Source organism: Arachis hypogaea, chromosome 7 (assembly GCF_003086295.3).
Source record: "Arachis hypogaea cultivar Tifrunner chromosome 7, arahy.Tifrunner.gnm2.J5K5, whole genome shotgun sequence".
NCBI classification, from domain to species: domain Eukaryota; kingdom Viridiplantae; phylum Streptophyta; class Magnoliopsida; order Fabales; family Fabaceae; genus Arachis; species Arachis hypogaea.
Window position 1 is genome coordinate 21,771,488 of NC_092042.1, and position 72,089 is coordinate 21,843,576.

Here is a 72,089-nt window from a genome sequence, read left to right on the forward strand (position 1 = left end):
CTTTGTATTTTTTTACCTCCATTAATAAAATTTTTTGGGTCTGTTACTGACTACATGATTTGTGTTGTTAAAATTCACTAATTTTACAAGGCACTAATATATTGGATAGCCACTCCCATTTGCTAATTCAATTTTTCAAATTTAGATTAAAATAGTGTAGTATCGTCTTGGGTTTTAGGTCTTTAAAGTATTCCATCACAATCGGTGTTCATAATTGTTACTGTATCTTCAATGGTTTTAAGTTAATGTTAAATATTTATCTAAGATATTTATTTTTTTGAGAATTTTTCGAATCCCAATGAAGAGAAGAAGCTAATATGTATGGCTTAAAGGCTATCATAAAATTTTTTATATGTTGATACAATTTGGATCTTGAATAGGTTATATTCTCAAATATATTTAGCTACGAAGATGTGGTTGAGGAGGAGAAACTAATCTATATGATTTTAGATAATATGAAGTTTTCTATTTATAGTTGTAAAGATGACGATTTGGATCTTGGATATGTTATGTTCTGCAATAGTTTAGTTGGATAGATGTAGTTGAGTTGCTGCAGCCAAGTTTCGACATTCACCGACTGCTATAGGTTCTGTTGCAAAGATTTATCCATTGTTTTTAATACCTGATGAGTTGATATTTGTAGTTGAGTCCTTTATTTCTTCAGAAATGCTATTTTTGCATTATGTAACGAGATTGGTTTATACAATATTATTGTGTTCGATCTCGAATTTTATAATACCAAATCTGAACCATTTAATCTGATTTACTATTAAGTAATAAATATTCTTAAAAAAGTAAGGAGTAAGCTAATTTCCCAAGGTAGGAAACATAAATCACTTGTACTTACATATAATGAATTTTTTTTATCAAATAGTTTATTTTTTAATTTTTAATTTAGTCTGAAACTTTATTTAAAGACACAGATAAAACTATTAAGACTAGAAGGCTAAAAGTTAAAGAAATGAATAACTTATCTAGAGATGAACAAGTTATTGTAAACTTTGAAGATTAACAAGCTATTGAAAAAGCCTAAGGTTTGCTGGGTGGATATTTAGAAACATTAGCAGTTGATTATAAGTTATTTTCAATCAATTTTTCAAAGTGGTCAAGACCTTTAGGTGTACCTCGATCTAAATTTGAGGAGTATTTTAGCAATTTGATTAAGGTACGTACTTGAAATATTTACGTCTATAAAATTGATATTAAAATGATATATTCTTAATGACATTTTGTTATTTATGTATGATTCTTTTTTAAAGCCAAAATTTCATTTCAAAATTTCTAAGAGCATTGCAAAGAGATATTACAAAATGAGCCTTACAAAAAAATGGTTATAACATATAATTAAGTTGTGGAATGAGTTCTATGATCCATGCGTGATTAAACAAGTAATCATTGATACTGTCTCAGTCGGCATAGACAGAAATCAATGGGCATCCTTTGATCAGTATCGTTTTCTACCTTCTACAATCGTAACATGCTAAATTGTTTTAACAATAATATTAATACATAATCACTTTTTTAATTTTCATTTTTCTTTTTTAATAAGAGATGTGTAGGAGAAACAAAGAAGTTTGTAGTAAGTAAACAATTTTCCATACTGATGGCTCAAAATTCATCTAAAAAAAAGACATGAAATAAAATATGAAGCATAATTCATGTTTTTTGTATTTACTCTTAATTATCATATATTTTTTAACTTTTTTTGATATTCTTTTACATAACTTTTAAAAACGAGACAAAAAATTAGCTGTGGAGAAATGTACATAAAAACTCATAAGAAGAAAGATGTGGCATTTGTAACTGATGAAGCAAGGGATATAGCGATAAGTTGAACTTATTGGTCTATTTTAGTACAAAGTAAAACTTGAAATTCTGACAAATATTAATGTTACTTTGTTGTTTTTCATTGTGCAAATCTTAATTGTAGGAACAAATTACACTAGTTATGACTCAAGATGAAAAAGATAGATCTGGACCATCCATATATTCTAACCTCACACTCACACATCTTACCAATTCATTATTCAAGTTTTTGACACTTTTTTGGGTAAATTACTATAATAAACCAAATAGCTTCCAAAATTACCCAGATCCCCCAAAACGAAAATGGCTACCTAAATGTCCTAAGATCCATTTCTATATAAATCGAATCTATTAAATTCAATTTATGGAAACCAGTACTAAATCAAATCTATTAGATTCGAATTGCATACAAATGGATCTTAGCAATAAATCGAAACAATTACCTTCGAATTATAAACACATACTAATTCGAAATAATAAGATTCGATTTGCATATGCACGTAAATCGAACCAAATGAGTTTGATTTAGACACGTGAAGCTTAGCCCATAGTAAATCGAAGCCAATGGTTTCGATTTAATAGTTTTTGTAAATTGAAACCCATAGATTCGATTTGCAAGCATTGTGTCTCTCAAGTAGTTCGAATATAATGGATTCGATTTATGCTCATCCAATGATCCTATCATCCCGATGGGGTTCTCCTGCGATCTGCAAGTACAAAACGATCCTATCATCCAACGGCATACCATGTTGCCATCTCATGCTGCTGATGCAGCGATGGGGCTGCACAAAGATAGAAATTTTTTTATCACAACAGTCACAATACAATCTTCAACAACTGAAAAATATGAAAACGATAAACATGGCATGCTCTAACTTTAAAAACTTGTTTACAATATCGCCCAAACTTTAGTAATCAAACCAAACACAAAACTCTGAATAACTTACGAACAAATTCCAAGAAAAAAAAAGAACATAAAGCATTTAGTCCCTCACGTTTACACAGAGAATACAAAAAATGATTAAAAAACTGAAAAAATCTAACATTTCCTAACATCTTTAGTCATAACTATCTAACTCAAAAAATCACAATTACAAAAATTATTTGTAATACTTTTTTCAAAGAACTCAAGAAATTTTTAGCTATCGCTACTCAATAATCAAGTCTCGTCGCACATAAGAATAAGAACTTCAAAAATCTAACATATCTTACATTCCAAAACAACCTTCTTAGGTACCTTTTCAACTTATCAAAATCTAACCACCTAATAGCTTACTATTTCTAACTATTAAAAAAAATTCTAATCCCTAATTATAGACTTTAACCAACTACCACACGATTTATGTTAACATTACTAGAATGACTAATCTATGCTTAAAAAGGAGAAATTTTTTCACTAACCTCGAGGTGGATGGCGCCAGCAATATGCGCGACTCTATCTAGCCGATATAGACGATTCAGGTCGTCTTCCATATCTCCAGCTTCAATCTTTTCTTGGCGGCTTTCGAAAAATTTTGGCTCTGGGTGGTGGGGTTGGGTGTGGGGTTCGATTGTGTTGTAGTTCGAATGAATGAAATTCAATTTCTATATATAGTTTTAATGAGCATAAATTGAATCCATTAGATTCGAACTACTTGAGGGACACAATGCTTGTAAATCGAATTTATGGGTTTCGATTTACCATGGGCTAAGCTTCACGTGTCTAAATCGAACTCATCTGGTTCGATTTACGTGCATATGCAAATCGAATCTTATTGTTTTGACTTAGTGTGTGTCTATAATTCGAAGCTAATGGTTTCGATTTATAGCCAAGATCCATTTGCATGCGATTCGAATCTAATAGATTCGATTTAGTACTAGTTTTCGTAAATCGAATTTAATAGATTCGATTTATATAAAAATGTATTTTGGGACATTCAGGTAGCCATTTTTATTTTGGGAGATCTAGGTAATGTACCCTATTACGAGAAGTTAGAGGATATAATTGAGCTTAGCTATTACGGACGATTCACTATTGTTCTCTTCAAATGTAAATGAGCTGATTCGACTTGACATAGAGGATACAAAAGGATTCAATAGAATTTTCATTGTGTTAACTTTGATAGACTAATTCATACCGGTGAACATGACGAATATGAGCCTTATATTCTAGCATCACAAGCATTAATGGTGTACTATGTAGATGATGTCATTAACAAAAGATGGAGTATTGTTGTTCATTTAAAACCAAGAAATTGATGAAGAGCCTACAGATGAGGACATGCCATATCAAGAGCAAGCTCCAACAATGATGGATACACACAATTGGCAACAAACAACTTAATCGATGACGTAGTTGAAATATAATGAGAAATCTAAGGTTTAAGCTTATTTATATATTTATTAATTTTAAGGTTATGGTTTACTATTTGACTTATTGTTCATAAAGTATATCTTTAGTCTAATTTTGTGTGAAATATAACATGTTTTTTTTTACTTAATTTATCTAACTTTTTGTTGTTAAATTCATCTACAGCAATGCCGAAGTGTAAACGTTTTACTAATTCGTTGAGATCAGCTCCTCAATCTGAAAACGGTTTTGATCAATCTAATGACGATATAGTACACAATTCACCTACGAATATTGCACCATCTAATCATAATTCAAAAAGTCAAGCAATTTGGATAGTACTACGGATCATTTCCTGTCAAATCAAGGATCCCAAAAATATACTAGGCATTTTGGTATATGTCAATCTTTTGAATATTGGACAATGAAGACAATAGGTACGGTGCACAATAAATTTTATTTCTCTTGCTAAGTGATTAAATAAGTGCTCTCTAAATAAATACAGATTTTTATATTTCAATCTTTGTATGTTATAATTTTTTTGTGAAATCTCTTGTATGGTAGAAGCTACTTAGCTTTTTCTATTGCACATGGTTGATGCATCTAATAAATAGAAGCTTTGCGTTAGAGTGAATAATTGCATCTGAAATATGAAAGTAGATGTTACCTTTGTTGATGATAACTCTTGAATTACTAGGGACTTAAGCTTAAATAGTCACCCTTGTTTTCAAGTATGTATTCCTCCGAATTAATGGCTGTTCCAATTAAAGTTGATAGATGAATCACCCAAATAATTGGTCAAATTTTATGGGCCTTGGAGTTAATTTATACAGCTTTCTCTAGTAGTGCTGACCTGAGGAGCTAAAAATTAAGCACATGAAATTGCAACGGATAGTAGAAAAAGGTTTATTCAACTATATATTTGGCATTAATGTGTTTGTTGATAAATATAATTTTGTGTCTGATATATAATTAGTATTTTTTTTCTCATTTTGTATTTTGTATGTCTTATTAGTTAGGAATGTATACTATTTGATTACCCATGTACTAAACTAAATGTTCTTTTAATGTTTTATTTGTTGAAAATTGAAAAATAAATGAGTGATGTTATAATAGAACTTGAAATGTTGCTATGTAATATTATTAAATATCAATGTATCAAAACTTAAAATAAGAAGAGTCTTGATGAACTTGGTATTATCTGTTACTTGTGTTGTAAAGATCTATTCTGCTGACATATTTATTTCTACTACATGCAGAAACAGACCCAAGTATAATGAAGAGGGGGAATTTGTTCCCACAAAAATTTTGAAAAAAATATTAATAATTATATATTGATGTATATATTTGTCTCTTTATTATATTATGTTTTCTCTAAACATAAAATATAAAAAAAAATTGTTTTATATTAAAAATTATTTTGTTAAATTTAACATACAATAATAATTATTTTATTAAATTTGATTTAGCATAAAAATTAAAAATAAATAAATAAACCAACTTATAAAAATAGTAATAATTTTCATGATACTAGTTAATTAGTTGATAATTAAATTAAAACTTAATTTTCTAATTAAATACGACTTAAATTATTAGTGATTTTTTAAAAAATTATTTAAGATAAAAATATATTATCTATATATTAATATATTGTATTAATATTCTTTATTAACATGGTCTTGAATATAGTAATTATTATTCTAGTTAAAAAAATTATTTATATCATAAATATTATAATAAGTAGATTTTACAATTGAATAGGAGATAATAAATAATTAAATAATTTTTAAAAACATGTAAAAAAATATTTAATCATATCAAAAATAAAAAAAACGTTATAAATGATGTTTTCATTATTTTGAATACATTTTAAATACTATAGTAAGTGTGTGTACGACGTTTGCAGGTGCAGTTCTAGTTTTTTCAATAGATATAGATATAGTTCTAATTTAAAGTTTAAATATATATAAACTAACTTGAGATAGTCGAGTGATTAGCTCAATCATCCACTTTGAGTTCAAATTTTATCTCGTATATGTAGCAACTCATTATCTCGCGATAAACTCTTAAACAGAGTTTAGATATACGGTGGGTTAGTTCTTGACCTGTAAAGTACCATAAAAAAATATTTATATCTAAATTTTACTTTGTATACTTTTGCTCCCATTAATAAAATTTTCTAGATCCGTCACTCACTACATGGTTTGTGTTGTTGAAATTCACTAATTTTGCAAGGCACTAATATATTGGATAGCCACTCCCATTTGCTAATTCAGTTTTTTTCTAATTCAAATTTAGATTAAAATATTATAATGTCGTCTTAGGTTTTAGGTCTTTAAAGTGTTCCATCACAATCGGTGTTCATAATTGTTATTGTATCTTCAATGGTTTTAAGTTAATGTTAAATATTTATTTAAGACATTTATTTTTTTAAGAATTTTTCGAATCCCAATGAAAAGAAGAAGCTAATCTGTATGGCTTAAAGGATATCATGAAATTTTTTATATGTTAATACAATTTGGATCTTGGATAGGTTATATTTTCAAATATATTTAGCTACGAAGATGTGGTTGAGGAGGAGAAACTAATCTATATGACTTTAGATAATATGAAGTTTTCTATTTATAGTTGTAAAGATAACGATTTGGATCTTGGATAGGTTATGTTTTGCGATAGTTTAGTTGGGTAGATGTAGATGAGTTGCTGCAGCCAAGTTTAGACATTTACCGACTGCTGTAGGTTTTGTTGCAAAGATTTATCCCTTATTTTTAATACCTGATGAGTTGATATTTGTAGTTGAGTTCTTTATTTTTTTAGGAATGCTATTTTACATTATGTAACGAGATTGGTTTATACAATATTACTGTGTTCAATCTTAAATTTTATAATACCAAATCTGAACCATTTAATCTGATTTACAATTAAGTAATAAGTATTTTTAGAAAAGTAAGGAGTAAGTTAATTCTCCAAAGTAGGAAACATAAATCACTTGTACCTACATATAATGAATTTTTTTTATCAAATAGTTTATTTTTAAATTTTTAATTTAGTCTGAAATTTTTTATTTAAAGACACAGATGAAACTATTAAGACTAGAAGGCTAAAAGTTAAAGAAATGGATAACTTATCTAGAGATGAATAAGTTGTTATAAACTTTAAAGATTAACAAGCTATTGAAAAAGTCCAAGATTTGCTGGCTGGATATTTAGGAACATTAGCAGTTGATTGTAAGTTATTTTCAATCAATTTCTCAAAGTGGTGAGGACCTTTAGGTGAACTTTGATCTAGATTTGAGGAGTATGTTAGAAACTTGATGAAGGTACGTACTTAAAATATTTAATTCTATAAAATTGATATTAAAATTATATATTCTTAATGACATTTTGTTATTTATGTATGATTCTTTTTTAAAGCCAAAATTTCATTTCAAAATTTCTGAGGGCATTGCAAAGAGATATTGCAAAAGGAGCCTTGCAAAAAAGTAGTCATAACATATAATTAAGTTGTGGAATGAGTTCTATGATCCATGCATGATTAAACAAGCAATCATTGATACTGTCCCAGTCAGCATAGACAGAGATCAACGGGCATCCTTTGTTCAGTATCGTTTTCTACCTTCTACAATCGTAACATGATAAATTGTTTTAACATTAATATTAATACGTAATCACTTTTCTAATCTTCATTTTTCTTTTTTGATAGGAAATGTGTAGGAAAAATAAAGAAGTTCACAGTAAGCAAATAACTTTTCATACTGATGGCTCAAAATTCATCTCAAGAAAAAGACATGAAATAGTATGAAGCATAATTCAAGTTTTTTGTATTTACTCTTATTTATCATATGTTTTTTAACTTTATTTGATATTCTTTTACATAGTTTTAAAAAACGAGAGACGAAAAATTAGCTATGGAGAATGTACATAAAAACTCATAAAAAGAAAGATGTGGCATTTGTAACTGACGAAGCAAGGGATATGGCGATAAGTTGAACTTATTGGTCTATTTTAGTACAAAATGAAACTTGAGATTCTGACAAATATTAATGTTACTTTGTTGTTTTTCGTTGTGTAAATCTTGAATGTAGGAACAAGTTGAACTAGTTATTACTCAAGATGAGAAAGATGGATCTGGACCATCCACAAATGATGCCATTAGCAAAGTGTTTGGGGAAGAGCATTTTGGTAGGGTGCAATGCATGGATATGAAAGAAACATCTAATACTTTAAGAAATGCCAATCGTCCTAATTAGCTAGCCAATTCTTTGACTTCAATATCTACTACCAATTACTCCCAAAATGATTTTAAATGTTTGGAGTCTAAATCTGATGAAACATTGACTGCACTAAAGACTTATGTCCTTTCTAAAGAAGGAAGAATTCCTGTTTAACTTACTAGTATCTTTGACCTCAAAACTCAAGTAAATTGCTTCCTTTTCCTGAACTTATGTTGCACTCCTTATTTTGAATTTTATCTTAAATGATAACTGTTATATTGAGCTATTATTATTCTAGTATTGATAGTCTCATATATTCTAACCTCACACCCACACATCTTATCAATTCATTGTTCAAGTTTTTGACACTTTTTGGGTAAATTTAACTAACTGGCTTCCAAAATTATCCAGATCCCCCAAAACGAAAATGACTACCTAAATGTCCCAAGATACATTTCTATATAAATCGAATCTATTAAATTCGATTTACAAAAACCATTACTAAATCGAATCTATTAGATTCGAATTGCATGAAAATGGATCTTAGCAATAAATCGAAACAATTAACTTTGAATTATAGACACACCAAATTGAAACAATAAGATTCGATTTGCATATGCACGTAAATCGAACTAAATGAGTTCGATTTAGACACGTGAAGCTTAGCCTATGGTAAATCGAAGCCAATGGTTTCGATTTAATAGTTTTTGTAAATCAAAACCTATAGATTCAATTTACAAGCATTGTGTCTCTCAAGTAGTTCAAATCTAATGGATTCGATTTATGCTCATCCAACGATCCTATCATCCCGATGGGGTTCTCCTGCCATCTGCAAGTACGGAACGATCCTATCATCCAATGGCATACCGTGTTGCCATCTCATGCTGCTGATGCAACGATGGAGCTGCACAAAGATAGAAAAATCTTTATCACAACGGTCACAATACAATCTTCAACAACTGAAAAACATGAAAACGATAAACATGGCATGCTCTAACTTTATAAACTTGTTTATAATATCGCCCAAACTTTAGTAATCGAACCAAACACAAAACTCTGAATAACTCACGAACAAATTCCAAAAAAAAGAACAAAAAGCATTTAGTCCCTCACGTTTACATAGAGAATACAAAAAATTATTTAAAAACTGAAAAAATCTAACATTTCCTAATATCTTTAGTCATAACTATCATACTCAAAAAATCACAATTACAAAAATTTTTTATAATACTTTTTTCAAAGAACTCAAGAAATTTTTAGCTATCGCTACTCATTAACCAAGTCTCATTGCACATAAGAATAAGAACTTCAAAAATCTAACATATCTTACATTCCATAATAACCTTCTTAGGTACCTTATCAACTTATCAAAATCTAACCATCTAATAGCTTACTACTTCTAACTATTAAAATTTTTTTTCTCTAATTAGATTATAGACTCTAATCAACTACCACACGATTTACGTTAACATTACTAGAATGACTAATCTATGCTTAAAAAGGAGAAATTTTTTCACTAACCTCGAGGTGGATGGCGCTAGCAATATGCGCGACTCCATCTAGCAGATATAGACGATTTGGGTCATCTTCTATGTCTCCAGCTTCGATCTTTCCTTGGCGGCTTTCCAAAAATTTCGGCTCTGGGGTGGTGGGGTTGGGTGTGGGGTTCGATTGTGTTGTAGTTCGAATGAATGAAATTCGATTTGTATATATAGTATCAATGAGCATAAATCGAATCCATTAGATTCGAACTACTTGAGGGACACAATGCTTGTAACTCGAATTTATGGGTTTCGATTTACTATGGGCTAAGCTTCACGTGTCTAAATCGAACTCATCTCATTTGATTTACGTGCATATGCAAATCGAATCTTATTGTTTCGACTTAGTGTGTGTCTATAATTCGAAGCTAATCGTTTCGATTTATAGCCAAGATCCATTTGCATGCAATTCGAATCTAATAGATTCGATTTAGTACTAGTTTCCGTAAATCAAATTTAATAAATTTGATTTATATAGAAATGTAGCTTAGGACTTCATGTAGCCATTTTCGTTTTGGGGATCTGGGTAATTTTGGGAGTCAATTAGTTTATTATAGTAATTTACCCTTTGAAAAAGTTAATGCCTTTTTCTTTTGAATTTTTTTTCTTTGAATTGTTTTTATAATGCTATAAATGTTGGCAATTGTTATGTTGACATTTTTTGTTTTTAATTTATTTTAGGCTAATGATGGTGAGAATTATCCTATTACACCAACAATAAGAAGAACATCATCAGGCGAAAAATGAAAATCGTGAAGACATTGTTTAGTGTTACTTTAAAGACTGATTAGTTGTTAATTCTTTCACACTTTTTAGGGTATTATGTTACATTTTATTTAATAAACAAATTTATTTAAATAGTGAACTCATTATTGGTAGTTGTGAATTTATTATTGAATTTTAACATGTTTAATTTTTAGGATTAAATATATAAAGACAATGTTGATTAAGATATTATGCATTTTATTATAATATAAAGAGGTTATTATTTATTACAATGGGTTATGAATTATATTTATATTTTAAATAATTTTATTAGTATTAAAAATTTTTTATCTATTAATAACTTATAAAATAAAAAAATTTATATATATGTATAATAAAAATATCATGGCTGTTTTATTTGTGCAGTGATATTTAAATTAAAGCGATTTACAACTTCTACAAATAGAAAAACAATTTTCAGTTTAAGTGATTTGCAGGTGCTTAAAACCCCACATAACCTCAATCAAAATCGTCGCAAAACAGTGTAGTTGGATGCCTTCTAAAAACGACGCTGTATATAAAAAAACGTCGCAAAGTGCAGGAGCAAAAAAATGCTCCAATTTAAATTTGAAATTGCGTCATTTTTTAAAAACTCCCGTAATTAAACTGTAGGACACCTAATTTTATTAATTTATAAAATTACCGTAACGCAACTTGTAGAAATTAAAAACTGCCGCAAAACTAAAAAAAATACCCATAAATTAGTTTTTTATTTTTTGTGAATGGTCATTTCATAACCACCCGAGTCATCACAATTATAGAGAATTTGCCAAGCTCTAAATTTGACGTATCCTATGAATGTATATCGTTATATTATCTCCTAATATATTATTAGGTTTAGTCAATTCATAATAGGATCCTATCTATCTATATACTTTCTTGATATGTTACAAGCACGATCTTGGTTAAATTGAAAATTGCATGTTTTCTCCACTATACATACCATCGTGAATTTAATATATTTATTCACTATATGTAGTGGACCTTTGGTTGATTGATTCCTGATTCAAGCGATGCATTGTCTAGTCCAGAATAAAATCAATGGAAGATTTTATCATTTTATCATCATACATCCAAAAATAATATATGAAATAGTCTAAATTATTTGAATCGAATTTATTATTGAGTGTGAAGATAGATATATTCCATCATACCAAAAATGGTAATATCTTAACCTCATGTTGTTGCTAATTAGTTGGGTACTTTTAGAAAGAAACAATTTCTGGCAAGATTCATCACAAGTAATTAACCTGATTAACAAAGTCAAAAAGTTTATTATCGCATAAAAATTAGTTATTCATAGAACCGTATCATACATATATGCATGCATCTATTTAGTTCCTTTCAAGATACATTTCAAAAGCAGAGACAAGAAATTAAACAACAGAAAAACGTTAACTAAACAGATTCTCATAAGTTAGGGCCAGCTAGGGTTCTCTAATTTTGGGACCACGGATTCTTTTGGTATTTTGAGAAAATGAAAGTATCCTTTATTAATTATTCTAACCCAATAATAAAAATACTTGTTTTTTAAATAGAATATTTTATTATTTTAAACATTATTCTCACAGTAATATAACGATTAAATTGAAAAAAAATGAACGTTTAGAGATCCAATTCAAAAAAAAATATAAAAACGTAATTAAAATTCGATAAAATTATAAAAATTTATAGAATAATTAAACCTAGTCTAAAAATATATTATAACATGAACATCGGGCAATTCTGCATTTTGAAACGGTTGCCCAAAGATCATTATTTAAAACCCTTAGTCGTACCAAGAGTAGCGGTTTCAGAACCGCCACTATCTGTTTTTTTAAAGTTAATCCGAAATAGAAAGAATAGGAAAGTGGAGGGATTGCAATTGCAAAGGCACGATATCATTTCTCAAGTCATTGCGGGGTCATTTCAGGGTGTTGGAATCTTAAAAAGCAAATAATGGCAGAGTCAGGTGAAAATAGAATCTGACTTTTGCATATGTGTATGGAGACACCTCATCAGAGTCCTCCGTATTTGGGTAGGTTTTTTGACCAGTGATTCCAAATTGTCAGAGACCAAATATGAACTAATTGAGTTAAAAGCCTGCTACTCATTTAAGTGTAATATCAAGTGAAGTTGCAGCTTTCTGCCAAATGGCCATTCATGTGTAGCGAGAGTAATTAGTTATTCACATGAATGAATCTAAAATCTTAGAAAGCTTTTGCCTTTAGATGTAGGATTTAGCTGTTCATTCTAAGAACATATATAAATTAAGTTTGTTAATAATTGAAATTTTTAAATATTTTATTTTAATAAATACACAATAAAAATATTAAAAATTTAAATTTTATATTATTTTTATAAAAAAAATTAATTTATAATTTTATCGTGCATCTTAAAAACACATATTAATTAAATCCTAAGATGTATTGTTTTGAAGTGTGTGAGTTGTAACTCTCATTTGTTTCATTTTTGTAAGATTATTATTACCTTTTAAAACTCGATGTCCTAACACTCCGGGACACTTTACTTAATGATTGATCCTTTTGTTAAATTATGTGCGGGTAGTTATTTTTATTTGGTTGGCTCCTCCCAATAAAAGTATCATTATTTACGAGTATGAAATTTTAAACAAATTACTTTTGATAAACTAATTATAAAACTCTTACCTATTAAGGCTCTTTCTAATGTTTGTTATGGTGTGTTCCTGAATGTAAGAAGTATTTTGTGTGGAAAGAGTGGAAATGTTTTCATTTTATTATTACTGACGAAAAATCAGATATAATATTATCATACAAAAATTTTGTTGCAGATTATTAAATTAATCGATAAATTTTATCAAAATTATTTTCTTTTTCTTTTGAACGGAAAAATCCATTTCAAATTATATTGGTAATTTTAATAAATAAATCGGTAAAATCTGTCGATAATTTCTTGTTTCCTTGTATTGTCATTTTTCTATTACAAATAGAGAAAATGCCACTCCCCTCACCTGCGAGATGCTAAAATGTCACTCTCATCCCCTCTATTTTATAAATGTACATTTTTCTCCCTTCTAACTTTTAAAAAACCTCCTCTTTAATCCATTTTAAATTTTTTGTGTTAATAATGTTAACTTTATCCATTTTTTATGAAAAAAAAAATTATTTTTTGAAAAAATATCCATTAACAAAAATTTTATTTTTTATCATTAAATTTTGCTTACCAAAATATCCTTTAATAAATTATTCTTTTATTAATTAAATTGTATTTTTAACGAAATATTTTCAAAAAAATTAATAATTAAATTATTTTTTTCTAAGATACCTATTTTTCAATAATTTTTTAATTATTAAATTGTGATTTTACTAAAATTTTTGTTAACAATTATTTTTATATTTACTATTAATTTTTTATATTAATATATATTATTTTAATATTAAATAAAAAAATCTTACCACTGGTAATATGTATAACAATTAATATTTATTGATATTGAAAAATAATCTTACTAAAATTTTTTATTTAATGTTAAAATAATATATAGATATCGAAAAATTAATAGTAAAATATAAACAAATTGTTAACAAAAATTTTGGTAAAATTATAATTTAATAATTAAAAAATTATTAAAGGGTATTTAAAAAAATAACATAATTATTAAATTTTTTAAAAATACAATTTAATCAATAAAAAAATAATTTATTAAAGAATATTTTATTAAGCAAAATTTAATAATAAAAAATAAAATTTTTGCTAATGAATATTTTTTTAAAAGATAATTTTTTTTCTTAAAAAATGGATAAAGTTAACATTAGTTAACACAAAAAGTTTAAAATGGATTAAAAATGAGGTTTTTTAAAAGTTAGAAGGGAGGGAAATGTACATTTATAAAATAGAGGGGAGGGGTGTGTCATTTTAGCATCTCACAGGGGAGGGGAGGGGAATTTTCTCTTACAAATATAAAACTTAAGAGATTAGTTACAAATATGTGTGGTTTATAAATTAGATGTATCATCTTGCTTGAGGTAACTATTAGCTAGAGAGATTATTATTTTGGCATTTCACGTTGTCTTTTTTATTATTATGTTGTTAATTATAAATAAAGTTGATCATCTAAATAAAGTGGATACAAGTTCTAAAAGTTTAGAACATATCTCACAATAATACAAATTTGAATCCTTCTTGCAGTTATAAAGCTAGCCTTAGTAGACACTAGACAATTTATATTCTCTAAGTATCAATGTAAACTCTCATTGAACGACGTGAGGACTTGCCCTGACTTAATTCAATGAACTAATTGGTATTAAACTAACTTAAACTTTTGTTAATAAAATATAAAAATGATAATCTATCCCTATAACTGATATAGTGATATAAAGAACTTTTAAATAATTTTCCATTTTTAATCTTTAAAGTTCTATCAAATGTCACTCAAAACAAACCTAAACCCAAAACATGTTATAGAAACGCCAAATTAATTAAATAAATTTGTGTGAAAGAAAGAAATAAAGGATCAGGTGACAATGAAGTGAGACACTTTCAATGGGTTACAACTTTCACAATTTCTTTTTAGACTAAAAGTTGGCGTGGACGTCAATCTCATACCCATAAAAACAATATTTTGCTTCTCTTCAATGAACTTTGTTTCTATTTTTCAAATTCTGTGAAATTTCATATGTACGACGCCCCCACCACAGGCAGATCAGATTCCCCCTAATCATTCAATATTGAAAGCAATCAATTATTCAATATAAATATAAGAAAATTATATATATATATATATATATATATATATATATATATATATATAACACGATTATTATGAAATTTTGACAACCATTAAAAATTTAGCCAAAATTAATATCTCATTATTCTTTTACTATATGACAATAATATTCTTTAGTTTGAAAAGAAAAAATAAAAAGTATTATCAACTTTAAAAAATATTATCAAATATTAAAACAAAAGAGTAATCTCAATTTTAACAATGTCAAAATTTTATAATTATTATATCTATCGTAATAATAGTCACTATAAAATACATAATCTATTTTGATACTAGCGTTACTAAAAAAAATAAATAAAGAAGAGCTGTTGCTGTGCCTTGCATGCCTTTCCTTTATCATTATGCTGACGTGTATGACATCATTTAGTCTAATTTTTTGTCCCACTATTTTCTGCGTTTCAAAAAATCCCAATAAATAATTTGAAATTTGCCATTCATTTTCAACCTCCTCCGATCCCTCACTGTATGTAATATGTCGCAATAGCAAATACACGCCTAATACTGCAAGCAATACGTTGTTGTTGTTATTATTATTTTAAAAAGGTAAACAATCCATTGTTGTGGTCATATCTAATGTATTGGACTATTGCCATATTTGTTACGGCAACGTTGTCCAATAATGTTCGGCCCAATCCGAACTAAGCCAACCATCATTCTCTCGGAGTGGATCACCCGGTGTCGAATCCAACTTGGGGCACAAGTCAGAAGCCAAATATTGATGCACAAGATTTGCCACACATGACCTAACGATTGTCGCTTGACCAAAAAAAAAAAAAAGACCTAACAACTGTTACCATAACTTGGGTTCTCAAATTATGGTAATTATCTCATGACTAACAACATAACTACTAGAGACAAGATCTCAAATTCTCAATGCCTTTGCACCAATGGCTTATATATTGGCCTCGCATAAGCCACATCTCAGGTTCGAAACCGACTATAGTTAAGTAGTGATAGAACTTTTAGTATGTGTCTCCTCATCATAACAATATGAATATTTGGAATTAGGCACTTTTTTGGACATTTTTTCCTATCAAATGACAAAGAAAATTATGCAAATAAATGAATAATGTTTCAAAAACTCCAGCACAATCTATACTATTAATGATAAAAACTTACCAAAAAAAGAAAAGAATGAATCTAAATATATCATCCTTCGTAAAAAAAAGAGTTAAGTATGATTTTGGTCCCTAAAGTATAGGTCGAAAATTTTTTTTGTTCCCAACCTTTTATACAAAATGGTTTTTAAGGTTTAACTTGGTTTTAATTTTTTTGGCAACGAAAGCGGAGACAAAGGTGGATTATGGACAACTTCTTCTTCTTCTTTCCTTCCCACTTCTTCTTCTTCTCTTCCTCCTTCGTACGAGCAGAAACACTCTACTTCTCTTATTTTTCTTTTTTTCTTATTTTATAATTTTTTATTATGGTAATTTGATCCAAAATTTTAAGATTTAAGGAAAAATGACGATTTTAAAACTTGGTTTTAAACCTTAGGGATAATATTATATACAAAAAAGGGTTGGGGGACAAAAAAATTTTTTGGCACATACTTTAGGAATCAAAATCGTACTTAACCCTAAAAACAATGAATTCAATTTTCCTTCCCCTGAGCTTGCTTCCCAATTTTCAATTTGCCAACATCACTTAGCCATTCTAGTTTGTAACAATTAGGATATTTTGTGCATTTTAATTCTATTTTTTTAACCATGGTAGAGCTAGTAGTGTTTGTATGACTTCCAGCATCAATGATTATGAGTCCAATCTTGCCTTCTAACATAATTTTTGTGTGAAAGATATTCTTTCGCTATTCTAGACAATCATTTTTTGTTTGAACATTTAAGATCCGCCTAGTAACAAGAGCCTCATCGCTAACAGCATAATCAACTACATCTTTATCATCTGTAGCATCCTCCAAATGTGGCATGTTCTCACACCCATCTGAGTTATCAGATTCTGAGAACACATCATTCTCCTTGATAACTATTGTCCTTTTATTTGGATACTCGAAAGCATAATGGCCTAATCCGCGGCTAGGGGTGGAAAAAGGCCAGGCGGCCTGCCAGAGCCTGCAGCCTGGCCTGTGTTTGGCCTGGCCTGGCCTATTATAAAATAGGTAAAGCTTAGACTTTTTTAAAAGTCTTAATACATTAATAGGCCAGGCCCAGACTTACTAATTAGCCTTATAGGCCTGTTATGCCTGCTTGGGCCTGTTAAAATATAATTAAATATATAAAAAATTATTTATTATTAATAAAATTATGAGATATTTTAAATTTATTATATTTTATTATAAATATTCTTTTATATTTTATATATGTTAGAAGTTTAAATTTTTTTATAAATATTAAATATATGACATATTACATATAATTATTTTTATTAAAATTAATTTTTTTAAATAATATTTTTATTTTTATAAAAAAAATTATCAGAACTTTTAACAGACTTCAGACCAGGCCAGGCTGAATAACAGGCCAGACCTAGTATTTTATAAAGAATCTATAACAGGCTGCAGGACAGGCTCAGGCCAATCAACTGTATGACAGGCCAGGCCTGGCCTGTTCCACCCCTATCCGCGGCACTTAAAGCATGTAAATTTTTGATGCCGTGAAAGAGGTTTAAATGTGGCATTAGATGAGCTCTTCTTCCCATGTTGGTTTATAGTATTCTTTTTTAATTCTGCAGTCTTGTAGTCATTCTTCTTCCCAAAATTAGTACCTAGGGGTGCACATGGGCCGGGTGAAGCCGGATTTGATGTGACCCAGACCCGACCCGAAATATACACCGGGTCTATTTATTAGACCCGAACCCGGCCCTAGACCCGATGAAACCAATACACTTTCGGGCCACAATTATATCGGGTGAAAATCGGGCCGTTAACATTACATTACGTTGATACCTTCTTGTAAGCTAGCATGTAAAAAAATTCAAATTTCCAAGACTCCAACCATTAGTTAACATGGTAAAATTCACTTAGAAAAATATAACAAGAACCAACCCTTCTTCAAAATTAAAGCATAACCACAATCAATACTAAAGCATAACCACAATCAATACTAATATTGTCTAATAATACCAAATATTTAAATCAATACAAATAACACAATCTTATGTATTAGTCTAAAGTCTTATGCATTCTAAACATAATACATTAATTTATAGTCTTATAATGACTAATAACACAAAATATTAAGGTTTACAATAAAATTTCACATAAGAATAGTCATGATCTATCACTAATAACACAAAATATTAATTGTGTACGACGACCGGGCCACCGGGCCGACTTCGGGTGACCCGAGCTATGGCTTGGACCCGACCCGAAATAATGACCGGGTCTATTTTTGAGACCCGTACCCGATCCTAGACCCGATGAAATCTCACCAAATTAGTCCCTAAAGTGTTCGGGACCGGACCGGACCTTCGGGCCGGGCCGGGTCTGTGCACCCCTATTAGTACCTGTAGAATCCCACTTTGACATAAGGTTGGGAAAATTTCGCAGCTCTTTCTCTCTTTACTATTTTTTCATCTTGATATCCAAATTTACTAAGTCTTCTATTTGTACAAATGGGTGAAGTTCAACAGCATTTGTAATGTCTCGATTCAACCTACTCAAAAAATGTGTCATAGTAGCTTCAGGATCCTTCTTAATATTTGCCTTGATTAGTAGCATGTCCATCTCTCTATGATACTCTTCGACTAACTTAGATCTTTGGTACAATCTTTGGAGCTGTTGAGGTAGCTCTTCGTAGTAATAAGATTGTGTGAATCGCTGTCGCATAACCTTCTTCATCTTCTCCCAAGATTGAATTGGTGTTTTTTCAATCTGTCTTTTACTTTTTTCTAACTCATCCCATCAGACAAGGGTATAATCTAAAAATTCTACAGTCGCTAGCATCACCTTCTTTACCTCAAAGTAGTTGTGACACTTAAAGATTAGCTTTATCTTCCATTCTCATTTTAGGTAAGACTCATGATCACTTCTGCCTTTAAATATTGGGATGCGCATTTTGATAGGATTGACGTAACTATCAACATCTTCCGTTGCCTATATTGCCTAGATTTGGATGAAGCCTCCTCTTCGAACTCCTCAGATTGATTGGTGAACAGATTTTCAGAAACACGCTTTTTGATCAAAGGTTAAAGAATCAATCCTTGAATTTATGTCATTAAGACGCTGTTGAACCCATTCAAGTACGTTAGCGATGACTTAGAGTCAAAACATCAGTTTTGGATCTCGGATCACTTCCTCTTCAGCTGTCACAGATTGGGTTGGTTTTGATGTCATTGAAGAACCACCAAGAAGAAAAGACCCCACATCACTCTTCTCACATATATCATTCGAATGAGAAAATTTGTGTTTGCACTCAATTGATTTTTTTTCTCTTTTGAACTCATCACTCCAGTTTTTTTTCCACTCTTTGATTGCTTTAATAATTTGCACTTTAGAATTTATAAAATTTAGACACCGAGCTAAGATAATCTGAATGATAGAGACTTTCAATTGGACGAAAAGACAAGTAGAATATGTGACAAAGGACAGAAATCAATGAGCGATACTAAGGGAAATCAATGAGCGATACTAAGGTGATAGAAACTATAAAAAATCTAATTAAAACCCAAAGTAATTTTAGAAAGTTAAAGGAAAGAACCTTGTAATTCAAGAACTGAAAAACAATAATTTGAAAAGTTAAAACAAAGCTAAAAAATTTTTGAATTTTTTTTTTGTGTTTCTTTTTCCATACTTCGCTTCTTTTTTTTTTTTTAATTTATAGTTTTTTTTTAGAACCTTTTTAGTTTTTTTTTTAGATGTGGACTCTGAACTAAATTTGCAGAAATAGAAGATAAAACAAAAAGACTAAACAAAAATCCTAAAATGTTTAGATAAATAAAAATTTATCTATGACCTGTAACTGATATCAAATGATAAGAAAGAAGAATAGAAAGACGCGGAACGAAAAAGATGAAAAATTTAACGTGAAAATAAGATGGACAGAAAAATAATTTTTCTACTAGACTTCTAAGAAATCTGTTCTTAACAACCTATGTCAGCTGAAGGAATTTCCTACTAGACCTTCAAAGGACTTGTCATTAACAACTTAGATCAAAGGGTGAAAATTGAAAGAAATTAACATATATAATTATCTTAGGTTAGATACTTCATTTTCTTCATGCAACAAGCAAAGTAAATCACTTATCTCACTTGATCACACAATGAAAAACGTGCATAAAGCAACTAGAAATTTTTATTTATCAAAAGTTAATCAGAATGAGTCATAAATAGTGTTTAAATAGACCCCTAACAGATCATTCTAAAAGTGAAAATCAGATAAGATAATTTATTGGATGAGATAAGATAACTTTATTTAATCAAATTTGATCTTATTGGATGAGATTGTACTGGTTTAAATTTAAAATTCTTAAAAATACTACTAAGCGAATCAAAATTAAATTAAATCTTCTAACAAACATTAACAAGAAAACAAACTAAAGTTATAGCTAATAAATTCGAAAATAAATATTAATTTTGTGACTCCCACTGAACTTGAAAAATATTAGTGAGCTTCTCCTTACTTCTTTGCACGTGTTCTAATGATGGACTATTCGAAAGTATAAAATCTCCATTCTACTCTTTTGTCTTAGCATGCCCAAATTGTCTTCTCGCATATGTATCAATGATACATGCTCATGTTCAAGAGGGTATTTTTGACATTTTAAACCTAAATGGTAAAATGGTAATCTTGTCATGTTCAAAGATCTAAATATTAGAAAAATTATATTATGTTGGTCTTGGGCATCAAGGAGACCAAGAGTTCATCTCAAAAACAGTCGTACACTCGTACTAAAATGGCGACACTTATTAGGTCCATTGGGCTAAGTTAGAATAATAAGAGGCCCAACAGTATTTTTCAAATCCAGTGAAAGACATAAATTCAGGAATTATTTTTGAATTTATATAGTCTATTTTAGTTTGTTTTGTTGTTAGAATTTGTTAGAAAATTTAATTTAGTTTTGATTTGTTTAGTAGTATTTTTAGAGATTTTAAATTTAAATTAGATTAAAAAATCTAATTACTATTAAATCAAAATAAGAGTAAATTGTCAAACTAGTCCCCGAAAGATCACTCATTCTCCAAATTGGTCCTCGAAAGATTTTTTAATCAAATTCATCCTTTAAATATTTTAAATTAGTCATGTTAATCCTTCTATCACTTCCATTACTAACAGCGTCAGAATTTATTGATATGGTACGTTAAGTAATATCACAACACATACTTAGTAATCCTAATTAATTATTAACATGATTAGTTTATAAAATTAGATCAAATCAACTCCAAATTGAGAGATTCCAATATCTCAAATTCTTCCCTCAATTAGATTTTGATTTGATTTAATTTCATAAACTCATTATGTTAATAATCAATTAAGATTCCAAGTATATTTTGTGATGTACTTAGCGTGCTACATTTATAAATTTTGACATCATCAACAAAAAAAATAACAGAAAAACCAAGATTAATTTAAAATCTTTAAAGGATGAATTTGATTAAAAAAACTTTCGAAAACCAATTTAAAAATTGAGTAATCTTTCAGAGACTAATTTGACCATTTACTCTTCAAATTAATAAAAATCACATATAAGTTACAAATCAATAATGATTAAACTCTCACTTTCCTAATTTTCTCATTATAGAAGGTTTTTTCACGTTTTGATATTGATAATTCCTGTAACCCTTTTGCTTGATTTCGCTTCGAAGGGTGGAGGATTTTTTATTCCACTAAGAGGGTTATAGACATCAAATCTGAATTTCATTAATATATCATAACAGATTAAATAAAATTTTTATATTGACTATCAACTATCTAATGTAATCCTCGTCTTTTATCCCGGTTTGGGACTCACTACAAAAATTTTCCAATAAAATTAATCGCATGAGACAACAGAGAGTGATACACGAAGATCATTAGACGTTCCACAAATATACATTCTATATGTATCAATTTCTTGTTCAGAAACACTAGCATTAGGAGCTGCATAGTGATTATTACTCACTCCATCATGAAGTGAAAAAATAATCTCCCTCACCATTGGTTCATGACCATTGAGAAGATTGCCCATGCTGAACACCTTTCTCCAAGATTGATTTGCCGTGGGTGGAACAAACATACTTGACACAACTTCTCTCTCATTGTTCCAAACTATTTGTTTCGTGTCGAATTCCTAAACAAAAGGGATAGATGACTAATTGTTAGTCCATGCTGAGGAAGAGAAAGATTACGGGGCATAGCGTAATTTCACCTTTTTGTTGGAGTAGTCTTCTTCCAAGCCTGTACCCATTCTTGGAATGTAGAAATTGTAGAAATCGATGAAGATTTCGACAGCAAGGCGTGGTGCTTGTACAAGTTTGCGATGAAGAGAAGCTGCAACAGTTAGTAAATTCTCAACATGTCCGAAAACAACACACTGTCGTTTTAGGTCTTCAATGGTCTCGCTATCTGCAGATAAGCGATTAGCTGTGGAAAAAATAAATGAACTAAGTTGAATAATATACTGCTGCTGCTAGCGACTTGACAAGTACTGCAGTGCCAATCTAGTCGCATTTTTAATTTTAATGAGTAATGTAATTAAAAATAATATAACATTAAAGAGTAAAACTACTTTTTCATAAAAAGCATATAATACTTAAATTTAACATGAGAATTGGAAGTCATATTTTAATGATGCAGAATGCAATGTACATACATATACAGGCCAAGTGTGCAATTAAGGTAATACATAAACATCGGTTGTAGTAGGCTAGTGGTAGCATCTTAGTGGCAGTAATTTTTTCCTTTTAACATGTTTATACATTTATATCTCATAAAAACTATACCTGAACTTGAAAAAGGTAAATTCAATAGAGTTAGGAGACAACAAAAAAAGGTTACAAATGGGAATACTTTTATGTATTGTATAGATTATTATTTTCAGCAGGAATAAAACAAATGAACAGACCTTCTAATGGCTTCAAAGCAGGTGCCATGGTGAGGTAAAGTTGTTGCATCTTAGTCTCCATCTGTTTCAATTCTCCATAACTGGTCTTATTCACTGTGTCGGCCGCTGCTAGGAAGGCAGTACATACCATTTGCGCAAGCAATTGATGTGGTCTTAAAGTTTCCAGATAATGAATGACCTAAAAATTTAAGGACAAACTAAGAACTACAAACTTTGTTTTGTTTTTAACATATATATATATATATATATATATATATATATAGAGAGAGAGAGAGAGAGAGAGAGAGGACTTAAACTGGAAAAGCTCATCTAAAAGCAACCCAAATACTTGTTAAAAAAATCTTTTTCCCTTTTTCATAGCATTATGTAGTAGCAAAATATTAATGTCATTTAAATCTACTAAAACCATTTATAAAATAAAGTAACAAAAATTATAGAAGGAAAAATCTACTATACCATCAGTCTTCAACCTTGATAGGACATTCAAGAACGTTGTTTCCATGAGCAACATGATTCATACAACCAATTTGGTCATAGTATTCCAGACATCATAATTTCTTAAGCAAATCTAATTTTACTTCATGCAAATGCATTTAGTCCAAGCTAACACAATTCTCCTAATCTCCCTGTTGGAAGCAGACTAGTATTATTAAGATCCAATCCTTAAATCAATGGAGTAAAATAAAAAATGGTTACAGATTTTCAATGGTTGAACTGTCCATCAATATGGGTATTAGATATAAAACCATCAGTGTGCCTGTACTCAACAGCTTAAGCTTTTGGGAAGAATAGTTCATGTGACTATGAAAAAACAAGTAATAACAACTATACTAGTCTAATTAGTATACTACTTGTTTCTCAAGAGGGAAAGGAGACAAGAAAAGGATCTTACTTTTTCTCCTTCTCTATTTGGATCAAAAAGCGGTTTCTGCTCTGAAGCAGCAAGAGCATGTGCCCTGTCCCAAAGTTCTCTCCATAAGTTGTCACTTTCGGACATTCTCTTTGAAAGATGTCCTCTTGGAGGCCAATTATCTTTTGATTTCTCAACCTCAGGGTCCTCTAACCAATCGGCAGGTGAATGCCACCGAATAAAATCTTCAAAAATGGCATCAGGATTTGCTGCTTTAAATGCTGCCATGTCTATTAAAATCAGCAAAGCAAATTATTTGTAAATCACATGTACTACACTGTAGAATTGTGGCATGCATTACTAAAAATCTCCCCGGAGACCTGTGTTCCGAGATCCAGTCAATTTATAACCAAATAGGAAGAGAGAAAGAGAGAATATAATAATAGTTGTTAAAAATATTTTATTTACATTGAAATTCACAGAAATCTTTCAACACAAAAATACCACTTTTGTGTTCTTCAGTTTCATTGTGTAGATGACTATAAACTTTTTATTATCTCAAAATCATTTTGCATCTCATCAATTTGTCATATAAAATTTAACATACGATATACTTCTGATAATATAATCAGCCATAAATTATTTGATTAAGTACTTGCAAACGTTGAATTTTTCTAAACTTTGGTAGTGCATGTCAGCATAATACGAGTGATTAAAAATGAGATTGACAAAAATCCCATTCCATTAAGAAATTTAATGGTTAAAGTACAACAATTCTAATGTCAAACTATAATAACTCATTGATACTGTGTGCACATTTAAATTAGTTTGATATCTCATAGTCCACTTACGCTCGTTCACAATATTTCCTCAAGGAAAGGAAACTTGTGACATGAAAATTAACTAAGGAAAGACATTATGATGGAACTATGCCCTAGTGATTCCACTCCAAGAAGCAAGTGGCTTACAAGATAGTAAAAGTCATCACATGCCAGTTATATCTAGGTTCGAGCCACTAATCAGTCCTAATTTACACATAAGTCTAATCCTTATTCTATTACCTGAAGTTAATATATCTCTTTCCAGTTGAGCAAAATAATTCTGCAACATGTAAATAAATAAATAATAAAAAGAATAACCGGCAATGGTAAATAATAGATTATTAACAGATTAGCTTTCAGTGTAAATGGATTAACTCAAGTTGAAAACTTAGCAACTATATTTGTGAAACTATTCCACTGTAACATTGGTCAATTTGACATTTTGAATGTATCTTTTATCCAGCTACTGTCTCAAATATTAAGCCTCTAATAAGCCTGGGTGTTCAAAGCTTTTGTAGTCAACCATTACTATAGGTACTGCATGAGTTTAAACTTACAAATGAACCATTAGAAGCTTCTAGAGCTTGAAGACGCTCCTCATACATGTCTTCTGTCATAAGTGGTGCTTCCTGTAGCATAATAGACAACCTCCAAAGCATGATATTCTTCAAAAACTAGGGGAGTAATATTAGGCGGCATATAGTGCGTGGATATAGGAGAAACCTGAGTGTATGGGGCATGCATTCTTTGATATGACTTGAGAAGCATCATAGAATCAATGACACCAGCTGAACCTCTCCTGGTTTGATCTGAAGATTTTTCACCATTTAAGAGATCGTCCTTTACAGGATCTTGACTAACTGTGAATGCTGTATCAGAATAATGTAAATCACGAGAGGTTGGAAAGCTGCAGGCATCATGAACCAAACATGTTACACAGCAGATATGCTAGTAAATAAATACTTGCAAGGATATTATGTACGTAAAATTAATTTGTAACTTGAGGTACTAATACATGATCAAACGTAGACAATCCACATGCAAAGGCTACATGAAAAAGAAACAAATAGAAGTAGTGCATAGAAGTAGTGCACATATTCTCCTATAAAAACATTTGAAGAAATGAATCTATATCAGAAGTGTAAAATTCAAGGTAACATGCTAAATAAATATACCAATATCACATGGAAATCTTAAATCTGCTAGAGCTAAAAATATGCACAGAAGATATTATGACCGAAGAAAATCTCCAGAATGAAGGTAGAAATGTGCTAGCAACTAGATTTGGAGAAAATAACCACTCAAGCACACCTTCTGGGTTCACCTGTAAACTTCCCAGAAAAATCCTCATTCTGTGCCTGCATACTAGATGTGTCATCCCCAACTGCACTTTCCTCCTGCAATTCATCAAGTATCAAGTTACATTCACAATGAAAAGAAATCTTGTGTTTTTGAAGAAAGTTAATACAATGCAAGGTTGTCAAACTTCCAAGTCTACCCACCCATCAAGCTTAAGTATACTCAAATCATAAGCTTGTAGGAACCAATAATGAAAAGTAGTTATAACATGGACTACAATTAGAATCCTAGAAAAAATAACGAATCAAACTTCACAAGACTAATAATCAAAGTTACTTAAGCAAGATGTCAGGATCTTAAACTTTCGAAAGTTCTAATTAACAACGCTTTTTGTAAAATACATTGTTTTGATGCTGGAGAGAACATATTTTCACTAAAATAATAACCTTGTATAAATTACCTAGGTTTCTTTAGCTTATGCTGGTCTAGGTTCACTCTAGTCTGAGCACTCAACTTAGCTATCTAAAATTAGTTTACAACATAACTTGAGAGTTTGCATGATTGTTACTCTAAAAACTACAAACATGAGGAAATGAAAATTTTGTGACCTCAGTCATATAGTCTATTTGATCTTCACTTCCCATACATTCCCGATGATCTTCATTCCATTCACGCTTCTTCTTAATGCATACTGCAAGCTAAATAAAAAAGTGGGGAAGTCATTAGCCATCTTAGACATATCAATCAACGTGATCTTAAAAGACCAATAAAGCATTTCTACTTATGATATTAAAACTTCACCAAGGGAAAACTAGGGATGAGTAATATTAAAATGATGTCAAGCTTCACTGGAATTAATTATTATAACAAAACCGATAACTCAAACAAATAGACCACACAAGGAGTAAATAAATAATTTCTTTCTTACAAGTAAATATATAATAGTCTATGGAAAAAAAAAAGCACTACAATTAAACTGAACAACTTGAAGGAAACAGAAAGCTATGTTCTGCAAAACAAGAATTAGCATTAAACATAAAGTTTCAATTCTGGGAGTATATTTTAAAATAAAATTCACCCAAAAAATGAAAAAATACCATATGAAGTTTCTGGTTAATCAAACAAGTTGAAAGATCAATTGAACCATTTACTGGCATCCTGGGTAATAGTTGAGACTCTTCCCAACACCACCTCACCTCTTGAACAAACTCTATCCAAAGGGCAGCAATAGCTGAAATACAAACCAAAAGTGGGTCATACAAATTAAAGTACACTACATACAACTGCAAGATACCTAAGAAAACCAATTCCGCATTAGCGACCAATAATTCTTTCTTCTCTAAGGATTACGCAACAAATAAACCCTATGTGGCACATACCACGTATATGGCAATTGCCGACCCAAAGAGAATGCAAACAAAATTGTGCAAAAAGAGTTTCAAGAGGTGCGCCTTTTATAGCTTGAGGGGTCTTATGTTCATCATAAGCAGAATCAATAAGCTGTACACCTGAAAACAATACATGAGTAACAGTTACAGAAAAACAAAGAAATGACTCACAATGAGCTTAGAGTACTGGAGTAATGATTCCATTGGAAGGAGGAGAAGAAAAGAAAAAAGGACAAAAAGAAAACATAGAGGAGCAGGGCTATGTACCTTCATCAAACAGTTCTTTGAGCACACGATCTCTAACTGTTGGTGGAGGTATAACCATTGAGGATTTCAAATTATCAGGACCTGGGCTTTCAGCTGCTACAAGCAAGAGGAGAAAATGTTGAACCATATACTGATGATTAATAGCATCAATAACTACTTAATACAAGCATACATTAATATGTCAAATATACCAATAAATACACCAAAACAAATTCAAACCTGAAACAAAATCTTCTAGAAATTGGGCCTCAAAGGACATCTCGAATGCATCAACCAGAAGATGCAACGCAGATGCAAATCCAAATTGATTCCCATTGGAATATTCAAGTCTATAAGTTTCAACAGAATATACAATAGAAAATTAACTACCAATACCTATTTATGAAACAAAAGAAACAAGCGTTCAATCATGAATATCTGTAGCAATGGCATGAAAAAATGAATAGCAAATGATATCCATGTATTGTAACTACCATACAATCGTGGATTTTTTTTTTTTCAAAAGAAAAAAATTAAAGATAAAAAATCTTGCAATTGTGCTAGGAACATAGGAAATATTCTCAAAACAGGATAATTAAGTAGAAGTATAGTGACTTGCATAAACCTTAAATACAATGAAAAACCATAATGAATGACATGGAACTAGAACCTAGTCATCCATTATAAGTGTTGTGAACATTTAGTTTGATATGGCGAGGGAAAAAAAATTCTGGTCAATCGTATGTGTGATTTTCTTAACTTCAGGATTGGTCAATGATCAGAACACATGCCATATCTGATTATTGTTTTGTATATTTAATTTTCATGGCGGCAATGTTCATAAGCAACCTATTCACTATCATGAATTATTGCTCATATTCCAATAAAGATGTTTACAGATATGGAGAAAAACTTGGAGAGATGAACCACTTCTCAGCTTCATGAGGTGAAGCATTTTCCACTTCTTCCATTTCCATAGAACTTTCAATGGTTTTCTCTGACCATATTGCTATCAGTTCAAAACCTGCATGTTATATGCATAAATTAAATGGAAAACAATTCACAATTGAGAGATTAATGGAAAAAATGAAGCTTAGAGAGCTTTCAAGAATTAAAAACCAAAATGTGGAATCACAAAACAATTTACTCTAAATAGATAAATAAATGCAAAAGATATTGGGGAAAGGTTCTCCCTAGGGATGCGTTTGCTTGGGGTGGAAAATTCAAGGTGGAGCTCCATGTGTAAATTTACACATCAAACATATCCATGAAAATCTCCACACCATTTTTGTCTCCTAACTAACTACACATGTAGAAAAACAAAGTAAATCTGAGTTAATTCGTTAAATAAAGACTTCAAAGTTTAAATTGATGCATGTATGTTTGCTTGTCCCTTTCTTGTAACAATTACAATTCATGGAAAAGAATAAAGTCAAGAAGAATATTCTGCTGAAGAGAGATAAAACCACTTTATGGATCTAAAATTCTTTTATCAGGTATGCAAATCAGCCCTTACTTGCTATCACCAATTATTTCCAAATTATAACACACCAGACTTGGGCTCCCACATACTGTGTGACAAATATATAAAAGAATGGTTGAGTCCTAAAACTTGTTCTATTTAACAAAGCATCCATTTGATAACCTTGAACTATGTCTATGTACAACATTTTTATTCATGGAATTTACCTTTAACAGGATCTTCAGAAGAATACCACTCACTCCAAGAACAATCATCATCCCACAGTCTCTCATTCGAGGACTCACCAGCGAGATTTTTGCCAGATTTTGTATTTTGAACATCAATATCTTTGATATTGTCATCATCGTAGGGAAGCGTTCTGTAAGTCAGCTTCATTGCAAATTGGACTTTGATAAGATGCTTATCAAGATCGTCTGTGCAATAGGCCTTTAATATAAAAAAGAAAGTAATTACTAGGGGAGAAAGTTTAAATGACAGCACTGAGCTTAGTAGAAGACAGTTCTGCATAGAACTTTTGACTGTAAGCATATATCACGGGTTAGAAAGTGATTTTGTTCAAAGAATCCATTCTGTTGGGAAAAACTATGGTGGAAAATAAAAGGGAAAACAAAAAGAATATATGACATGAATACTTTCTTTCAAAAGTTCATAAGACTGACAATTCTTTCATGAAAAATACAAATGTAAAAACATTAATCTTTTGAAGTGTTTCATTACAACCTATAAATGTCAATCATACATTTACTCACACATTGATCATGTAATATATTTTATATCAGGTGATCCTCCTAGCCAAACACATGTTTCGGCGCAATAAATAAATCTATTAGTTTAAAGAGAGAAAATTATAGAAGAAAAACACAGTGAACTCACAAAGGGGATATCAAATTAAAATTGGATTTAGTGCATCATCATAAAATTCAAGAAGAAACAAATTTTAAATTAAACAACGTGGAGCATGAACTCACAAACTTAGATACAAACAACTGATACAGCCCCTCCAAATGCATGAGACTCGGTGGAACTTGACTACCAATTCGATCTGCTTCAAATCTTCTAGTAAATGCAGTACCAGTGTTCTGAATGCCAATATATGCTTTCCGTGAAGGATCATGAACTGGAACAAATGCTGGCCATAAACTACATAACTAATGTTATAATAAACTACAACTTTGCTTTAGTTATCAAGACTTCAATAAACCCGTTATTTTAACACCTTTCAATTCAAATCAGATAAAGCATAGCATACTTCATCCAACAATAGATTAAACTCTCCAATGAGAATAAAGAGGCATGGACCCAAGCTTTAAAGTTAACAAGTAGTATTACTCGGTCACCATTTTCAATTTGAGATAAAATGATATATCAATGTGTCAGTGCCACCAGTGCCCACAAGTTAATGTGAATCCCACAATTCACCAAACGTTACAAAACAAGGAATACATATTACCTTGAACTATTTGACAGAGCAATTGCAACAGCACTCAACAGCTTGCTAGCCTCTGGTGCATCAAGAACTACACCACTTGCACTTTGAGGAGCAATGAGCTAGTGATATGCAAGACAAGCAAGCAGTTCCTCAGTGAAAACATTAATCTTTCAATGAAAAACTAGATACAGTGTTAAACCATACCAAAAATTCCTTTACACCAAAACATAACTGCAGATCATGAAAAGTAGAATTCCAGTCAAAAGATTTGCCTGCATCACCCAGAAGGCAAAACAAATAAACAAAAACAAGTCCTCAAAACCAACCAAACATTTTCAAACAAAAAAGATGGTCAAAATTAGCACCAGTTTTGGTTTCAAAATAGTACTCCATCCAATAACTTTTCACGTCATACTGCAGTTCAGATTTGATCTTGTATGAGTTTTTGGAATTCTCCAAGGGAATTGCACCTTTTTCCTAGAATCAAAGAAAACAGCAAAGTTCCATTAATAGAAATGAAAAGAATAGGAAAACACACTTGGCATACTAAACTGATAATATCTTAGAACTGACTATGAAAGATTTCAATGTTCATACTAGCAGCATCTAAACAAACTGTATTTAGCAAGAGATAATCCAAATCAAACATATAATTTATTTAAAAAGAAAGTTAATTCTTAAATTCAAGTCCTGAAACTTGAAATTAAGCAAGCATACCAATAAATTATTAGGACCATCAGCCATCCAGAGACGACAAATTGCCTCAATTTTAGAAATGAACCTACAAAATAAATTTATTAACATAAAAGAAAAATGTTATCATGACAGTAGATTAACATCATTTCAACACAAAGAACCATTTCTCTTACAGTAATGCTATAAAGTGTTCTTGTAATTGAGATTTCATGCAAATTTGAACGAAGAGGGCTCGAAAAATAAACAAACCTTTCCCATGAAGAAGCTATAGTGAAATCATCAAAATGCTCAAACTGCATTGACATTTGAAGAAGGAGGAAGTAAAATTAGCACTACCCCTAATACCATCATGGCACGCAATAAGGAACCCACCGATTAATTAAGAAATAAGTATTTCGATTCAGTGGTGAAGGAGAAAGAGAATACCACTTCCTCTGAAACATCGTCGTCGGCATCAGGTTCAACCTTGGGGGAGCTGGAAGACTCCATTGAAGATTTGTGGAAGATGGAAGATCACGGAATGCGCATCATGTATTTCTGTCCCAAGTCCCAACGTAAACATGCTATTACAGAAGTACCAACTTATTATGATTCACAAACGAGTAAACTAAGAATTTTAGCCTCAAAAACTATTATTTACATTCTTAATAAGAAATTAGTGAATAAATTGAAATTAAAAAATTTTAATAATGTTTAACTTTTTGTAATAAATAATTCAACGATTAAAATATTTATTGCCAACGAATTATAACTCAAATAACATGTTTCTATTCTTTTTAATCTCACTTAAAAATCGTGAGTTTGAGTTTTATTCCTAATTTTTTTTAAAAATTAAAAAATTTATCGAGATAAATAAAAATAAGTACAAGTAAGATTGTCAATAACATTAATTTTCTATGAAATCGGATCCTATCCCTTTACAATTAAAAAATACTTACAGGACTAGAAAGACCACTTCTATAAAAAAAAAAGGATGAACTAAAAATTCTATGGTTATATTTAAAAAAGTGACTTAGATTAAAAAATAAAGACTAAATTAGATTTTTATATTATATTTAGTATAAAATATATAAAATTAAATTATATTTTAATATTATATTTAGTTTAAAATAAATTATTTAAATATTATTATTAATTAAAAAAATAAAAATAATTAAAATTTTTTATTTAAATAAATTAAATATATTATTTATCGAAATATATAAAGTACAATGTATTTATTGATATTGACAATATGTTATATATCAGGTGTTGTAACCCAAATTAAACATATATCTTAGTAATTGAGTAACCAAAATATTGATGTTGAATATATTTCGAGTACATTTGGTAAAATCGGACAAGCAGTACCTAAAATACTGAACGAGATCACAATATTCGAGTAGTCGAGATATTAGTCGTTTCTGAATTTTTTAAATTCGATAATTTTTAAACTTTTTTAGATCTAGTATTTAAAGTATAGATAACTCTCCGATAATATTTATACGATAACATCAATCGACTAAATATGTAGGGGTGGCAACGGGGCGGGTAGGGGCGGGTTTTTGCTCTACCCGACCCCGCCCCGCCCTACAAAAAACCCGCATCAAACCCGCCCCGCTCTACCCGCGGGTTGTAAAATGTTAAACCCTAACCCGCCCCGCCCCTACCCGCCCCTATAATTATTAAATCCAACAAATAAAATTAAATTTTAAAAATTATATAACCACCATTTACATACATAATATAAATTAAAATAAAAATTTATATATGATATAATATTATTAATCATTTTACTAATTATTTTATATATGTTACATATATTATATATTAAAAATATATATATTTACATATATATTATATATACCGGGGCGGGTTCAACCTAAACCCGACCCCGCCCCGCCCCGTTAAAACCCGCCCCGGTGCGGGGGCGGGTAATTACCCGCCCCGAGCGGGTAGGAGCGGGGTGGGTACCCGCGGGTTCGGGTAGTGTTGCCACCCCTATAAATATGAGGTAATACATAGGGTATTGAATTTTGAGGTTAATTTTTGTCTCTTTTAATTTGAAAAATTAATTAATTTATACATTTAGACTTTATTAATTAATTTATATAATTAATTTACATATTAAGAGAGTACTTTGAGTTAATTAATTAAAAGATATAGGAAAATAATGAGGAGTCATATTATATTGATTTATATAATTTTATTCAACCTGTAAAGATAATTAAATATAGGTATTTAGAGTAGGTGTTAAGATATTAACATATAAAATTAGATTTTTTTGTTTTAATTAATTAGGATAGTTGGATTTAAATTAACTATAAGAGCGTTAGTTAGTATAGAATATATTTTTCAGTGACTTATAGGATATAGTTGAAAATAAAGAATTAATTTCTTAAAATTTTCATTAATTTTTTTTACTTCGATATTACTAATTAATATGAATGTTGTTATATGAACATGTTATTTATAAGAAAACATATGTTGTTTATGAAATTATTTTTTTGTACTAGTTTCTAATATTTAACTGTATCTAATATTTAATTATAATAAATATTATTTAGGAGTCATTTATACTTTAAAAAAGTATTAAAAAGTTTTTTAAGTATTCTTCGATCAAAAGAGAGAGGGAGAGAGGGAGGAGAGAGAGAAAATTTCATCTTCAAGTTCATATACAAGAAAAGAAAAAAAGAAAAGGGTTAAACAAGAAAGCAAAGTCCAATCACACAAATTAAAGACATATTAAGCTAAGTCAGAAGTTAAAAGTGATTTATTTCTATTTGCATGCAAGTTAATTTCTTCACTTCTTCTACTTTTTGCATTGTCATTTTTGGAAAAGTTGAAAAAAAATGAAGACTGATTGTCTGTTGTAAATCAACGGATCAAGTTGTTACTTGAGGCCAAAGCACATTTTCAAGAGTTCGGATTTGGGATTATCACTGAGAAATATCATCTCTGCTGCTCTGCTACCCTTAGTCAAGCAAATGAATCAGATTTGAAATCCCTAATTTAGGGGTTGATTGAAGAAAAAGATGGGGTGATTGATCAAAGTTCAAAATCCAAGAAGTTGACTCAAAAAAACCCTACCCGTGGCTCAAATCAAGGTACAAAAAAAAATTGAATCTGTTGGGAAGACAAGGAGAGAGAACCCGTGAGAAAAAGCAAAGAGTGAATTCTCGCTACTGAGTTTGAAGTTTTGGAAGCATTGCACCTACACTAAAGGGAGCACTCCGCTAAGATGAAGAACAAAGTTATGAGTTCAGATGTTGGGTTCAGTGCATAGTGTTAAAGTCGTGTATCATCAATCTCCTTCATGTTTCACTGTTTTGTGTCTCAGTTTCAATGTATATCTTTCTTAATTTTTTTGAGAGGTAAAAGACAAGAGAGGCATTGAGAAAAAGCCATAGAATGAAAAAGACTGAGAGATACACTTGAGAGAAAAGTCAAGAGTTATTTCAGATTTTTTTTGTTGTATTTTTTGTCTTGTGTCATATACCTGAGAGATATTCCTTGCTAAGTTGGGTAAGCACTTAGTGTGGTGAGTCTAGGTATTAGCATAGCCAAGTCAAGTTTATGTTGAAGCTTCTATGCCCAGATAGGATTGAGTTTAGTCTTAGGAAATTGGTGTATGTAATACTTGGATTATAGTGAAAATTCCACCAATATTGTGGTAGAGACTAAATGTAGGTTGCATTACAAGACAACTGAACCAGGATATATGGCGGTGTCATCATCATCATCATCATCATCATCTTCTTCTCTGTTTTAATTCTATTTTTCTGATTTTTATGAGATAAAACGAAACTGTCTCCTGATTTATCCACTGCACAGATCAACAGAAATCAAGTTTAAAGTTCTTTGATTAAAGGCTCAAAGTTAAATAAGGCCATAGATTTAACCCTCCCCTTCTCTAATCCTTCTGAAACCTTCAGAGACTATATGTAAAACTACATGAACCCGCTAGACAATCCTAAACTCCAAATATACAAGGTTCAAGCTTAGGATTTTACTAATTCGAACAGGGTAAATATGCTTCGTTCTCTGCTATACCTATGATCCATAACCTAAGTTCTCCACAACACATCTCAGCATCTCTAATTGATTTAATTCAGTAATCTGTTTAATAGTAGCAAGCACAAATAATAAGATACAAACACAATTAAGAGCAAATACAACATGTATAGCAATTAGCAGTTAAATAGAATTATTCACATAGGAAAACCAAACACAATATATACACTCAAACAATTGCATATAGATGCACATGATGTATGCCTGTCCTACTGGCCATGAGATCACGTGTCGGTTATACTGCTAAATCCGACAAAAAACTCTGTTGACACCCAAGATCGGTCTCTCGGTGCGTGTCTCCGGGAGGAACTAACAAGTCATGGTACCATTATCTCAACAAAGAGTGTCGTTTCACCTTCTTCCGGACATATAAATGTACCAAACAATGGAGAGTGCCGTCTCACATCAATGGAGTGTGCCGTCTCACCTTTCATCCAAGAGAAACCACGAACAAGTGGGATTAACCACCATCTTTGCCCGAAAAAAGTATCAATGCAATACACAAGAGGGATAGCACCCAAACCTTGCTATTTCAGTCATTCAGACCACAATTCAGTCAACAATAATGTATTTAATCAATTTTATAATTAGTAGGTTCATTGACCATAGGATTTTATCAATTTGACAATAACATATACTCATTAACCCAAATTTTCATTCAATTTACCAATTCCATTATCTTGTGAGCGGGATAACACCACCACCCTTACCGCAAGCGAGATAAAATCACCATTCCTGCAATAATTTCATCCGATTTACCAAGTGTTTTTCTGGAAATTAAACAATTCATTTTATTGTATCACTTTCCAGTGCATTTGAGGTTTATTTATTAGTTATTCAACTCTATACGGAGGTTAGATGGGTTTATAAACAGACTGGAAAGGCTAAACAGACAAAAATTAACATTTCAAAAAATTTTACACAGTCGTGCATACGAATATCCCATGTGTACGCACAATTTCAATTTATTTCAATTCGGATTGCACATCATGCATACGCGCAAATCCCAATTCATGCGTACGCATGCATGGTGCGTATGCGCAGAATCACCATGTTTTAATTCTGTTTGAATTTCATGCGTACGTATGCCATGTGCGTATGCACAAGTTCGTTTTCATTCGTTTCTGTTTTATAATTTATGCGTACACATGACCTGTGCGTTCGCACAAGATCGTGTTCATGCGTATGCACGATAGGTGTGTATGCACAGATTTAGTTCTGCTAAAAAATCTGCAACTCTGTATAATTTAGTTTTTCACCCCTAATTTAAAACATCAATAACTTTTGCTACATTTATCAATTTGCATCCATTCTTAGACTGTTTTAAAGTTCTTATCACTAACTTTAATTTAAGATAAATTTCATGTGATTTCAAGCTTCGAGCGTCAAATTATGGCCTGTCAAAGTTGGTTAAAATTCTATTTTTACCCAAATTTACAAAATGTCCATTTTTAGCAGTTATCAATCAAATTCAGTCCAAAACCACCCCAAAGCCATTTCTAAGCATACTTAGCATATATTTATCAATTTCTAACTATTCAACATCTAATCAACCAAATTTAAATTCAATCATTCATTTCCAAAGTTTTCCATCAATAATCAATACCAACAATTCCATTATTCAATCAAATCTCACCAATTCAACAACAAATTAAAACATGACAATTACCCAATTTACCACAACTTACAAAATTGAGAATACCTCACCCTATCACAGCCTCTAATACAAATTTTCATTTCGAAGCCCTTCATAGGGAATCATACCACATCAATTCAACCAAGCATACATATATATCCATATCATAATTCAAGCTACCATCTAACAACCAATTAATCACAATAACAATCATTTCTATTCAATCCTATGCTAGGGACAATTAACCTAAATTTTCACATAATTTTACATAATATCTATTCAAAACTAAAATCCGTACCTCTTTGACGACAGTCTCAACCTCAAAAAAAAAATTTTCCGGCAATTTCCAACTTCAACCGGTCTAAGCCCTACAAAAATCCTCACTAATGTGATCCTTAAAATCTACCCGCATCGAATTTACACCAAACTAATCCATTTCGTACCAATTCAAGCCAAACCAATCCTGTTCAATCTAATCACATTCAAATTTCATAATATTCACACTAGGTTCTTTACACAAATTTGAAAAATATTAGAAAAAAGGATTCTCCTACCTTATTTCACATAACTTTGGCTAAAACCCCACTAGAACTCAAGATAAATCTCCCCTTAAACATCAAAGTCACAGTTTTCTCAACATCTATACCCAAAACATGAATTTAGAAGAGAAAAGGAAAAATGGGGTAACAATTTCGAAGTTTCTTACCACAATATTTAGATAAAATCGAAGAGAGAGTTGAGATGAACGCGTGGCCACAAACAGATCATCAATTGGAGATACGGTTTGGAAGTTATGCAAGATTGAATGTAGTGATGAATAGTAAACTTAGGACTCTTCACTCTCTTCTCTACTTTTATCCGTGTCTCTCACTAGGGGTGCACATGGCCCGGCCCCCGAACACTTTAGGGGCTAATTTGGTGTGATTTCATCGGGTTTAAAGTCGGGTAAGGGTCTCAAAAATAGATCCGGTCATTATTTCGGGTCGGGTCCGGGTCATAGCTTGGGTCACCCGAAATCGGCCCGGTGGCCCGGTCATCATACACAATTAATATTTTGTGTTATTAGTGATGGATCATGGCTATTCTTATCTGGAATTTAAGTATTGTAAATCTTAATATTTTGTGTTATTAGTCATTATAAGACTATAAATTAATGTTTTATGTTTAGAATGCATAAAACTTTAAACTAATACATAATATTGTGTTATTTTGTATTGATTTAAATATTTGTTGTTATTAGACAATATTAGTATTGATTGTGGTTATACTTTAGTATTGATTGTGTTTATGCTTTAATTTTGAAGAAGAGTTGGTTCTTGTTATATTTTTCTAAGTAAATTTTACCATGTCAAATAATGGTAATGGTTGGAGTCTTGGAAATTTAGATATTTTTACATGCTAACTTACAAGAAGATGTAATATTAACGACCCGATTTTTATCCGGTATAATTATGGCCCGAAAGTGTATTGGTTTCATCGGATTTAAAGTCAGGTTCGGATCTAATAAATAGACCCGGTGTATATTTTGCGCCGAATCTGGATCACATCAAACCCGACTTCACCCGACCCATATTCACCCCTATCTCTCACTCTCAATGGGTGAAATGATGCTAAATTTGTTAAGTGTGGATGGCTTATAAATTTTGGATTTGGGCTTAGTAAAGTCCGATTTAATTTTTAGTCCGCTGACTTTATCCATGACCAAAATATTTAAGATAATTGTTTTAATTCATATCCTAAACATTTCTATTTTTTTGATTATAAATTTTAAATTTTTAATCTTTTTGTTCATAATTAATTTATTATTTATTTATTTATTATTTAACCAAATTTTACCACCACAAAATTGGTTTCCCTTATTAACGGCCTAGATAGAGTATATTATATATTGATTGATTTCATTAAAATGTGGGTCATATGGCAGACCAGTGACCTAACCAACACAAATTGTCCCTACTTTTCATCCCTTTGTTCATACCACATTACCATCATTATCGATCGTTATCATTAATATTATTTTCACTTCATTCAATCAATTGATTAAAAATGTGACAATCTTACTATCATGATTTTGAGCCCTTTGCCACATTTCACTGTAATCACTACGTTACCACCATGCTACATGAAGCATTCACTGTTTTGATGGATTTGGGTCATTTTTTTTTTTGTCCTCCACTTTTTCTAACATAAAATAATAGTCTAACACAAATAAGATACGAACTTTTAACTTTGGCTTCTATGGAAGACATCACTCTCAAATCATGTAAACATGAAGTTAGAGAATGGTAATATACATAATCGATACTTTTCAACATATTTGATGGCCTGCCACACATAAAGTAATGGTAATTATTTTTCATAACAAATTCTTTTTCAAGTATTCTACACATCACCTACATTACAAAAAAAAAAATAAATGCTGAAATAAACCGAAAAGAAGAATTACTCTTTCTATTTCTCGAATGTTATAGGAGCAAGGAGTTGACCGAAGTGGTGAAGGTTGAAGATTGACCGTGGCCTCATGTCTAAGCTTGTGATTGGCCATCAGTCAATGGATAAGAGAAATTGGATAAGGAATTTTTGTTAGGGTGTTTGAATTTTAAGTGCTATTTATTATGTCATGAAAATTTATATGCAGTTACGTTGATATAACCTTAATAATTAATAAAGACAGTTAGATTATTTGATAAATTTAATTAAATTATTATTTAATAACTTTTAATGATATTTTTTTACTAAAGATAGAAATTTAAATTTGCGACCTCTTAATTAAATATGAAAAGATTATGTCATTTGAGTTATAACTCATTGATTAATAATTTTTAACGATTACTTTTATATTAAGATAATTATATATGAATTTTATTTTTTTATTAACATCAGGATAAATCATCTTAAAAAAATACAAATAACTACCAAAATTATTTTAGAAAGAATTGACGGAAGAAAAAAATAAGTGAGTACAATATTTAGAATTTAATTATTTTGTATTTAAAGATATATTTTAAGAGTATAATAATAAAAATATCTTTAAATTTTAATGTATTTAATATATTAAAAATATAAAAAATTATTTTTTAATAGTTTTAATAAAATATTTTTTTTAATATTTTTAAAATATATCTTTAAGATATAAGTTATTAGTATAAATAACAAGAGATAAACATGAGAAAAAACATCTTTCAACCGGTTATTTACTATTAAATAAATGCATTACGATAAACAAAAACATAGTTATTACAAATGACAAGAGATACCTTGAAAAAATAAAAAATATAAGTTTAAGTATCTCAATAATATCAAGAAAAAGGCAAAAAAGAAAAAAAAAAGAAGTGTAAAAAGCTTGACAGTAACATTTGAAGACGTTGCCAATGAATTCAAATAGTTTGAGATTGAGCCTATATAGCAAGGTTCTGAAAACCGAACCAGTCATCGAACCGTTCTAGTTACTGGTTTATTGATTTATAGGTTCAACTGGTTCAACCGTAGTTAAACCGAAAAACCGTTTTATAATAAAATAATAAATAAAATATAAATAAACACATTAAAATATAATTATAGTCTAATATAAATCTTAAAATATCATCCAAATTAAAAGTATTACATAAACCAAAATATAACACCCTGGTATTTTCAGAAGACTCAAAACAAAAATATTAGTGTAACACCCCAAGAATGAACAAACACATAAGCATAAAACAACATGAAGTTAAATAGCAGAAAAAGCTGACTCTTACTCACTCAAACCAGAAAATTAGTTGCAGAATTTCAATTTCAATTCAAGAGAAATAAACAAACAAAACCTACCTATCAATTAATTGCAGAATTTCAATTTCAATTTCAATTATTCAGTTGAAACAAGCAAACAATTATTCAATCAATTATTCAATCACTATATCAGTTCACACTTCACAGTTCACATAAAAACAATTATTCAATCACTATATCACTATATCAGTTCACAGTTGAATAACTTGAATCAGAGTTCACAAAACTTCACTATATCAGTAAACCACATATCAGATATCACTATAAAAGAGACAATGGTTGCAAAAGGGGACAGAGACACCGACAGACAGAGACAAAGACACTGAGAGAAGCAAGTATGTATACCTCAAAAAACCCCTTATGTAAACAATGGAAACAATGTTTATTCACGATGAGTTGCTTGCAAGAAATTAAAATGTGCATATACACATATAGAGTAGGTAGAAAGAGATGTAGAGAGTAGACTAAAAGAGTTTAATTTGGTGATTAAACTGCAGAATTCAACAAAGTAGCAAGACCTCTTCTGCAATTAAGCTCACAATCTAAACTCATATCTAACAAATAGCTCAAAACTTCAGGGCATCAACACACACCAATACAGGCAACAAAGATCAAACAAATCATCAAATTGCTATGTGTAATAGTAACAATGCATGTTGCAATTGCTCAGATATATTCTTTTAACTTTGACAAAAACTTCATTCAACTCAAGAGAGGGATAATAAATCTTGAATCTTCCTCAGAAAATCCAAATTAGCCATAAATTTTTAGCAAAAAAAAGTTGTAAATATTTAAACTATGTACAGAAATACTGGCTTACAACACAGCATCAGAAGAAAATGAAACAGGAATTCAGCAAAAATTCTCACTGCACAAGCAAGCAACATGAATCCACACAAATGCTCCTAACTGAATCCAGTGATTAGGCTCAAATTAAAACAAGACTCAGCATCAACAGGCAGGACAAGGCAGCAATAAATCAGTATGCAGCAGCATCAATCAAGCCAAATTGGCACAGGAGCAAACCATACAGCACAAACAAAGCAAGAAAATCAATAGAACAGCAACACTTTCAGTCATCATCATTATTAGAAACAAACCTAAATCCACTATCCAGCTCAGATTCGCTAACCACCTAATCAACTAACATTCATTTCTAACTAACTAAGCTAATCAAAATTAACTAGCTATAGCAACAAAATGAAAAGAACAGGGGAAGGGCAGAGACCTGGAAGATAGAGAAGAAGCAGAGATGGGGGAAGGGAGAGTGAGAGTGAGGCGGTGGGAGACAGCGAAGGCACCTTCTTAGTTCTCCACGGCTGCTGCGGTGGCTCGATGGCGGTGGCTCGACCCGTGTGAGAGTGAGGCGTTCTCACTTCTCAGTTCTCGATGGCTCTAGGTGGCGCGACGGCGGTGTCTCGAGCCCTCGACCCGTGTGACGCGGTGACGCTAGTGACTTCAGTGAAGCAAGCTCGCTCGAAAAAGAATCATCAACAATGGGAACCACTGAAGCAGAGAGAGCAGCGAAGCCAATTAGGGATCTCAGTCTCAGCCTTGGGAGTTTTCGTGATTTAGGACTTCAGAGGGAAAAAAACTCAAAAATGGCAACGTTTTGTTGCTAACTTAAAAACCGGCCGGGTCACGATTCGGTTCGACCGACCGGTTATCGGCCGGTTCGCCGGTTCAATTCCAATTTTTTAATTTTGTGGTTTCGATAATTGACCGATCCGTTTTTCAGTCCGATTCACAGTTCGACCGGTCTGACCGGCCAGTTCGAACCGGTTTTCAGAACATTGCTATATAGACGATGTTTCACAAACAGTTTGAGCACAACACATTTGCACATGTGATATATGTGCAACTATCTACGTGTTTTATCTCGTTTATACTTAATCTAAAATCATTTATAATATAAATGAGATAAAAAATGAGACACAAATTTATAAATACTCTATAATTTTTATTTCAATAAATAAAATAATAAAATTATTTATTTAAAAAAGATCATATATACACATGCCCGAATTATTATATTTTATACTTTTTGAAGTTAATATATGTTAAAAAAATTGTTCGCCATCTAATAAAGTTGATTAGAAAAAGCATTTAGATAATAGATGTTTTATATTTTTTTTAAAGTGTTAAATATAAAAAAATTATATTTAAAATTTAAAAATTCAAATTCTTAAAATATTATAAAAAGATGGATAAATTAATGATTTCGAAAATGTATATTGTTGATAAAAATAATCCTAAAAAATATAAATAATAAATAAAGCTCAAATAATTTAAAAATATGACACAAATAAAAAGATTACATTTTTTTTTAAAAGTGGTAAATAAATTTTTATGAAAATATTTAGATAACTATTTAAAAGGTACATACAAAAAAATAACTATGATTATATTTTATTTTTTAAAAAATTCAGTTATTTAAAAAAAATTAAAAAACTTGGTGTAAAATTACCATATTAATTAATAATGTTTACAAAATATTATGTCAAAATCTAATTTCTAAATTTTTTTTTAAGAATATGTATTTAATACTTGATTAGTTTTATTATATCTTTAAATTTTTGAAAACCAATATGATTCTTATCCCTCAAAAATTTGTTTATCAAACTTTTGAGTACAGATTATTTAAAAGTTATAAAAATTATTTTCTTAATGAGTAGTGTATTTAAACGCAAGTATATTAATTACAAATATGTAATAATAGTAAATGTAATGTTAGTTAAGAAGAAAAATATGTGATGCTCGAAATAAAAGTTACAAGTTGAAGTTTTATATATTATAAATATAAATTATATAATCAAAATATTTAAAAAATATACCTCAAATGTTTTTACATAAATATTTAAATTAGTCTTTAAAAAATTTTAAATTAAACAGTTTGATTCTTAATAAATTTTTATTATTTGTTTGGAAATAGATTGGTCAATTATTAAAGAGGAATAGTTTGTTGAAGTGGGAACCTCTGCTGCAAGGTTTCATGAAGGGGAACTACGACGCTAATATCTTTGAAGAGTAAGTGGTTGGTTTTGGTTGTATGATAAAGAATCATGTTGGAGGTCGAATCAAGGGATGTTCAGGTTCTTTGCTGATTTGGTACACCAGCAAGGCCAACTCTTTGCCATCTCGTGAGTAATGGTTCTAGTTTGGGAGTATGGATTGAAGACGATTGTTTGTGATATGGATTTCAAAAACGTTTTTCTTACCGCTTAGAAAATTTTTGGAGTGGAAGTTATGGATAATGAGAATTTGGTAGTGCATATTCATGAGCTATTCAATAGAAATTGGGAGGTTTATTTCAATCTAGTCTTAAGGGACGTGAAGGTTATCGCCAATTTGTTAGCTAAGCAAGGTGTTTGGAGTTCGATTAAGTACACAAAGTGGCTTAATCATGGGAGTCGCATCATAGAAGCTGTTTACAGAAATTCTATTGCAGGTTAAATTTTAAGGGTATATTTTCTCGTGTTAGATGTTTTCTTCTATTAAATTAGTACTTGAAAGATTATAGCGTTAATAAAATAATACTTGATTTTTGTTGTTGACAAAATAATCTTCGAATGATTTTAAAATTTAACAAGCGTGCCCCCTAAACTCGCCTCGAATGATTAGGGCAAATCCAAATTAATTTAGGGATTTTTCATGTAGGATTAGATTTTATTTAATTAAAAATTCTAGCTCAAAACAAATTTGTCTTGTCGTTAAATTACGGTGGCCACCTCAACATCGTTCTTATTGGAGATGTACTCCGACGAGCTCAGCGACACGCTTATCAAATTTTAAAATCATTCAAAAAAGTAAGCATGCATGAACAACTACTAAGTTGTTATGCTCCTTGTTAATATATGCAAATTATAATACATATAAGCATATAGATATCCTACATCAAATAGTATACTTCTATTTAATTTATTTTAATTTTAGTAGGAACTTTCTCATCTCTCCAGCCTTTAGGCACTTTCTTTTTGGTACCTTTGTGCTTAGAGCTTGTTGATGGCAACCCAACACCAAACTTAGAATTGATGTCTGGGGACTCTGTAGAGCTCTGCACAGAAAGAGAAGGTTGGCACACTAGGTGTTGCATAGTTATTTCTCTTTTAGAGGGAGAATTGGGGCGAGACATCTTGAATAAGATGTGATCCTCCCCTAACTTTAGGGTTAGTTCTCCCTTAGCCACATTAATGATAGCATTAGTTGTGGATAGGAAAGGTCTTCCAAGGATGACACAGTCATCCTCAACCTCTCCTATGTCTAAGACAATGAAGTTTGCAAGGATATAGTGGTTTTCAACTTTAACCAATACATCCTCCACTAAGTCATATGGCTTCTTCATGGTCTTGTCTGCCATCTCTAATGAGATGTGTGCAGCTTGTACCTCAAGATACCCAACTTCTCCATTACAGAGAGTGGCATGAGGTTTATGCTTGACCCTAGGTCACACAGAATCTTTTCAAAGGTCATAATGCCTATGGTGCAAGGAATCAGAAAGCGTCCAGGATCTGGAAGCTTCTGAGGTAGCTCTTGCTGAACCAAAGCATGGAGTTCTTTGGTGAGCAGTGGAGATTCTTTCTCTAGAGACTTTGTACCAAAATATCTTGGTATTCAGCTTCATTAGAGCTCCTAGGAAATGAATAACTTGCTCTTCCCTAGTATCTTCATCCTCATCAGAGGATGAGTAATCATCAGAACTCATGCACTACAATAGTGCATTCAAAGGAATCCCAATTGTCTTTATGGTTTCCTTTGGTTCTGAGATAGAGGGTTATTGAGTGGGTTTTAAGCACTCAAGGGGTGTGCTTTGACTGGCATTCAACGCCAGCTCTGTCAGCTTATTGGGCGTTGAACGCCCTTGCTGTCCACCCTGACCGGCGTTAAACGCCAGTTCCTCTAGCATTCTGGGCGTTGAATGCCCAGTAGGGATGTCCTTGCTGGCGTTCAACGCCAGCTTCCCTGGGCTAGTGGGCATTGAACGCCCAGAGAGGGGTTCCTCACTGGCGTTCAGCGCTAGGAAGCTTAGGTGTTTGGGCGTTGAACGCCCAGCCAGTGCTCTCTGGCTGGCATTCAACGCCAGCTTTTTTGCCAGGATGGGCACTAAACGCCCAATCGTCACTGGCGTTTAACGCTAGGCTTGCTGCCATTGTGGGTGTTAAACGCCCAGTGGAGGCTTCTTCACTAGCGTTCAACGCCACCCCATTCTCCTCAGGTTCGGCCTCCATGGTTATGTCCTTGCACTCTTCTCTAGGATTAACCTCAGTATTACTGGGAATAGTGTCTGGAGAAGTTTTAGGGATCCTCTTACTCAGTTGACCAACCTATACCTCAAAGTTTCTAATGGAGGACTGATGATCGGACTCTTGTGTGGTCTAGAATTTTACAATAAACTCTCGTTGCAAGTATAGTTTCTAAACCAATAATAATCCTTTCATACAAAAGTTTGGTTGTCACAAGTAACAAACCACTTAAAAGTAATAAACCGAAGTATTCAAACCTCGGGTGGTCTCTCAAAGGAATTGCAGGAAAGTGTTCTTGTTATTGGTTATAAAAATGTATCTTTTTGGGGTTTTGGATTAAGAAACAAGAAAAGTAAATGGCAATGAAATTCAAATGATAAAGCGGTCTTGGCAAGATTTGGTGGTCAAGGATCTCTATCCTTATCGCTAACCACAACATGAGAATTTGCAAGGATTGATCCCATTAAATCATCCTCTAACTAATAGTAAAAGAAAGTTAAATGAGCTATATCAATCCAAGTCCATAAGTCCCAACTCTCCACGAATTCAATTAGTGAGAACTAGAGTCAATGGCTACCAATCATCAATTACTTGGACATTAGTGACTCAAGAGTTCCTAAGTTACCATCCCAAGCCAAGGACATAAAATTCTACTCTAACATCCTTCCAAGCATTTTATCAAACACTTGGAGGGCATAACATAAAATCATAGAAAAGTAATAATAGAATATAAAACCTAAAACCAACAATTGCAAAATCAATGATAACAAATAATAGAAGAATTAATAAACATGAAATACTTCAAATTGTATTAAAAGGAAATTGAATCTAACATGGAGTTCATAAACTAAAGTGGATAAATAAATAAATCACCAAGAGAAGAGAATTAAAGTGCTAGAATAAATAAGAGTAGAAGAGAAACTAAATTGAAGTAGAGTAGAAATATGAAATTGAAAATAGCTAACCCAAGAATCCTAAAACCTAGAGAGAGGAGAGAGCCTTTCTCTCTCTAGAAAACTATATCTAAAACCTAAATTGTGAATAATGAGAAGTGTTCCCGTGATTCCTCCACTCTGCAACCTCTAATCTCTGTTTTTGGGCTAAAAATTGGGCCAAAAATAGCAAAAAAATTGCCTCCAGCGATTTTTGGTACGTACAGCACGTAGCTCATGCGCGTGTACGCGTCATGCACGCGTACACATCGCTTGTCTGCGCACTATCCATGCGTACACATGCGCGTCGCCTAACAGCAAGGTAACTATGACAAATTATATATCATTTTAAAGCCCCGAATGTTAGCTTTCCAATGCAACTGGAACCGCCTCATTTGGACCTCTGTAGCTCAAGTTATGGCTGATTTAATACGAAGAGGTCAGGCTTGATAGCTTTGCAATTCCTTCTGTTTCTTGTATTCCTTCCACTTTTGCATGCTTCCTTTCCATCCTCTATGCCATTCCCGCCCTGTAATCTCTGAAAACACTGAACGCACATATCACGACATCGAATGGTAATGAGAGAGGATTAAAATTAGCTAAATTAAGACCAAAGAAACATGTTTTCAACCATAGCACAAAATCAAGAAGGAAAGTATAAAACATGCGATTTCTATGAATAAGTGTGAGAATAGTGGATAAAATCCACTCAATTAAATATAAGATTTACCACGAAATAGTGGTGCATCAAGGACCTTGTTTCATTAATCAAACTATGAGTGTTCTTAGAGAGGTTGGAAACCAGAATAACTAAGTTAGAGAGGCTCTGCTTAGAGGTTTCCATATTCCCTTAAGAAGATGGAAATGGTGGTCTGTTGTTGAACTTATTCTGGTTCCTACCACCTTGATTGTTATTGAAACCTTGCTGAGGTTTCTGTTGATCCTTCCATGAGAGGTTAGTGATGCGGTATTTTACAACCCACAAACTAACCGGCAAGTGCACCGGGTCGTATCAAGTAATACCTTACGTGAGTAAGGGTCGATCCCACGAGGATTGATGGATTAAGCAAAATAGCATTTGATAAGATTAGTTAGATAAGCAGAAAAGAGTGTTTTGGTATTCAAAGAGCATTAAACACAGACAAATAAATAAGTTGGGAATAATATAATGAGAAGATAGTTAAGGTTTCAGAGTTATCTATTTTTCTGGATTAACTTTTTTTACTAACTATTTTATTCATGCAGGATTCAATTTATGGCAAACTATTTATGACTAGACTCTAATTCCTTAGACCTTCATAGTCTCCTCTAAAATTCATCAACTGCTAATTCCTTGGTCAATTAATTCCAATTAGAGGGTGAAGTTCAAATTCCAGTTTATATGCCACAAAAATTCTAATTACCAAAAAATAAGAGAATTATATGTCATGTATCCTGTTAAATCCAAATAATTAAAATTTAGGAGAATATGTTTTCAAGCTGTTGTTCAAGTAAAGAGTTTTTCCAAGTTTTACAAGAACTCAAATAGAAAGAGGGTCATACTTCCGTTCCACCCAAATTCATAAAATAAAGAGCGAAAACAATTCTTAAATATAAATCCAAAACATAAATTAAAATAGAAAAAGCAATAAAATCAATCCATACAAATAGACAGAGCTCCTAACCTTAACAATGGGGGATTAGTTGCTCATGGAATGCGGAATGTAAATTTTTATAGAATTCCCTAATGGAATCCCCCTTAATGGAATGTCCTAATATAATGTACCTAATAGAAGAGAAGTCTCCCCTTTTTATAACTAATCCTAATTAATTTAAAATATAATATTTTAAATTAAGATAATATCTTTTCCTATTTTAAAATCAAATTTGAATTTAAATCAGAATTAATTAACTACTCCGCGTCTTGTAACGTGGGGACCACTTGACTTCACTGGATCCGCGCCTAACTTGGGTGCTAAAATGGGCCTAGAAATCACCTCCAGCATTTTCTGCGTTTTCTACACGTGGCACATATCACATGTACGCGTTAGTCACGCATACGCGTCGATTGTCTTTTCTGCGAGTCACGCGGACGCGTCGGTCACGCGTACGCGTCGCTGAGCAAATCTTCAAATCACGCGTACGCGTCAGTCACGCGCACGCGTCACCATGGAAAGCTCCAAATCACGCGTACGCATCAGTCACGCGTACACGTCGCTCCTCGCTGCCATCTCCTTTTGTTCTTGTGCTGCAAAAACTCCATCAAATCCAGTAGAATGCTACCTAAAATAAACAAAATTGCAAAAGACTCAAAGTAGTATCTATATTGGCTAAAAGATAATTAATTTTTTATTAAACTCAACAAATTAGATGTAAATTCACTAGGAAAAGATAGAAAAGATGCTCACGCATCACAACACCAAACTTAAACTGTTGCTTGTCCTCAAGCAACTAAAACTAATATAAGCTTAGGATGTGAATTTGCATGAGAATGAGAGTTCGATTAAGCTCATGTCTCTTCTTATAGTGGGGTTTACAACTGCAATCCTGAATAGTTTTGGCATTTCACTTTATCCTTTGAAGTTCGGAATGATTGGCATCCATAGGAACTCAGAATTCAGATAGTGTTATGATTCTCCTAGTTTAGTATGTTGATTCTTGAACACAGCTACTTTATGAATCTTGGCCGTGACCCTAAGCATTTTATTTTCCAGTATTACCACCGGATACATAAATGCCACAGATACATAACTGGGTGAACCTTTTCAGATTGTGACTCAGCTTTGCTAGAGTCCCCAGTTAGACGTGCCCGGAGTTCTTAAGCACACTCGTTTTGCTTTGGATCACGACTTTAACCGCTCAGTCTTAAGCTTTTCACTTGACACCTTTACCCCACAAGCACATGATTAGGGACAGTTTAATTTAGCCGCTTAGGCCAGGATTTTATTCCTTTGGGCCCTCCTATCCATTAATGATCAAAGCCTTGGATCCTTTTTACCCTTTGCCTTTTAGTTTAAAAGGTTATTGACTTTTTCTTTTTCTTTTTTTTCTTTTTTTTTTTAAATTTTCTTTTCGCAAGCTTTGTGTTTTCACTGATTTTTCTTGCTTCAAGAATCAATTTTATGATTTTTCAGATTATCAATAACATTTCTCTTCTTTCATCATTCTTTCAAGAGACAACAATTTTAACATTCATAAACTTCACTATAAAAAATATGCACTGTTCATGTCATGCATTCAGAATCACAGAAAATATCACCACATTTAAGTAAATAAGACTATTCTTCAATATAGACCCACTTTCTCATGCAATATATCACTCCTGTATTTTTTTTATTTGGATTCAAGCTCAGTGAGTAATACATGAGACATCTTTTCAGAATTAAAGCAATATGGAGAACTAAACTAGTCCTAGGATTCTAACTAATAAACGATCATGTAACAAACAAAAGCAAAATAGCAGAAAACTGGAACATAACATAGATAAATAGGGGAGGAATAAAAATGAAAGGAACTCAACCACCTTAGTTATCCTAGCGATCACTTTATTCTTCAGGTTGTGCTCCTCAGTAAAGATGATATGCCTCCCTTTTGGTGCCATAGGAATAAACAGAAAACTTCTAAGCGAAGCGTCAACACCAAATTTAAAGGTTTGCTTGTCCTCAAGCAAAGAAGAATTGAGAACAGAAAGAAACAATTATTAAAATTAAAGAAGAATAAAAGGATAAAAGAACAAGAGAGAATTAGGATTGGGAGAGAGAGAAAGAAAATTAAAAATTGGGCAGTGAACTAGTGGAGTTGTCCGGCGCAAGCGTACGCGTGGGTCGCGGAATTTTCTTAATGACGCGTAAGCATCAGGCACGCGTCCGCGTGCCCTGGATTTTGTGCGATTCGCGCGAAGCCAGCCGCGCGCACACACAACTCTCTGTTCGTGTGGCTAGGGAACTAATATTGGCATACGACGCGTGTGCATCATGCACGCGCACGCGTGGATGGCCGTTTGGTCAAATGACGCGCATGCATCAGGGACGCGTACGCGTGGTCAATTTTGTGCGTCTAGCACACTTCTAGCCCCAGACCAGCACAACTTTCTGCCCAACACATATTTACGTTGAAATTCAAGTCACGCGTACGCATCAATGACGCGCACGCGTGGAGTGCCAAAATTACCAATGACGCGCACGCGTGGGGTATGCGTACGCGTGGGCTTGTTTGTGCGAAAGGCTTCATTCTGGCGCCACTCCCACGCAACTCTCTGTTCATATTTATTTTTCACGCACATGCATATGACGCATACGTGTCAGCGACACTTGCGCGTTGGGTGCTCTCTTTTTTTTTTATCCGGTTCCTGTTCTAAAATAGCTGCATGATTAGAAAATTAGTAAGAACTCAATAAAAATCAAATAAGCAAGAAAACTACTACTACGAAAAATAACTAAGAATGAAAAGGAACGATAATACCCCGGTGGGTTGTCTCCCACCAAGCACTTTTAGGTAAAGTCCTTAAGTTGGACATGTGGTGAGCTCCTTGTCATGGTGGCTTGTGCTTGTACTGATCCAGGAATCTCCACCAATGTTTGTAATTCCAATGGCTACCGGGATCCCAAACTAGGCGCCTAACGCCTTTGAGCAAGTTGAAGCAAGTGAAAAGACCCCAAGAGTGTTGATTGTGGGAATGAATCCCAGGGTCCCAAACCTTGCTTTTACATCCGTCTTCTTGAGGATCACCATTGTTCCCACCAGATGGCAAGCAATCTGAATCCTCACAGAGACATCTAAACAACCTTCTAGACCTATTCAAGTGAGCTCTACACCAATCCTTGTACTTTAATTTGGAGCATGCACCTATATTGAACCTTGCTTGACATCTCTTGCCACTAACCATCTTCCTCTTACTCTTAATACTACAAAGAGTGCTAAGTTGACCATCCGTCTCTAGTAGCCCGTATTCAAGTGGGAAAGCAAAGGTTAAGGATATGAATTTTACCCACTTAAATTTGTATTGGATGGTGATGGCTTTGAAAGAGGTCTTGCAAGATCCACTCCCTTGTGTTTTTCTTTGAATTCTTCCACTTCTTTGCAAGCTTCCTCAATTTCAACCTCTTCCTCTTGGTAGCTGTCTTCTAATTCAATCTCTTCTAATTTCAATCCACCTTTGTGTTAGCATGAATCCTAGAAATTTTCCAGCCTCCACTGCAAAGATGCACTTATCAGGATTTAATCTCATCCCATACAATCTTATGGTGTTGAAGACTTGCAAAAAATCATTTAGGATGAGGTGTAAACACCTTATTCATCAGTCTTTGATATGTGTCCCCTACATTTTTTAGTCCAAATTACATGACCACATAACAATAATTTGCTCTGGGCATGATGAACGATGTCTTCTCTTGGTCGGGGTTGTACATCGGGATTTGGTTATATCCTGAGTAAGCATCCATAAATGACAAGTATTGATAACCCGAGCTGACATCCACTAGGGTATCAATATTTGGTAGAGGATATGGGTTTTTGGGACAAACTTTGTTGAGGTCAGTATAGTCGACGCACATCCTCCATTTGCCATTTTGTTTCTTTGATTTTATCCCCTTTCCAAAAGTTGTGTGTAAGGGAATGAAGCCTAGTGGCTTAATGGGAGTGTCCCCTATTCTGAAGAGGGTGTCAGGGTAGGTCCTTAGCTCTTTCTCGTCCAATCCCAACTTGTCAAATGCTGGTTTGAACAAGATGTTAGCTGAACTTTCTTAATCCACCAGAGTTCTGTGTAGATGAGCGTTGGCGAGAATCATAGTGATTACTATCGGATCGTCGTGCCCGGGCACAATACCTTGTCCGTCCTCCTTGGTAAAAGAAATGGTTGGGAGGTCGGGCCCTTCATTCCCGACTTGGTAGACTTCTTTCAGATGCATCTTTTGAGATGATTTGGTCAATCCTCCTCCCGCAAATCCTTCTGATATCATATGGATATGTCGTTCGGGAGTCTGCGCGGGTGGACTTCTTTGTCCGTGACCTTCATCATATTTTTTTCTTTTCTCATGATTGTCCGACCTTTTCATGAGATATCTGTCTAGCCGATCTTCCCTGGCCAGCTTTTCTATTACATTTTTTAGGTCGTAGTAATCATTAGTAGAATGTCCATACAATTCATGGTATTCACAGTATTCATTACGACTTTCCCCTTTTTGTTCTTGATTGGTCGCGGGGGAGGGAGCTTTTCAGTATGGCAAATTTTCCTGTAGACATCGACTAGGAAAACTCGCATGGGGGTGTAAGAGTGATATCTCCTAGGCCTTTTGGGCCCGACTTCTTCCTTTTGGTCTCCGACTTGTTCTTGATCGGGAGCCGCCGTCCGAGTTTTGTGTTTTAAGGAATGATGGAAGTGGTACCTGCAAAGACACTCTGATGCCTAAGTCAGCAAGGGGTTCAACAGGTTTTTGAAGATATTAGAACTTAGGTTTACCTGAGTGCATCATTGTATTTATAGGTGATGGACCAATAACCACCATTGAAGTAGGTCCACTTCTGATGGTGGATAACCGCCCCTTTATCTTTGGGTTGTTAAGATCACTCTTCTAGAAGTGGGTGAGAGATTTAAGGAGGCCATTACTTATTTGAATAAGGGTCACCCGCCAGCTCTTGTCGAATCTGACCTCTTTGGAGAGGTCGGATGGATCAATGAAGGCCAACCCTTTGGATTGGGCCTTTTTGGCTTAATTGGATCTGACCATTGTGTTGAGTTAGGGTATGAACAATATCTATTAGTATTATTTTTTCAATAAATACTTATAATATATAATTGTATAATAGATATAAATTAATTAATAAATTATTAAAATTTAAAAGTAATAGTTATTTTGTTATAAAAAAATAAAAATACTTATGATTGAGTAAAAATAATAAAATATTTATTATTTTTGTTCCATATTATTTTAGAATGATTTGATTATTTTTAAAATGTTAGTGAAGATATGTATTTTAAATTATAATTTTAAATTTTTGATTATTTTATATTTTTCTATTTACGTGAGACTGGATCAATTGGTTTAACCAGTGACTCATTGGTTAAACTAATGACCCAGTAGTTCAATTGGTTCAATGACCGGTTCAATTCCGATAATTATATAAAGGTAAAAAATTAGGTGCAGTCGACTTCACGTAAAGTGGATAATTGAGATTCATCAGATAATTTGACTGATTTGACTAAATTTTCATCTAACGACTCTCAACTATCAACCTCACGTAAAGTCGACTGCACCTGAGTTTCCACCTTATGTAAAATATTTTAAACTTTTTAACACATTAAAATTAAGAGTTTAATTTTGATGCACTTAACGTTTTATATAGTGGTGCAATTACAACTATTTTTTTAGATGACTATTTATACGGTCAATATAAGAAATAGTTATTTTTGTTAATGTGACGTTATGTGATTAAATACACCTCGTTTATATGGATAATGTTTTAAAATTAAATTCTAAAATTAAACTTTTAAATTTTTTTTTATGAAAATGGTAAAATGGAAGTATCCGGCGGTTACATAGCAAAGAACATCATTATTGATTACGCAAACATTTATTGCAATTCAGAACAGTTGTTGTCACTCCCCACACACACCCACCACCTTCCATCGCCTTCCGACTCTCACTTCCAAATCTCACACTCTTCTTCTTCCAACACTTTTCACATCACATTATTATTATTATTTCCATATCCAACAATGGCTGCAGCATTAGAGTGCTGGTCCAGCCGCGCCACCACCACCACCGAGGATGACATGGTCGAGCAGGTCCTCATGCGCTCCCACCAAAGATCCGAAGGACTCACCGCACTCGATCCCCCCTCCTCCTCCTCCTCCTCCTCTTCCTCTTCCACCACCGCCTCTTCCACCAACTCAACCAAAGACTCCAATAATTCCATCGTCCATAAGAAGCTTCAGAAGCTCTCACGAAACGTTTCCGAAGCCATTGCGTCACTTAAGAACACTCTCAACATTCAAGACTCCAATACTACAAGGGACCCACTTTCTTCTTCTTCTTCTTCTTCTTTCTCTACTGCTACTACTACTACTACTACTACGAATTCTTCGAAGATCGAAGGGTCACGGAAAGTTGTGTGGGGCTGCGTTGTTCGAAACCTGACTCAGCTATACCCTGGAAGCCAGTTACCGGAGAAGCTCATGTCCAATATTCGGAAGCACTACGATTCGTTGCCACTCAGGTTTGAACTGGAATCCAATGCTAAAGTTTCGATCTTTTCACGGATTCTGAGAACCCCATTTGCTTGATCTGAATCATACCCCTCAAGTCTGCATTTTTCACAACTTGGGAACTTCAAGTGAAGTAAAACGAGAAATGGGAGTTTCTCAATATTTTTCTTCCCTGATTTTTACACTTTCTCTTTCTGGGTTTTGTTTGCTTCAATGTTATAAACTCTCTCAACTTCATTTATTTTTTTCATTTCCTTCTTCTGCAATTCGGGAACTTCAAGTGACCAAAAATGAAAGGATGGTTTTAATGTTATAAACTCTCTCGATTCAATGTTACTATGTTAGAACCCTCAGAATTTCACTTTTGTCAGAACGTGGGAACATCCAGTAACCAAAGATGAATCTTTTCCGCCTTCATTGCACTTTATCTTTTGTTGATGATTTGTTCTGTTATTTCCACAGCTATGCACAAGCTGATTTTGATATGAAGGATGTGTTTCTTCACATCAAGCTGATGGAACAAGCATCAGCCAGTGACTACCCTGCCATCCTGATTCAAGAGGAGAGTGATGATGATGGTGGTGGTTGTGATGTAGTTAAAGGGTCTGTGTTGAAGCTCACTTTTGCTTGCAACTCTCCGATCTCGTGGCCTGCAATGTCTAGTGCATTGGACAGTTCATCCATTTCCTGCAAGAAAGTTCAGATCTTTGAGAAGAAAAGTTTCACAATTGGGATTGTTCTCCTTGTTGTTCAGCAAGGTCAAGAGAAGCTGGTGAGGACCCGGGTCGAAAATGCTCTCAGATTTGCGATGAAGAAGTCAAAAACCAGTGCTGTGAAGCTCCCCTTTGGGCTCTGTGGGTGCCAGGAAGAGATCTCAAAAGGGAGATCAGAGCGTGGAGAAATTGAAGAAGATGGTGGTGGGGATGCATCATCATGCTATGTGATGAGGGAGTTTGAGAATTCAAGCCAAAAGATTCAGCTTCAGGTTCCATTGCCTAGTTCATCTTTTGTTGTGTCAGTGGATGAATGGCAGACAATAAAATCAGGTTGTAATGAGATTGAGAAATGGGTGTTGAATTCAGATAATGTTGAGTTTTTGGACCAGATTGGACCAAATTCCTATAAAGGTTTCTACAATGGGAAAAGGGTTGGCATTGAAAAACTCAAGGGGTGTGACAAAGGGAATGCTTATGAGTTTGAGCTCCGAAAAGATCTTCTTGAACTTATGACTTGTGGCCACAGAAACATTCTTCAGTTTGTTGGTATCTGTGTGGATGATAATCATGGTTTGTGTGTAGTTACCAAGTTCATGGAAGGTGGTTCTGTGCATGACTTGTTGCTGAAGAACAAGAAGATTCATGCTAAGGATATTGTGAGAATTGCAGTTGATATAGCTGAAGGAATCAAGTTCATGAATGATCATGGTGTTGCTTATAGGGACCTTAATTCACAGAGGATCCTGTTGGATAGACATGGGAATGCATGCTTGGGAGACATGGGAATAGTCACTGCTTGCAAGAGTGTTGGTGAAGCAATGGAGTATGAAACTGATGGATACCGGTGGCTAGCTCCTGAGGTTTGCTCCTATTCATTCTTTTTTTTTTTCAAAGAGTATATACCCAAGTTGGTCCTCAACAAATTTCAGATCAGAAATTTTTATTACTTTGGAAGTCCCTATGCATTACTTTTGTGGGACAGTTTAGTCCCTCTCTGTCACTTACAATAAAATGTTTTAATATGCGTATTGGACAAATAAATCTTTAACAAATTTTATTATAAGGCAATTAGATCTCCCAACAAATACCATTATAAGACAAATTAGTCCTCCTTATAGAGGGGTCAATCCGTCCCGAGGAACTCTAAAGTAATAAAAATTTATTGAGGATCAAAATGTCCAATTTGAATTTTTTTTAGATACTGATTTAGGTGTAAACTGTTTTTATATTTTAACACTCATTTCAAGTTTTGGAAGAAGAATAATTGTTGCAATCATGGTAATTTGTGTTACAAGATTGTGTTCCATGGTCCTATGTAACACTGTATTGTATTTGCTATACACAGTCCGCATTTTTCTCCAATGCTTTCCATTTTGGGGGTTTAAATAACATTTTGGTATCTATAAAACTAGTTATTTACAACTTTTGGTCCTACTGTCCAAAAATTTTCAGAAATAAGTAAAATTAGTTGCTATTATCATTTTCTGACCAAAACAAGAGAATGACCAAACTCATAAATAGCTAATTTTACTAGGATAAAAGCATGTTTAAACTATTCTTTAAAGAGAAAATTAGTTAGAGAATAGGGTCTTGTCTTGTTACCTGTCCTTTGCCTTCTTTAAAGAATAGGGTCCCTCCTTTCTCTATGGTTTGACACATAGACACCTAATATAAATACACATGCATGCTTTTAAGGTAATATATAGTAATTGTAATGGACTAATGGGTGGGGGAATCTGCTTTTTGCTTTTAACCTTCTTCAGAAAATCTTTTGACACGTAATGAACCAATGACAGTGATCTGTTTCTGAAAATAGTGTGTGAAAAATTTGTTACTCGCTGATTTGGTCAGTAAATTCATCTATCACTTTGGCATTAATAATAATAAGTTTTTATGTTTGCAACTTTTAGTTGTAGATTGTCACAAATAAATATTAATCAAACCTTGACATTTTCTTAACTTTTATTTCTTATTTGTTCTAGTTTGTTTGTCTTCATATATATTAAAATATTCAATGACAAATTCAAGTCCAAGGCAGTTTAGGCTCTTTTACATTTTTGTCTGCTTCCTCTCTTGATGGACTTAACATTTATATATATAAACACATGAAATGACATACTAGATGTTCATCTAGAGAACAATTTAGAGCAAACTTTGACTTGCATTGTCTCAAAGCATGTTGTTTATATCCATTGTATTTGAAGCATTAAAAGGAAACTTTGTCACTTTGTACTAGCATCATTGTTTGAGCATGCTTAATATGACTTTAATACTTTTGTTTTTTGCTTTTACTTTATCTAAGCATTCGTGTATATCATTAGACAAATCAGTGTTAGTGTGAAACTAGGATTAATACATACCATAGTGGAGTCATCATTTCCTAAGTATTTAACATGATTTTTGTCCTAGTATTCTACCTTTTTGATTGATAAAACTACTCAGAAAATAACAAGTTAGACTATTCATTCGTTGAGAAGAGGGAGGACTACATCATAATTACCCGTTTTGCCCTCAACTAGATAAACTATACTCACTAATCATATGTTTGTAACTCCGTACTGGTGATGTATTTGAATGATCAAAACTGACCATAGAATATACTGGTTGGACTTTAATAAAAAAGATAAAATAAAATAATAATAATAATAATAATAATAATAATAATAATAATAATAATAATAATAATAATATTAAGAAAAAGTTAACATATAAGAAACCGGTTCTAACCGGTTTATATACAACTATAGGGTTAATTGTACTACATTGTAAATTTATTTTCATTTAGTCGGGTCAGGCAGTGGGAACGGTCAAGTTGGTGGGGCGGCCGGTGGGGTCGACATGCATGATCTCTTGATAGTTTTGGAAGAAAGAAGACACTGTTTTGTAAAACTAGTTTTATTTGGTTTTAAACCAAACCAAAGTGCAAAAACTGGTTTTTAATAAACTGGTTTTTACAAAAAACTGTAGTTTCAGTTCAGTTTTTTTACTTGAAAAAACTGGTTTTTTTATAAAATTGTTTGGTTCAATTTCAATTCAGTTTGAGTGAGAGAGCATGTAGACATTTGATTTCTTAGTACAGATTATTTTGTGTGGTTAAATTTCACTAAATTCCTTTAAATTTGAAGATAAACAATATGACACATGACACCCCTCCATTGTTAAATTATACACATGATACCCCTCCTTGAGATTTCATGGCATTTGGTGTCATGTTCTTTGTAAAATGTGACACTAACTTCTCATGATATTGACATGCTTTCTAAGAAGGGAGATCAAGGTAGGTATGACAAAGTACAAACCAAGAGGTGCCACGTGCAAAATATCACTTAATCTTAATTTACCCTTTTATCTATTCAAAAGACTCTTAATATGGCATGATTAATACGTACTCCCCATGCTAACCTGTTTCTCTTTCTCTCTTTTACGTGTTGGAAACAGATAATTGCCGGGGATCCTGAGAGTGTGACAGAGACATCGATGAGCAATGTTTATAGTTTCGGCATGGTAATTTGGGAGATGGTAACTGGTGAAGCAGCATATTCAGCATTCTCACCTGTTCAAGCAGCAGTTGGCATTGCTGCTTGTGGCCTTAGACCTGAAATCCCAAAAGACTGTCCACAAACACTCAAATCAATCATGACAAAGTGCTGGAACAATATCCCTTCGAAACGCCCTCAATTCTCCGAGATCTTAACATTGTTGCTGCGTCCAAATAACATCAATAGGTAAACAACAAAAAGTTGATCGGTTACATGAATCAAACAATGTCATTGCGCCTTTTCACTGAATCAATAGGTAAAAGGGAAAAAGGTCCATATTTACGATAGGCCTTTTGTGGAACCTAAACTGTTGATATAGCACTTGATAACAAGTTTGCTTATATAGAAGTAATGAAGATGTAAATTTTTTAGGTTCTTTTGCAATCTTGTATTCTAGCACCTTCACAGCATCATCAAGAAAACCCTGATGTGGGGTGTGGCTGTTTCCTTCTTATAAATGTCTCTGTTCAATTGACATTATCAATATACACTATTTTCACCTTTTTGTATTTTGAAATCTCAATGATGGAAAATGTTAGAGTACAATTCATGTTGGTGTGTTATGATGATTCCTATGATCGCATTATCCTTTGGAAAAACTAGGGTAATTATTTGTACAAAGGAAGAGTAAATTCGATATTGCAATCCATTTCTTTGCAAACATTTTCCTTCTATTTTATGCATATGTCAATTTGGAGATCCAAAGGTTATACAACTCAAATTGGTATCTGAAAGAATTGAATCAAATATTAAGTGTTTTTTTTTTTGGTAATAATCAAATATTAAGTGTTATTACCTAAGTCATGGAATGATGAATTTGACTCATGACTGTATTTTTCATATATCAATGAGACATATGATCTTTTGAGAATCGGCTTTACAAACACTTTTTTCGGGATTATTTGAAAGTAAAATTATCATATTGCCTTAATCAATTATCGTTACAAATTTATCCTTCTTTCGTTTATGTAAATCACTACAAGATCTACGGTATTTAAATTTTGTATGAAATATCTTGTGACCTACAAGATCTACGGTATTTAAATTTAGTAGTTTGAATTGTTAATGAATTACACCATTATAGGCTACAAGTTATTAGCCTCCCTACAAAAAACAAAAAATCCACGGCTATACGATTTAAGATGAAAATATCTGCATAACTAAAACCCTGAAGTTTCCAACTATTTAATAGGAACCGCATCTAACTAACATAAGGTTGGGAAAACTAAGATTTAGATCAGAATCTATGTAATAGTGGAAACACTAAAAATAATTTTTTCAAAACCTATGCGACTAAATAGGCAACATTAAAAATATTTCAAACAGTAAATATAATGGCAAAAATTAAATAATCAAATATCGAAATTTTATCATGAAAAAATCCTCACAAGAGGGACAAATTTCTCTCTTGTCGACTCAAGTGAGAATAGGCTGCTCTATCAAGCTCGCCTTCTCTTTGCAAGAATCAAACTTTATTGCAAGTAAACTCGTAGTCATTATATCTGAACTATTATCATCAGTATGGATTTTCTCAAGTGCATATGACTTCATCTCAAGCGCTTGACGCTTCCAATGATATTTCACCTCTATGTGTTTCAATCTAGAATGAAACGTCGAAGTCTCGCTGAGATGGATAGCACTTTGACTGTCACAAAATAACACAAACTTCTCTTAATTGATGTCTAACTCTTGAAGAAATTTTTTCATCCACAAGAGTTTCTTAGAAGTTTCAACAACAATAATGTATTCTGCCTAGGTAGTAGACAAAGCAACACATTTCTGAAGTTGGGATTACTACGACATAGCTCTCCCTGCAAAAGTCATCATATAACTAGAAGTAGACTTTCTTGAATCAAGATCCCCAACCATATCCGTATCTGTGTAACCATCCAACACAGGTTGACCATTCCCAAAGTATAAAAAAATTCTGAAAGTATCATTAAGATATATGAGAATCCACTTCACTGTTTGCCAGAGTTCCTTGCCAGGGTTAGAGAGAAACTGACTAACAACTCCAACAGCATGAGCAATATCTGGCTTGGTGCAAACCATAACATACATCAAACTACCAACTGCAGATGCATATGGAATCTTCTTCATTTTTGTTTTCTCTTTCTCACTTGTAAGACATTGCCGCGAACTCAGCTTGAAATGACTAGCAAGTAGAGTACTAATAAGTTTGGAATTACTCATGCTAAATCTCTCTAAAATCTTCTCAATATACTTCTGTTGCGACAACCACAGTTTTTCATTCTTCCTATCACGAGTGATACTCATGCTAAGAATTTTCTTTGTAAGACCCAAATACTTTAGAGCAAAGGATCTGATAGAATTTTTCTTAAAAATTTGAATGTTCTTAGTGTTATGACCAACAATCAATATGTCATCAACATAAAGCAAAAGAATTATAAAATCACCATCAGATAATTTCTTAACATATACATAATGATAAGAAGAAGTCTTACTATATCTATGACTTTCCATAAAGGAATCAAACTTCGTGTACCACTGTCTTGGCGCTTGTTTCAGCCCATATAAGATCTTGTTCAACTTACATATAAGATGCTCCTTTCCTTTAACGTTGAAACCTTCTGATTGTTCCATATAAATTTTTTTTTATCTATGTCACCGTGAAGGAATGTAGTCTTCACATCAAGCTGCTCAACCTCTAAATTCAAGCTAGTCGTCAATCCAAGCACAACTCGAATAGAAGACTTCTTCACAATTAGAGAGAAAATCTCCTCAAAATCAATACCTTTCTTTTGCTCAAAACCTTTCATAACCAATCGAGATTTGTACCTTGGTCGTGAGACATTTTTATCCGCTTTTAATTTGAACACTCATTTATTCTTGAATGCTCTTTTATCACCCGACAACTTCACCAATTCAAACGTATGATTCTCATGCAAGGATTTCATTTCTTCTTATATGGCCTTCAACCAATCTTCTTTATGCTCATCAGACATAAATTTCTGGTAGCTCTCTAACTCTCCAATCTCAGTGTTTATCACATACTCATAAGTAGAGTATTTCTGAGAAAGATGACACTCTCTAGTAGATCTTCTCAATTTAGACTCATCTGGTAATTCAGGTGAAACTTTAACATCTAGTGAAACTTCTACATCTAGCACCTCAAATTGAGGTGTAAGTTCATCATGCAAATCATCACCATCATTATCAACTTGTACATATCTCCCATCAACAGTAAGTCTAGTGAAAGAACCAGGTTCATCATCAGCAAAACGTCTAATCGGTATTGTTGGCTTATTTGTCTTCTCAAGATCTTCAATAGTTCGGTCTTCAAGAAAAGTCACATCTCGACTTTTAATTATTTTCTGATCACATAATTTGTAACTAAAGTCTTTGTGACCATAACCCATGAAGATACATTGCTTTGACTTTCTATCAAGTTTGGACCTTTCACCTCTTGGAGTGTGAATAAAAGCCTTATAGTTGAATACTCGTAAATGACTATAGGAGACATCTTTTTCTCTCCAAACTTTCTCTGGAATATCACCGTTTAGTTGAACTGAAGGAAAAAGGTTGATCAAATCTACCACAGTCCTCATTACTTTTCCCGAAGAGGATTTAGACTACCATGCATGAGAGAGCATACACTTGACTTTATCATTGATAGTGCGATTTATTCTCTCTGTAACTCCATTATGTTAAGGAATCTTAGGAACCATCTTTTCAAACTTGATCCAATGTCATATACAATACTCTTCAAATGGACACTGTATTCACAATCATTATCTGCTCGAACACATTTCAACTTTCTCCCTATTTCTCTTTCAACACTTGTATGAAAGTGTTTGAAGACACCGAGTACTTGGTCTTTAGATTTCAAAACAAAAGCTCACATTTTTCGAGAATAATCATTAATAAAAGTAATAAAATATGATGCACCGCCTAGTGTTTTAACATCCATAATGCAAACATTAGTGTGAAATAAATATAGAACATGTGATCTCCTATGAGATCCAGAAACTATGAAATGATACTCTAACATGCTTTCCAACAAAACAATGAGTACAAGTATTTAAAGTTGTACATTTCACGGAAAGTGAGTACTTCTTAGCTAAGGCGCTTAGTCCTTTCTCGCTCAAATGACCAAGACGTATATGGCACAAATCAGAAGAGGAATCATCAGTTACATTCACCTTTTCTTTGCATAACTTTACTTGCAACCGGTAGAAAGTAATGAGACTATTGTCTTCTTTAGCAACAATGAGAGCTTCTTTGGTAATCTTGCATTTTTCACTACCAAAAGAAGTGCAATATCCCTCTTGATCCAATACCATCACTGAAATCAGATTAAACCGCATATCTGGCACATGCCTAACATTCTTCAACTGCAACTTGCATCCTATGTTGGTTTTAAACCACGTATCACTCATATCAATGATATCACACACTCTTTTATCTTCCAATTTGATCTTGCCAAAATTTTCAACAGTGTAAAAAGTGAAAAATTCACACCTCAGAGTGACATAACATGAGGTGCCAGAATCCATAATCTAAGTGAAATCATCACAGACAAGATTAACATAATTTTCATCATATGTGATAAGAACATCTTCATAAATAATAGCAACAATATTTTTTTATCGTTTTCATTACCTTTGTCTTCGTTTCTTTTTCTTGATTGTTCTCTTTTCAAGAACCAACAATACCTCTTGATATGTCCCAATTTTTCACAGTGGTGACAAATGAACTCCTTTCTTAGCTTGTACTTTTCTCTTGACTTACTTTTACTCTCTGGCCTGTCAGAATTGTGAGGTTTTCTACTCTAACTGGGAGGATGCATTAATCAAATCCCGCTCTCTTCTTATCGCTTCTTCATTTAACATGCTCTCTTTCGTCATTGCTAACGTCAACTTCTCTTTTGGAGCTAAATTAGTCAGTGTGACAACCAAAACCTTTCAACTATCAGGCAAAGAACTCAACAATAACAAGACTCTCAACTCATCATTTAAAGTGATTTCATTATTTGTAAATTGGTTTACCGTCTTCTGAAAAAATGCTCAAATGCTCCGACATTGAGTTATTTTTAATATACTTCATATTAACAAGCTTCCTAATTAAGAACGCCTTGTTTTGTATATTCTTCCTTTTATATAACTCCTTCAATTTCTTCTACATCTTCTCGGCATTCGTTTCGGTGCCAACATGTGGATACACGCTAAGATCGAGCCATTGCCTAATCAAAGCAATTACCTTCCGATTCAACTTCTTCCATTCAACATTGAATTTAGTACCTTTGGATTTATCCCCCCTTCACAAGATCATGCAAGTCCTTGTTATACAAATATCTTTCATGAGGTTCTTCCAAATCGAATAATTTTTGAAATTTAATTTGACCATATTTGATACATGAGTATTTTTTCCATTTAATTAGAGAAATAAACAATCAAAGCTCTGAATATTACTTTGTTGAAAAAACTAAGGTTTAGATAAGAACATATCTAACAGCAGAAGTACTAAAAATAATTTTTTCACAACCTGTACGATTAAATAGGCAACACAAAAAAACTCCAAACAGTAAATATAATGGCAGAAATTAAATAATCAAATACTGAAATTTTTATTGCGAAAAAATCTTCAAAAGAGAGACAAAAAATTTACGTGAACTAGTCCAGTAAAATCTTACACTATTAAAATAATAGGTACACAATTAATTTTCTTAATAACATTAGGGTATCTCAATAATCAAAAAAATACTTTATCAAAATTGATGAAATTAATATAAATCCTCCACAAAAATAAATATCTCAAATTAAATTAAAAAAAGTCAATATAACTAACAAATTATATCCTAATATTATATCCTAATATTTATTATTGCACCAAAAATAATATACTAAAATTTCATAAAAAATAAACAAATTTACCAATTTAGTATGTATAATATTAAACTGCCCTTTTTTCTTCTCTTCTCGACGCTGAAATCCTCTCTCCCTCTGCTTCATTTTTTTTTCTTTCAAAAAAAAAAAAGGAAGAGTCTCTCTCTTCGTTCATGCGGCTTCCTCTTCTTATTTTATTTTTATTCTACTTTAAAATGTGGATTCCACTTAAATTGGGACCACTAACACATGATTCTAAAGTAGTTTAGCACGAATCTACCTAATATCCATATAAACATTGAAATTTAACTGGACACATTCTTCATATTTATACATTTCAATCGAATCTTTTTATTAGAAAATCTTACTACATAACCAACCAAAAAAAAAAAAATACAAAGGTACAATATCTCATATATATGCTTTTTTCTAATTTTAAGGCAAATATCGCTTATTTTATTCACACAATCTCTATGAATGCCAACTAAATCACAAAATGTACACAAAATCACAATATCGTTGAATATAAAGATTTAATAATGTTATTTGTTAACAGTTTAAACTTTAAAGTATACAGGATATTACGTCTAACGATTTATATAAATTAAAATCGAGACAGTATGACAATTTTCCATTTTTGTTTACATGGATAAAAAGTACACACCATACGAGTAAATATCACCTTACAATCTACCTTAGACCATCAGAAGACATATCTTAGTGGCTTGCCACTTGCTAGAGATAATTGTGTCGATACCTTGGCTTTGTTTTTGTTTTTGTTTTTGTTGTTTGTTTCGTGGCTATCTACTAAGGGGATCAAGAAAGGGTCCCAATGGATTCTCTATTTCTTTAGCCGTGAAAAAATTTGTCAACCACCCTTGTCCCCTTTTTTTTTACCACAAAATCCAACCTTTTAGGCTAAGAATTGACGTCTTTTAGCTGGCATTTATTTTGCAGGATTGTCATTAGAATCTATTATATTTCGTGTGTATTTGGATTGTGGTCGGTCAAACTCGAGTTTGAATAAAAATATTTTATAGAATTAATTTTTGGATAGAAGTAGGTTTGTGTCAACATAATTTATGTTTGGCAATTCTTTACTAAAATTGATTTTGATAAAATAAATATTGTTTGGATAATATTAGTTAAAATCGCTTTTAGATAGATAATTACTTAAAAGGACATGACATTAAATTATAATATTATTTTTTTATACATATTTAATTTTTTTATACTTTTTTATATATTTTTTATATAGTATATTTTTAATACTCTTAGTATTCTTTTTTAGTACATTATAATTTTTAACTATTATTATTTATGATTAATTTTTTTATTTAATTTATTTTACCTAATGGGATCAATAGTTTTTATTATAAAAAGATAATAATAAGTATAATACACAAAAATTATAACTATAAAAATATATAATGTCAAATAAAAAAATTAATAAAAAATATAAATAATAAATAATAAAAAAAGAGTTCATATAGAGAAGAATAATAAGAATTCTATAAATAATACAATAACATGTATAAAGGATAAAGTTGGTAAAAGAAAAATAAATATTGAAGGTATTGGCTAGAAGCACGTTAGTACAACGGAGAAGTTAGAAATTATTGCTTCTTATAAACGTGATTTTAAGAATAAAATAACTTCTACGTCTGTAGAGGAAAAAATTAGCCAAACAAAAAAGTGAAGCTTTCAAGAAGTTCTAACGTGCTTTTTTCATTAAAATTTTAGTTTTTAGCATATAAATTTTAATTTTTTTAATATTTTTAAAAAATAAAAATATAAGTGATTAAAATTTTTGAAGATGAAAATTGAAATTATAATAATATTTTTTTCAAAAATACTCTCTTTCAAACTCTTCAAATACTCATTCTATTCCATTTTCTAGTGAAGACAAAATAAAGAACAAAACAATGTTAAGACAAAACAGTAGCAGTTTTTTGGTGAACTCTCCTTCTCAAGCTGCAAAGTAATCTCGCGAGAGTTAAGGTGACAACAACAGCGGTGATGGCAATGGAGAACTCTCCTTCTTTGGCATTGCAACAATGGCTTGTCATCGTCGTTTTTCCTCTTTTTTCTCCGATCATTTTCTGGTTCTCTCTTTCTCGTTGCTTGAGATTTTTCTGTCTCATCCGTCAGAAAATTTGCTCTCTTTTGTTTCTTCTCTAGCTCGACAGCAGCGATGGCAACGCCACCTTTCCCTGCCATCGTTTTCCTTTTCTCTTTTTTCTTTCTCTTTTTTTTTCTCTAAGTTTAGAGTAAAGTGACAATTAGGTCCCTCCTGAGGATTTTGCGTTCAGACAATTTAAACCCTGAAAAAAAGTAACAAATAGATCCTCCAAGATGTGAGACGTTGGGCACGTCACATCCTTCCGTCAGTCCATGTAACAAAACAAAACGAAATTGCTTTGCTGTCCCGTTACGTTAACTGCCATGTACGTTACTGCCATATCTGTGGTGGGACGACGTCGTTTTGTAAATTCTCTTCCTTTATATTTGTTTCACTTTGCCCTTAACCTCCAGTTACCCACTATGATAACCTACTAACCCTAAGGAGAAGTTGAAGTCAAAGAGTCTTAGCTTTGCAATAACAAAAGTGATGATTCTTCTTCAACGTACCGGCAAAGAAGAAGACGTCGTCAAGGGAACCGATGTTAGTGGGGACATCCTCGAGTCAGGTAAAAAATGGTGATGCTTTTGTCAGTTAGTGTAACCCTTTGTCAATTACTTTCATGGTGGTCTCGTTGTTTGGAACAAATTATTTAATCTTGTGCAAAGTATGGTGGTCCCAAAGTTTTCAACTTATTTGCATGACACATTTTGCCACATATAGAATTATTTATGCATTTGTTGCTACTTTTTGGGGCTTCTGTTTATTTGTATATAATTGCTTAAACTAATGATTAGCAGAAAGACTAGTATCACTTTATGTCATAATAAAAAAAAAGACATACATGTTCCTGATTCTTTAGTTAATTGTTGTAGCAATTTAATTGTGTTTCTACTTAACAGATGAATGAATTTGCTATTTCTGTGTTCAACCATGGGGAAAAATTTGTGAGGAACAAATAGGGAGAGTTGAGTTACCAGGATGGGTTAGTTGAGAGATTTTCAGAGATGGATCTGGACCTTATGAATTTTTTGACTTAAGAAAATTGTTCAAGAGCTTGGGATATAATGATTACAAAGCAATGATGTGGTTTGATCCGAATGCTGCTAATTTTGAAGTCGATTTACATTTTATTTTTGGAGATTCAGAGATCAATGCTTTAAGGGAGCACAAAATACAAAACAAGGAGTGTGAGGAGTTTTATATATTTTTTAAGCATGATATTATTGGTGGTGAAGATGCTATAGGGTGTGATGAAGCTGGTGATCCTCCTATTTTTGATGATGATAGTACTGATGATGGTTACGAGAGTACTGAAGATGAGTTGTACAAGCCCCCACCGCCTGGTGTTGACCAATCAAACACTAGTATTGAAGAGGAGTATGCAAGAGTGATAAAAAAGAAGAAGGTTGTGGACAGTAACCGTTCTCCAAATGGAAAGAAAGTTACTTCTCTAAAAGAAAAGAAAGTTACTAATGAAGAGACTCATGTACTTAGCAATTCCCCTAAACCTTGAAAGAAGAAGGAATATAAGAAGGTGAGAAGGGGTTCAAGACTGCAACAACGGACTACAAAGCATGTGGGAAACTCTAAGTCAAGTTAGACCCCAATTGAGCTTGGAGATGATGGAGATGAAGAACATCATGAACATGCAGAAAATGCTGAAGAGGCTGGGGATGACCCTTTTGTTGGATCCTTTTTGGGGGAAACACGTGCTCACAAGGAGTCAGCTGATGAGAAAGTGTTTGACTATGAATTAGACGACTTTCACACTCCTGTTGGAAGCAATGCAAAGAATGATGTTCACAAGACTGGTTTTGATGACTTTTCAGAGGGTGCTAAATTTGGAGAAGTGAAGCTAACAATTGGTATGAAATTTGACACTTTGGACTAGTTCAAGAGGGTGCTAAAAAACTAGACAATAGCTCAAGATAGAGAATTACAATGGCTAAAGAATGACAAGCTGAAGTCAAGAGTCAAGTGTACTGAGAAAAATTGTCCTTTCTTAATTTTTTACTCATGGAATTCATGTGAAGATTATTTCTAAATCAAGACTTTTTTTTTCCTGAGCATACATGCAATCGAGACTTTGAAAACAATCAGGCAGATGTTAGATGGCTTACTGAGAAACTTGAGAAGCGATTATAGACACAACCAAAGCTCACACAAGAAAAAGCATTAGAACACATAAAGCAGGATTATAACATGCAAATTCACTACAAGAGCATGCAAAGGGCACTTAAGAAGGCAAGGAAGTTAGTAATTGGTAAAAAAAGTGAACAGTATAAAAAATTAAGAGATTACCTAGCTGAGATATTGAAAAGTAATTTTGGCAGTACAATCTTGTTAGGAGTTGAGCCAATTTTGCAATCTCCTCCACTTTTTAACAGACTTTATATTTGTCTAGATGCATGTAAGTGACGAATAGATTTTTGATGGTTTAGAATTTCACAAATGAATTCTCGTTGCAAGTACAGTTCCTAAACCAAGCAATAATCTTTTCATACAAAAAGTTGTTTGTCACTAAAACAAACCCCTAAATTTATAAACCGAAGTATTCAAACCTCGGGTCATTCTCCCTAGGAATTGCAATAAAGTGTCTTGTTATTGGTTGTGAGTTATTTTGGGGTTTTTGGATAAGAAGCATGAAAAATAAATGGCAATGAAAATAAACTAACAACTATAAAAGGCTCTTGGCAAGGTATGAAAATTAGAAGTCCTATCCTAGTTATCCTCCTCAATTGTGATGAGAATTGTTCATTGCTACCACTTAGTTAACCCTTACTAAATAAAGGAAAGTCAAGTGGATGAATTGACTTGAGCCACAAGTCCTAGCCAACTCCCAAGGAAAGACTAGTTTTAGTGCACTCCAAACCAATTAGCAATCTCTCCAATTACCAATCAACAAAGGAATTAGATAACTCAAGTGTCACTAATTACTCTACCTAGGCCAAGAGGAATAAAATCTACACTATATCTAGAAGAGGCATTTCAACAAACACATAAAAGGCAATAAAAGTAAACAACATAAATTGCAAGAATTAAAGAGAGATCTAACTACAAAGGCAAGAGATCAACAATAGAAAAGCAAAGAAGAACAATTATTATGAATTACCTCTTATTGAATTGAAAGAAAATGGAAGGAACAATAGTAGATCTATAACAAAGCATAAGAACAACATAAAGGAAATTACAACAAAGGAATGGAAGAAGATTGAATCTAACAACAAGGAATTGAGATGTAGAAGTAGAAGAAAGCAAAGATTAAAACCTAGATCTAATCCTAATCCTAATCCTAATCCTAATTCTAGAGAGAAGTGAGAGCTTCTCTCTCTAGAAACTAATTCTAACTACTAAACTAAACTAATGGTAACTAGATTGCTCATCCCCCTTCAATCCTTGACTTAAATAGCATAAGAAATGAGTTGGATTGGGCCCACAAGGCTCCTAAAACCGCTGGGGATGATTTCATTAAAGTGGGCCACGGACAGAATCAGCGCGCGCGCGCAAAGTGCGCGTGCGCGCCCCTGAACGCGAAGCAACATATGACAAAATTTATATCATTTCGAAGCCCCGGATGTTAGCTTTCCAACCCAACTGGAACCGCATCATTTGGACCTCTGTAGCTCAAGTTATGGTCGTTTAAGTGCGAAGAGGTCGGCTTGACAGCTTTCCGATTCTTTCATTTCTTCATGAGTTCTCCAACTTTTCATGCTTCTTTCTTCATTCCCTTGATCCAATCTTTGCCTCCTAAACCTTAAATCACTTAACAAACATATCAAGGCATCTAATGGAATCAAGGTGAATTAGATTTAGCTATTTTAAGGCCTAAAAAGCATGTTTTCACTCTTAAGCACAATTAAAGGAGAATATACAAAACCATGCTATTTCACTGAATAAATGTGGGTAAAAGGTTATAAAATCCCCTAAAATAAATACAAGATAAACCGTCAAATTGGGGTTTGTCAGTAAGCAAGGATTCAAGGCAGGACGTCGCCTATTAATTGGGCTGGATGGGTGTTTTCTAAAGGGCTATTATGAAAAACAATTATTATCTGTTGTGACTCAAGATTCAAATAACCATTTCTATATGGTGGCTTATGCTATGGTTGCATTAGAGACCAAGAAAACACAGAAATAGGTTCTGACTCTATTGCTAGAAGATTTGGGAGATGTTCAAACAGACGGATGAAACTTCATATTTGACCTGTAAAAAGGTAAAATTTTTACATGTATTCTCCACATGTTAGCATGATTTGACTGTGTATTATGCTTATAGTACTGAATTGTATGTGTTTGTTGTTAGGGTCTGGTTCCTGCACTTCGAGAAGTCATATCCAATGCACATCATAGAAACTGTGTGATGCACATCTGAAAAAACTCTTTGAAGCAATAAAAAAAATAAACAAACCAAATGTGTTGTGTAGGAGTGTGCTAGATGCACAAC

General features: G+C 32.4%; 2 protein-coding genes across 7 annotated transcripts; one reads left to right on the top strand and one right to left on the bottom strand.

Annotated features, from left to right (window-relative positions):
• Positions 1-22,193: 22,193 nt before the first annotated feature.
• LOC112702770 (uncharacterized) lies at positions 22,194-32,217 on the bottom strand. Of its 6 annotated transcripts, none has more exons than XM_025753944.2 (22): positions 32,035-32,217; positions 31,858-31,901; positions 31,630-31,693; positions 31,278-31,389; positions 31,117-31,184; positions 30,934-31,031; positions 30,452-30,623; positions 29,690-29,909; positions 28,898-29,024; positions 28,241-28,350; positions 28,022-28,117; positions 27,746-27,874; positions 27,464-27,597; positions 26,975-27,064; positions 26,379-26,464; positions 25,791-25,974; positions 25,625-25,696; positions 25,308-25,347; positions 24,289-24,536; positions 23,397-23,574; positions 22,701-22,897; positions 22,194-22,622 (listed from the first exon to the last, which is right to left on the bottom strand). In XM_025753944.2, the coding sequence occupies exons 1-22, from the start codon at positions 32,095-32,097 to the stop codon at positions 22,326-22,328; spliced, it is 2,829 nt and encodes a 942-aa protein (XP_025609729.1). In that variant the 5' UTR covers positions 32,098-32,217; the 3' UTR covers positions 22,194-22,325. The 6 variants fall into 6 exon arrangements, with proteins under 6 accessions (XP_025609729.1, XP_025609727.1, XP_072055383.1 ...); XM_025753942.2 differs by having other exon boundaries at positions 22,701-22,915; XM_072199282.1 differs by having other exon boundaries at positions 22,701-22,915; positions 25,791-25,936; positions 26,392-26,464; positions 28,022-28,114; positions 32,035-32,203.
• A 22,547-nt stretch (positions 32,218-54,764) lies between these two features.
• LOC112702771 (uncharacterized) lies at positions 54,765-60,224 on the top strand. Its single transcript, XM_025753946.3, has 3 exons — positions 54,765-55,430; positions 55,882-56,995; positions 59,574-60,224. The coding sequence occupies exons 1-3, from the start codon at positions 54,931-54,933 to the stop codon at positions 59,862-59,864; spliced, it is 1,905 nt and encodes a 634-aa protein (XP_025609731.1). The 5' UTR covers positions 54,765-54,930; the 3' UTR covers positions 59,865-60,224.
• Positions 60,225-72,089: the final 11,865 nt, after the last annotated feature.

Bases quoted from the DNA above. Each gene is read 5' to 3' on its own strand.
- LOC112702770 (XM_025753942.2), bottom strand. From the start codon at position 32,097: ATGGAGTCTTCCAGCTCCCCCAAGGTTGAACCTGATGCCGACGACGAT. The intron at 26,465-26,974 runs GTCACAAAATTT...GATGAATTGCAG, and splicing joins AAATAGACTATATGACTGAG to GAGGAAAGTGCAGTTGGGGA. The intron at 22,916-23,396 runs GTCTGTTCATTT...TTTTTTCCACAG, and splicing joins TGCTTTGAAGCCATTAGAAG to CTAATCGCTTATCTGCAGAT.
- LOC112702771 (XM_025753946.3), top strand. From the start codon at position 54,931: ATGGCTGCAGCATTAGAGTGCTGGTCCAGCCGCGCCACCACCACCACC. The intron at 55,431-55,881 runs GTTTGAACTGGA...TTATTTCCACAG, and splicing joins TACGATTCGTTGCCACTCAG to CTATGCACAAGCTGATTTTG. The intron at 56,996-59,573 runs GTTTGCTCCTAT...TGTTGGAAACAG, and splicing joins ACCGGTGGCTAGCTCCTGAG to ATAATTGCCGGGGATCCTGA.